Source organism: Ochotona princeps, chromosome X (assembly GCF_030435755.1).
Source record: "Ochotona princeps isolate mOchPri1 chromosome X, mOchPri1.hap1, whole genome shotgun sequence".
In the NCBI taxonomy this organism is placed as follows: domain Eukaryota; kingdom Metazoa; phylum Chordata; class Mammalia; order Lagomorpha; family Ochotonidae; genus Ochotona; species Ochotona princeps.
In genome coordinates, this window is record NC_080865.1 from 25,988,110 (window position 1) to 26,060,198 (window position 72,089).

A 72,089-nucleotide genomic window follows, 5' to 3' on the forward strand; every position below is an offset into this window, starting at 1 on the left:
TACCTACCCAGGTGCATTATCAGGGAACTGGAATGAAAATAAAATAGGGGGCTTGAACCAGGCAATTCATTATGAGATGCAGACATCGCAAATTGTAGCTTAACACACTGTGCCACAATGCCTGCCCCCTTCAGTGCATTTTATAAAATGTTTTTATCCCTGACAGCAAAACCAGTTGAGGCCCCAGTAGTAGGAAATGGCATAGGTTACATTGTACCTAGGCAACTACTGAGAGAAAAGTAGCTAATTGCTGGTGGACACCCTGGACTTGGTTAATGCCAAATTTGTGTTCACTATACCAGTGTGACAGCATAGTCGCTTATTCTATTTAAGATACTAGGGGGGCAGATGCCAGCACACCAACAGAGTCTGGGGACAAGTGTGTGAGTATGTGTGGGCCCAGGTAAATAGGCAGGACCCCAGGCTGCCACAGCACACCGCCAGAGGACTTTGCTTGGGGATCTATAGGCATGGGGGTGCTGTGGCTTGCTCAGGAAAGCAGGTCTGGAGATGTTTGTGAGGGAGGATTTCTGAAGGAGAATGTGACAAGTGAGGAGTGAATTTTGAGGGACTTTCACCAACCAGGGTACTACACTTGCAGGTAAATGAGCGGGCTGAGACTGGGTGGTTTAGAGGAGGGAAATTGGAGGACTTTTCAGGGTCAAACCACTATACCTGCTCACATGGGAGACCTGAGCTGGATTGCTAGTATCAATCAATGCCTACTGGCACACACAAAACCCTTGGCTGGGAGGCCTGCCTAGCAGAGCTTGACCACAGCAGCTGCCAGTGAGTTTTGGGGCAGGAGGTGGGCCATGTCAGCCTGGGTCATGACACTAACCAGCTCATGAGAGAATCGGGTTTGGGGGCAGATTCTGTGGGGGGTCATGGGCTCACCCCTGTGGGACTGTCACACCAGCAGATTTGCTCAAGGGCTGGGAATGGTGGTGGGCCAAACTGGGCATGATCATGAAACTCACCCACACTCATGGGCACTGGGGATCCGGGCAGGCCAGACTGGTGCATGCTATAGCACCCACAGGCACATCCAAGAATTGGGTGTGGGGTAGGCCAGACTTCAGCATCCACCAGTACAACGGCTGGCACTGGGGGTGGAGGGGCAGCAAACTGCCGCATAAGGGCTTGACACCACTGGCACATGCAAGATCTGAGCCTGGGAGTGAGCTTGGTGGGGCAACTTGAAGAACTCCCCTGGTGGGCTGTCACTCCCAGTAGTGAGCATGTGAGTCAGAGCTCAGTGTCAATCAGGCCATGAAGGTCTCCTTCACTTGTCGGCTGATGTGTGGGTTGGTTGTGTAGCGGATGGACCTGGAAGGCCAGGCCAAAGCCCAACACACTGACATGTGTGGGAACCAGGATGAAGTGCAGGCTATGCAGAGCTAGGTTAGGCTATCACACCTACTGGTTTACTTGAAAGCCACAGATGGAGTCAGTCTGGGCAGAGCTACGCTGTAGAACCCATTAATGAGAGTTGGGACTAGGTGCAGGCCAGAGAAGGCCAGACTGCAGCATCTGATGGCAAAGGCCAACCTCAGTGATGGGTTATGCCAGGCTGGGTCAGAGCACACACTAGCATGTGCAAAATCTGTGGCTGGGAGTGAGCTAGGTCAGCGAGCTAGGGGACACCCCTGCTGGGTTGCCGTTCCCACTAGTAAGTGCAAGAGCCAGAATGGTGGTGGTGAAATGAGCTGGACATGGCTGCAGCATCCCTTGGGATAGTTGCAGACTGGATCTGAGTTGTGCCGGACTGGGCTGGGCTCCAGCATCTACTGGTTATCACAAGAGATGGGGTAAATGTAGGGCAGGCTGGGCTAGGTCTCTGTACCCACTGAACCATACAAGAGCTGAATCTGAGGCTGGACCAGGTGTTTCTGGACTGCAGCACCCAACAGTAAGAACTGGAATGGGTAGAGGCTGTACCTGCCAGGACAGGAGGTTGGCCAAGTCAGGGTGGGCCAAGAACCCTCTCGTGTGTAGATCTGTGGCTGCAAGGTCATGTGATAGAGGAGCTTGGAGAACTCCTCTGTCAGGTCACAGCCTCTGTAGGTGAGTGCAAGAAACAAGGCTGGGAGCAGCCCAGACCAAGCCGGGTTGCAGTACCAACTGGAATATGTATGGCTCAGGTCTGGGGGTAGGCCAGACTGGGCCAGGTCATAGCACCTGCCGGCAGATGTGAGAACCAGAACAGGCTGTGTTGGGCCAGGTTGGTCACAAAGTCAACCAGTTCACGTTAGGGCTGGGACTGAGGCCTGGCTGGGCTGGGCTAGGCTGCAGCACCTGCCATCATGAGCTGGAACTAGGTGCAGGTTGGCTGAGCCAGGCTGCAACACTCACTGGTGGATGCCAAGGCCAGGAAAGCCATGCCAGTCTAGGCCACAGCTCCCACCAGCACACACAAAATCTGGGAAGGGAGGGCAAGCCCAGCATGGCAGCTATGATTTCTCCCTTGCTTGATCACTGCTCCTACTGGTGAGCATGAAAGCTGGGCCAGAGATAGACTAGGCTTGGCTGGGCTACAGTACCTGTTGGCCTGCATGCAAGCTGGTTTAGGGGAAAATCCAGGCTGGGCTAAGTTACCATATCCACTGATACATACATAAGCCAGAGTAAGTGCAGGTTGGTTGGACTTTGCTGCAGCATCAGCTGGCAAGTGCTGGGACTAGGGGAAAATCCTGTCAGACTAGACCATAGAACAACCTGGAAAGTGCAAGATCTGGGGCTGGGAGTTGGCCCAGTAGGGAAACTGGACATCTTTCCAATGGGCTTTAACTCCCATTGGTGAACATGGGAACCAGGGCTGGGGGTGGGCCTGACTAGACATTTGGTGGCAAATTTCAGCGTAAGTGTGGGCTGGATAGTGGGATCAGCTGGGTTGAACTAGGCTCTTGTGTATGAGAGCTGATTGGGATATGGGATAGACTAAACCAGTCAGCTGCACATACTGCCATGCACAGGAGGCAGGCCTGGAGCAGAACTGGAGGGGGTAAAATGGGGATCACTCTGTGAGGAGTGTGGTGGGCAGGATTAGACTGGCTGCAGCATTCATTGGTTTGTGCATGAGATGGGGCTGGTAACAGAACTGACCAGGTGACTACAACTACCAGTCTGTTTAGACTGATGTGGGTAATGGACTGAGCTGGGTCTGACATTTGTTGGCACAAAGGAGTCAGTTCCGGGGTCACCTCTGGCAAGGTTTCTTTGAGGAACCCCTCAAACTGAAGCACTGGACTCAGAACTCCAATCATGGTGAAAAATCATAGGATCAGTGGTCTGACCGTAGAGTGCATGTGTCAGAACTGGACCTCCACTTTTGCTGAGGCCTGTGCAGTGCACAGCATGTCCAGATGCTCATGGGGGACATGACAATCAGTTCATTGAGGCCTGCAGAGGACATCTAGAACCAGGGAGGGTGGCACAAATTGGGCAGCTCTCCCAAACAAGTATCTGGGCGAGTGGAGACTCTAAGGTAGACTATATCAGCCGATTGACCTTGGAAAGATTTCCTCAACCTTGGAGCAATGAAATCAACAGAGTCTCAGAACTACCAGCACTACTTAAGCAGTATCCTCAGAACATGCTCCACATTGGGGATGATATCGGGTGGCCTTTCCCCATTCTTGGGTACTAATGTGTTTGGGCTGCTGGGAGTAGCCCTCTTCCCCCCCCTCTCTACTTTTTTTCCAGATTCCAGAAGAGAAAAGGAGATTGAAAGCAGTTGTCTCATCTATTTCCCCCTATTCCTTGATCTTCCCCACCCTTATTGGAGGTGCACATGGCATGCATCCCTCTCAACTATGGAAATATCAAAAGTAAAATTAATTTATTTAAAAAGTGAGAAAATTATGAGAAAAGAAACTATATCTATACTGCCTAAACACAAATATATAAACGATATTAGCACAAATATCAAATATATAATTTAATATAAAATGAAAAAGTAAATTTATTCCAGGTAGCAGTGTTTTATCATTCAAAAATCAAGCAATGTCAATTACTGAATTGTCATTAAAAACATAACCAAAAATATGATTAACTCATTGTTTCAGAAAGTATTTGACAAAATGTAAATATTATAAAAAGTCTTAGCAATCTAAAAAATGAAACTGGACATTTATACATGATAAAGGGCATATATAAAAATAATAAATCATGAAAGAAAAAATGTATATCCCTATGAAAAGGAACCAGTGGTATCGACATTGTGGCACAGCTGGTCAAGCTGTCATTTGCAATACTAACATCCCATATTAGGATGTGGGATTGGGTTTTGCCTGTTCTAGTTCTGATTTGGTTTTCCCACTCATGTGCCCGGGAAGGCAGAGAAAATGGCCCAAGTATTTGGGCCCCTGTTGTCCATAGGAGAAACTAGGATGGAGTTCCTGGCTCCTGGCTTTAGCCTGGCCCAGACTGGTTGTTCCTACCATTTGTGGAGTGCATTGGTAAGTGAAACATTAATTAATATAATAGGAAAAATAAAACATTTTTCAACAAATGATGCTGGAGCAACTATATAGTATGGGTCAAAGTTAACATAAAACATCTACCAAGCATCACTAATATAAATTTATTCATGATGCTTCCTAGAGCTACATTTTTTAAAAGATTTATTTATTTTATTACAAAGTCAGATATACAGAGAGGAGGAGAGACAGAGAGGAAGATCTTCCATCCAATGATTCACTCCCCAAGTGAGCCGCATCGGCCGGTGCTGCGCTGATCCGATGCCGGGAACCTGGAACCTCTTCCGGGTCTCCCACGCGGGCTGCAGGGTCCCAAAGCTTTGGGCCTTCCTCGACTGCTTTCCCAGGCCACAAGCAGGGAGCTGGATGGGAAGTGGAGCTGCTGGGATTAGAACCAGCGCCCATATGGGATCCCGGGGCGTTCAAGGTGAGGATTTTAGCTGCTAGGACACGCCGCTGGGGCCGTAGAGCTACATTTAATATTTTTTTTAAAAGGTTATAGTTCCCAAACTCAGATATACCAATATCCATATAGGTAATATATCCAATTCCTTGTAATTCCTCTGGTCTCCTCTACAGATGTTTTCAGCACACATATTACCAACTCACTCTCATGGTTCTACCATAAAACTTGTTAGCAGCAACAACAGTGCCTCCATAATTTCAGTGTTAAGCACTTTACCCTTCAATTTCCTTGTTCAAAGGTTGAGACCAACACTGTTCTCACAAACACATTTTCTCTCTTCTTGACTTTTCTTTTTCCAACTTATAAATTTATAATTAGGGATTAATAACTGTGGTTTGCTTACACCCTCAATTCACTTTTTCTTCCAGCATTTACTCTTTAGAGTCCTTTAGCAAAACTATAATTCTGGCGAAGTATAGCATTCCCCCTTTTCTGAATCTATAAATGAGTAGCTGCATATAACTTAAGGGGAAAAATATCACTATAATGACTGTTTATGTGGCCCTTAATGCTTCCAACTAATCATACAAATTTTCCCTAGTCATTTATTCTCATTGTCTTAGCAACTATTTCATTTCTTCCCTACCTTATATCCATAATTTCTTTTTTAAAAGATTTATTTATTTATTTTTATTGGAAAGGCAGATCTGCAGAGGGAAAGTGATACAGAGAGAAAGATCTTCCATCCAGTGGTTCACTACCCAGGTGGCTGCAGTAGCCAGAGCTGAGCAGATCCAAAGCCTGGAGCCAGGAACCAGGAGCCAGGAGCTTCTGAGTCTCCCACGTCAGTGCAGGGTCCCAAGGCTCTGGGCTGTCCTTGACTGCTTTCCCAGGCCACAAACAGGGAGCTGGTTAGGAAGTGGAGCTGCCGGGATTAGAACCGGCACCCATATGAGATTCTAGCACGTGCAAGGCAAGGAGTTAGCAACTAAGCTATCGTGCCAGGCCCTTCTATATCCATAATTTTATCTTTCTCTTTCATTACCTCTCTTCACTTATGATCATTTTACTTCACTGAGAAATTAAAAGTCTTGTCTTGAAAGATAACATGCATTCAAGCACTTTCCACCTATCTTTCTACCTGTCCACCTGTCTTCGACATTCTTGTTAGGATGGATATAATTTCTGTGTTCTCAACATAGTACAACTTTCATAAACAATACAAAATTACTACTTGAAAGCCATCATTTCAGACATTTTGATTGTAACCTGCATTGTCATTTCCACTTTCTACTGGTTTGTTTTATTCAAACCACAAATGTGCTGAAACTTATTACAGCTTGAAACATTTATTTTGGTCCAAATTCTTTTTCGACATGTCAGTCCATTTCTTTCTGTCTCTATACATTTTATAGTTCTTGAAAATGATATGAAGATACTCATGATATCTATTGTTTTTCCTCCTTATGACTCTAAATGTACTCAAGTTAGTTTTCAATTACTGTTCTTCAAAAGTCAATTTCACCCATTCTTATGTAGGTTTTTGCATTCTACTAAGCCTGGTGATCAGTTTTCTATGCTTATGCTTATTCTCACAGTTGTTTATGTGCCAGAAGTGTTTGACAGCACTTAAAAACAAAGTTTGACTACAGACAACTAACTATATTTGTTTTTTTAATTATTTATTATTTAACTTAATTAATTACATTGTATTATGTGACACAGTTACATAGATACTTGGGTTCTCCCCACCCCTACCCCAAACCCTCCCACCATGGTGGATTCCTCCACCTTGTTGCATAACCACAGCTCAAGTTCAGTTGAGATTCCCCCATTGCAAGCGTATACCAAACATAGAGTCCAGCATCTTATTGTCCAGTCAAGTTCAACGGCTTCTTAGGTATACCCTCTCTGGTCCGAAGACAGAGCCAGCAGAGCATCATCCCAGTCAATTGAAAGCTCCAACATACCATCAGCAAAAATTTACATCATTATGGAATTAATTGACATAGTAATGAGTAACCAATATGTTAAAAGCAAATGCGAGTTCCCAGCCACCTTCTGTGACCACCTCACCTATACTTCAATTTTAGTTTATACACAACATATAACATTCAAAACATAACATGTTATACATAAGATCATATCATCTTAAATTAAGGCAAACATGTGGTATTTAACCTTTTGGGATTGGCTCATTTCCCTTAGCATTATGGTTTCCAGTTTGGCCCATTTGGCCACAAAGAACTGCATTTTGTTTTTTTTAATAGCTGAGTAGTATTCCATGGAGTAGATGAACCATAGCTTTCTTATCCAATCGTCTGCTGATGGGCATTTTGGTTGCTTCCATGTTTTTGCAATTACTGATTGTGCTGCTATGAGCATAGGAGTGCATGTTGGTTTCTCATAAAACAATTGTTCTGGATATATTCCTAGGAGTGCTATTGCCGGATCATACGGTATGTTGAATTTGAGTTGTTTGAATATTCGTACTCCATAGTGGTATCACCTGTCAGTTTGGACAGTTCCTTCTAAAATCTTCAATTTTTAACATAAGATTTTCTTAGGTACAGTCCCCCTTGGGTTGAGAAGGAAAAATGAAGGAAAAAAATTAAGTAAAATGAGATAGTGAGCCTTCATCCCCATGGTGTTTTCGATCTCGTAGCAGGGGTATCAGTGTGACGGTAGGGTAGCGCAAAAGAGTGTCCAATATCTTCCTGTAGAAATTAATGCTAGTGTATGACCTGTGTGGTTCAAATGGGAGTACAGTACAGTAAGGGAAGGCATAATGGAAGTGAAGCAGGAATAAATATGTCCATATTCAGAAACAGAAAGAAGTATTTCTCTGTACTTGCAATACAAGGATTAATACAACAGTTAATTACAAGGATTAATACAACAAGGATTAAGTCCCTACATTGCTGGCAGACACCTCAATGACAGTAGAATGGACTTCTGAGGGCACTTGGAAGACACCCAGTGAAAAACTGGAGAGGAGAACAATGGAGGGGAAAGAGGAGGGGAATCCCCGTGCCTATTAAACTGTGTCATAAAATTTAAAAATAATATGACTTTCTTAAGTAATAGCCATTAGACCTTTTCTTTTCCCTTTCCAATTGTTTAACCTTGTTGTTATAAACCTCTAAAAAGTAATCTTTGAATTAACAGATTTCACAAATTATAACTCCATGTTAGATCTCTTCTCTAAACTTCACACTTTGATATCCAGCTGCTTGGTTAACGTCTGTAGTTGGATGGTTAGGAGATATTGTGTACTTAACATCAATAAAACTTTTTGGCTTTCTAAGCCTTTTCCTCAGTCTATTCCTCATGCCAGACATTTGGAACTCCAGTCTTGCAAGTGTTTAAGCTAAAACTCTGGAATAAAGATTTTTGTCTTTTACCCTTCTGCATATCTTGCCTTTAATTTTTTTTTTCATTTAACTGACTTAGAACTCTTATCTCAAGAGCTTGCCACATAGGTTTGTCTGTTCCTATACTGTTTTCCTCTAGAAAGAAGCACACTTTAATCCCTCTATTAATTTTCATTTTTTGACATAAACACTCTTTGAGGCCTTCCTTCACAGTTCTTTTCAAAACCATCAGTTTCTTCTTCCTACTATTTCTTGGTTTATGTTCTTCCATAATCCCAAAATGTAGCAAGAGATAATGATTTATATATTTATTTACTGCCCATTTTATCAAAATAGAAATAGAGTTCTGCAAGAATGCAAAATAAACTTATTAAAGACATCTTTTCCTTTCATTGTTACTATTTTATTTTTTTAATATAAAAGGAAGAGTTATGGAGATGGAAAGGGAGATGAGAGACAGAAAGAGATCTTCAATCTGCTGCATCACTCCTGAATCTACTGCAACAGCCAGAGCTAGGCCAGGCTGACATCAGGAGCTGAGAGCTTCCTCTGGGTCTCCCACATGGGTACCGGATCCCAAGCACTGGGGCCATCTGCTGCTGCTTTCCCAGATGTATTAGCAGGGAGCTGAGTTGGAAATAAAGTAACTGAATCTGGAACCAACACAGATACAGGGTGGTGGCATCTCATGTGGTAGCTATACCCCAAAAATGTTGACATCTATAACTGGGTGTCACAAAATATATCCACAATAACCATTCTTTAGAGCAGAATTTGATCTTATAATTTGAAATGGTAGTAAACCTAGGTCGTTTCTTTCTTTTTTTTTTTTTTTAATTATTTATTGTTTAACTTCAGTAATTACATTGTATTATGTGACACAATTACATAGATACTTGGGTTCTCCCCACCCCTCCCCAAACCCTCCCACCATGGTGGATTCCTCCACCTTGTTGCATAACCACAGCTCAAGTTCAGTTGAGATTTCCCCATTGCAAGCGTATACCAAACATAGAGTCCAGCATCTTATTGTCCCGTCAAGTTCAACGGCTTCTTAGGTATACCCTCTCTGGTCTGATGACAGAGCCAGCAGAGCATCATCCCAGTCAATTGAAAGCTCCAACATACCATCAGCAAAAATTTACATCATTATGGAATTAATTGACATAGTAATGAGTAACCAATATGTTAAAAGTAAATGCGGGTTCCCAGCCACCTTCTGTAACCACCTCACCTATACTTCAATTTTAGTTTATACACAACATATAACATTCAAAACATAACATGTTATACTTAACATCATATCATCTTAAATTAAGGCAAACATGTGGTATTTAACCTTTTGGGATTGGCTCATTTCCCTTAGCATTATGGTTTCCAGTTTGGCCCATTTGGCCACAAAGAACTGCATTTTGTTTTTTTTTAATAGCTGAGTAGTATTCCATGGAGTAGATGAACCATAGCTTTCTTATCCAATCCTCTGTTGATGGGCATTTTGGTTGTTTCCATGTTTTTGCAATTACTGATTGTGCTGCTATGAACATAGGAGTGCATGTTGGTTTCTCATAGAACAAGTGTTCTGGATATATTCCTAGGAGTGCTATTGCTGGATCATACGGTATGTTGAATTTGAGTTGTTTGAATATTCTCCATACTGATTTCCATAGAGGCTGTACCAGCCTGCAGCCCCACCAGCAGTGGAGTAGGGTTCCCTTTTCCCCGCAACCTCGCCAACAAGTGTTGTTGGTGCTTTTATTCATGTGGGCCAGTCTTACTGGCGTTAGGTGGTACCTCATTGATGTTTTAATTTGGATTTCCCTTATTGCCAGGGAACTTGAGCATTTTTTCATATGTTTATTTGCCATTTGGGTTTGTTCCTTTGTGAAGTGTTTGCCCATTTCCTGTGCCCATTTCTTGAGTGGCTTGTTTGTTTTGACATTTTGGTTGTTTTGTAGCTCTTTGTATATTCTGGAGATCAGCCCTCTATCACCTAAGTCGTGCGCGAAGATCTTCTCCCATTCTGTGGGTTGCCTTTTTACTTTGTTGATTGTTTCTCTAGCTGTACAGAAGCTTCTTAGTTTGATGAGGTCCCAATTGTTTATTTTGGTCTTGATTTCTACTGCATCTGGAGTCTTTTTTAGGAAGTGAGGGCCTACCCCTAAGTGTTCCAGTGTGTTTCCAACATTTTCTTCCAAAAGTTTGAAGGTTTCTGGATGTAGGTTTAGATCTGTTATCCATTTAGATCTGATCTTAGTGTATGGTGAGAGATGTGGATCTATTTTTTTGTTTCTGCAGGCTATCAACCAGTTGTCCCAACAGCATTTATTGAACAGACCTTCCCATTTGCCTGGGTTGTCGTTTGTCTTTTTGTCAAAGATTATTTGGCTGTATCTGTGTGGGTTTCCTTCTGGCATTTCTATTCTGCTCCATTGGTCTTCCTCTCTATCTTTGTGCCAGTACCACGCTGTTTTGATAACCACTGCCCTATAGTATGTCCAGAGGTCCGGAACTGTGATTCCCCCTGCTAACTTCCTGTTCTTCAGGATAGTTCTAGCTATCCGTGGTTTTTTGTGCTTCCAAATGAACCTTTGGATCATTGTTTCCAGTTCCATGAAGAATGTTTTGGGCAATTTGATTGGGATTGCGTTGAATGTATATATTGCTTTTGGCAGTATAGACATTTTAATGATATTGATTTTACCTATCCAGGAGCATGGGATGTTACTCCATCTTTTGATGTCTTGTTCAATTTCTTTTTTAAGTAGTTTGTAGTTTTCTTCAAATAAGTCTTCTACATTTTTGGTTAGATTTATTCCCAGATATTTCATACTTTTCTCTGTTATTTTGAATGGTATCTTGCTGGTTAAGTCTTTTTCCATCTTGGGGCTGTTCGCATACACTATGGCTGTTGATTTTTGTTCATTAATTTTGTACCCTGCCACTCTACCAAACTCTCGTACAAGTTCTAGCAGTCTCTGTATTGAGTCTCTTGGCTCTTCTACATAAAGAATCATATCATCTGCATATAGTGAGAGCTTGACTTCTTCGTTTCCCATTTGGATTCCTCTGATTTCTTTTTCTTGTCTTATGGCCTCAGCGAGTACCTCTAGGACTATGTTGAATAGTAGTGGAGAAAGTGGACATCCCTGTCTTGTTCCAGATCTCAGTGGGAAGGGTTCCAGCTTTTCTCCATTCAGTATGATGCTGGCGTTGGGTTTTTCATATATGGCTTTAATTATGTTGTGGATTTTTCCATCTATGCCTACCTTGGTTAGGGTTTTTAGTAGGAAGTGATGTTGGATTTTGTCGAAAGCTTTTTCTGCATCTATTGATACTATCATGTGATTCTTGTTTTTCAGTTTTTGGATGTGGTGTATCACATTTATAGATTTTCGAATGTTGAACCATCCCTGCATTCCAGGGATGAATCCTACTTGATCTGGATGAATGATCTGTCTGATGTGTTTTTGAATTCTGTTGGCTAGGATTTTGTTGAGAATCTTAGCATCAATGTTCATCAAAGAGATAGGTCTGTAGTTTTCCTTCTCTGTAGGATCTCTGTCCAGTTTTGGGATTAAGGTAATGTTGGCTTCATAGAATGAGTTTGGAAGGGTTGCCTCTTTTTCTATTGTTTTGAAGAGTTTGTAGAGGATTGGGGTCAGCTCTGTTCGGAATGTTTTGTAGAATTCTGGAGTGAAGCCGTCTGGGCCTGGGCTTTTCCTTGTTGGGAGGTCTTTAATCACTGATTCAATCTCTACTTCAGTTATGGGTTTGTTCAGGTCGTTTGTTGCCTCTGGGCTAAGTTTTGGCAAGTGGTAGAAGTCTAAGAACTTTTCCATTTCTTGGTGATCTTCTGATTTGTTGGAGTACAGTGCTTTGTAGTAATTTCTAATTATGGCCTTAATGGATGCGGTGTCTGTTGTTATGTTGCCTTTTTCATCTTTGATGCTGGTAATTCTTGCCTTCTCTTGTTTTTTCTTTGTCAGTCGGGCCAGTGGAGTGTCTATCTTGTTTATCTTCTCAAAAAACCAGCTTTTTGATTCATTGATTTTGTGTATGGTTTTTTTTATTTCTATCTGGTTGATTTCCTCCCTTGTTTTGATGATTTCTTGTTTCCTATTGTGTGTGGGGCTCTTCTGCTGTTGTTTTTCCAGTTCCTGGAGGTGTGTGTTTAGTTCCTGTATTTGGCGCCTCTCTTGGGCCTTGACATGAGCTCCAATTGCGATGAGTTTACCCCGTAGCACTGCTTTGGCAGTGTCCCACAAATTTTGGAATGTTGTGTCAGAGTTTTCATTGGTTTCCATAAATTTTTTGATCTCATCTTTAATTTCTTCTCTGATCCATTGTTCGTTTAGTAGCATATTGTTCAGCCTCCAAGAGTTTCTGTATTTCCTGGGGCATTTTGAATTGCTGATTTCCAGCTTCATTCCGTGGTGGTCTGAGAGGGTACATGGTATGATTCCTATCTTTTTGAAGTTATTTAGGTTTGCTTTGTGTCCTATCATGTGGTCGATCCTGGAGAAGGTGCCATGCACTGCTGAAAAAAATGTATAATCTGTGGCCTTAGGGTAAAAAATTCTATAAATGTCAACCAAGTCCAGTTGTTCTATTGTTTGTATGAGTTCTGTTGTTTCTTTGTTGAGTTTTTGTTTTGTTGATCTGTCTATAGTTGTTAGTGGGGTGTTAAGATCACCCACTATTATTGTGTGCATATCTATGTCTCCCCTTAAGTCCGTGAGTAATTGCTTCACGTAGCTAGGTGCGTTTGAATTTGGTGCATATATGTTCACAATGGTAATTACTTCCTGATGGATCAGTCCCTTCACCAATATATAATGTCCTTCCCTGTCCTTTTTGATGTGTGTCAGATTGAAGTCCACATCATCTGAAATTAAGACAGCTACCCCAGCCTTTTTTTCTCGTCCATTGGCATGAAATATCTGTTTCCAACCTTTCACTTTCAGCTTCTTCGAATCTCTTCTGGTTAGATGTGTCTCTTGTAGGCAACAGATAGTTGGGTGCTGTTTGGTAATCCATTCTGTTAATCTATGCCTTTTGATTGGTGAGTTCAGGCCATTTGTGTTGAGAGTTAAAATTGAGAGGTTGTGATTTTGCCCTGCCATACTTGTTTTTGTGGGTGTTGATATCTGTGTTATTGCCCTTCCTTGTGTGGACTTTAGTGGGGAGACCTTCCTGTTTGCCATCTTTGCTTATGATTCACCTCCTTTTTTTCTGGAATTAGTGCATTTCTAAGGAGATTTTGTAGAGCTGGTTTTGTGCTGGCATATTCTTCTAATTTCTCTTTGCTGTGGAAGTATTTGATTTCGTTCTCAAATACGAATGAGATCTTTGCTGGGTACAATATTCTTGGTTGACAGTTGTTCTGATTCAGGATTTGGAAGATCTTTGTCCATTCTCTTCTTGCTTGTAAGGTCTCTTCAGAAAAGTCAGCCGTGATCCTGATTGGTTTTCCCCGGTATGTGATCTTTTCTCTGCTTCGTACTTGTCTCAGGATTCTTTCTTTGTCTTCGTTGGAGTGGAACTTGAGCACCATATGTCTGGGTGAAGATCGCTTTGGGTCATATCTGCTGGGAGTCCTCTGACCGTCCTGGATTTGAGCTGGATTCATGTTCCAAGTGTTTTGAAAGTTTTCCTGTATAATTTCGTTGAGCACCATTTGCATTCCTGACTCTTTTTCCGCTCCTTCAGGAAGGCCAATAATCCTAATATTTGATTTTCTGAGGTTGTCTTTCATTTCTTGTATGGTCTTGTTGGCTTTGTTCAGACTTGTCTCCAGCTGTTTAATGAACTGGGTGTGTTCGTTTTGTGTGTCTTCCGTTTCAGAGATCCTCTCTTCTGCTGTATTTGTTCTGTTGGTTAGGCTCTCAATTTTGTGCTCTAAGTCAAGGATTTTACTTTTCATTTGTTGTATTTCTGAGGCTATGTGGTTCTTGAATTCCTTGAAGTCCTCCCAATTCTTCTCATTGTCTCTGACATATTTTAACATTATTTTTTTGAATTCCTTGTCTGGTAGATCTTCTATGTCTTCATCTCGCATCTCCGAAATAGACATTGGCTTTCGATCCTTTATTGGTAGGGTGTTGGCACTCTCATCTGGATCATTACCTTTTCTGGTATTTCTTCCCATTGTGTTAGTGTTTCTTTTTTGAGAGACCTAGGCACCAGTGTGCTGAGGGGTCTCCAAGCACTATCCTGTAGAGATCGGAGTCTGCAGGCGTGGAGTAGCAGGGTGTGGGAATTTTCAAGGCACTTTTGGTGCGTCTCCAGAACACTGGACCTCAGGGCGCCACTTCCAGGGCCCAGTGGATTCAAAGCGCACTCTCAGCTCGTCCCCTACAGGTATGCTACCACAGGGCGTGGGGGAGTGAAGGCACTCTCTGTGCGCGCCCCCTGTGCACTGGATCACAGGGCTCGGAGCAAGGGACTATAGGGCGTGGGGTGTTCCAGGTGCTCTCTGGAAACGCCTCCTGCGCAGGCCCGCCCACCCCAGCACTTGCAGGGGACCGACCGCCCCGGCGCTAGCAGGGAACTGCCCAGCCCAGAGGCGTGCTTGGGTTCCTGTGGGATAGCACCGCCCAGCTGAGTGCCAGACCGCAAAGGCACAGGGGAGTATCCAGTGTGCCTTTTGCCTTTCTCCCAGACACAGTTTTGGCAGTTTCAAGGCACTCGCCCTGTGTTCAGGCTCTGTCCGTGCCCCTGGGGGGCCAACTCCCGAAGCCTCCAACCCACCACTGTCCCCACCCAACTCACTCAAACCTCAGGTTCTTGCAGTCTGCCTCTTCCTCTGGTGGGAATCCTGGCCGCCGGTGCGTCTCCCAACTGCTGCGTCCGTTGCTGGTCTCCGCGCGGGTCGCGATGGAGCCTGGAGGCTGCGGCTGGTGCAGGTCCCGGGGCTTGGCGACCAGGGTGGGCAGATGCCGGCGGGTCCCGGTGATTCAGGGTCCTGGTGTCCGGGGCGGGGCAGGTCCTGGCGAGTCCTGGTGACCAGGGTGAGCAGATGCCAGCGGGTCCCAATCACCGCCACAGCGTCTTCAGGTCGGTCTTTGGGTGCGTCGGCGGCTTTCAGCGTCTGCACTCAGAGGTGACTCAGCAGGTCAGGAGCGGAAAGTCGTCTTCCCTGTCCTTTGCTTTGTTTTGTTTTTCCCTGGTTGCTCTTCCGAGTTGTGTGGATTTTTTTGGCTCCACACTGTCCAGGGAACTTCACGTTCTTCTCCCTGTAGTTCTATGCTGCTCCACTTACGCTTTTGTCGCGTTCTAGCCCTCTCTGTCTGTGAGCTCTCTCACAGTCTTCCTCCTATGTCGGCCATCTTGCGAGTCTCCGGTCGTTTCTTTCATAACAGACTCTTTAGGTAGATTTTTGTCTTCATTCAATCTTGATACAAGCATATGACAAAAAGAAATTTAAGTCATTGTGTCATTTTTATACATTAAAGCACGATATATAATACTTTTGAGGTAAAAAGGGTCACTGGTTTACAGTAAAAAGCAGTAACTTTCTCATATATAATAATTTTACATCTTTTATTTAGCCAGATTAATTTAAAAATATGATTGTAAACTTACAGTGTGAATCATCACAGAAAAATAACTACATCCAATTTTGAAAGCTTAGAGAAAACGGAATTCAAGCTATAAATATTCAAAACAGTGTGCTACCTTAAGCAGCATTGATTGAACCACTGTGATAATCACATTCACACTTGAAAAATAGATGGAGCAAAAATAAGAATACAGCATTTTATTCATAGCCTTTCAACAGAAAAAAAATTGGGCCATGTTTAGATTGTAAATAAACATGTAAGATGTTATATCTGCTTTCTCAATCATTAACATCATATCTTTCATTCACAGAAAATTACAACTGAATACTTTTTACTAGTGTAATAGAATAATAAATATGACAGCAGTCTTATATGCTTATGTATACATATTGTATGTATTTTTATGGGTACCTGCGAAAATTAGATTTTCAGAAATGTTTAGAATTGGCAGAATAATTTAAGATTATTCTAAGAAATAGAGTCAACATTGAGTTGGGGTTCAAAATATGTATACTAAACATTTTGTTTTAACTCTGACATGTTTGAAATGTGTTACAGCTGGAGCACGAGAGAACAAAGATCCTCAGTCTTTTTTCCGTAAATGTTAAACCAGTTGGTTCCTTAAACCTTCTCTAACTACTAGTTTACAATTCTTTATATCTTCATAAAATTCCACCTTTTCCAGATAATGATTTTTTGTTTTAATACAATTTCAAGAAACAAAATGTTACTAATGTCTAATGAGAAACTACTTTGGATTTTTTCCAAAATTCCTATTCATTTAGTCAATTTTTCGTTCACCTTTTAGTTATTTTCACATTTTAATTGAAGCATTTCCTAATTTTACTTTATAATAATATTTTACATCAACACTATGTAGTACAATTTTCTGCAATGATGGAAGAAGCATTTGATATCACAGTAATAAGACAATGGCTACATGTGGCTGTTGAGGATTTGAAATGAAGCTAGTATGACTCAGAAACTGAATTTTGAGCATTCTATTAAACTTAAATTTAAATTTAGTTATTCTTATGTGACTAATACACTCTCTTGTATAGACCACAAACCTCTCCTTCATTGCAATTGTCATTATTATGACATTGCATAATTTGTGTAATTTAGTTAAGATCTGCATCATTTTTTCATCACGGTTAAATACAGCATATGTATTTTTGTTCAACTTTGGGGCCCTTTTCAGTAACTTTTCTAAGAGATAAACATCTTTATCCCCCACACCACCTTCTTTGGGCTACTTATTACAATTCTATTGGTTCCAACTTCCTTTTTGACCTTTCTTCCTGACTTACTGCTCCATCACCCACCACAAATGTCAAGAACTGGAAAGTTAATAACCCAGTTCCAGGTCAAGAGTGAGATTAGATTCACATTCAAGTGAGTGAAGGTGAGTTTTGAATTTGGAAATCTTTCAAGGGTCAGGAGTGTGTTATCAAAAAAATTATTACTGCTATATATTCCTAATTTTAGAGACAGGTACCATGGTGCCACAGGGCAGTGGAAAGTTATAAATGGTGACATGCAAATGAGCTAGAGAAGTACATACACTGGTGTTCTGCCCTATTTGCTAATGGAAAATGCAACATCAGGAAGCATGCCTTTCATGGAGAATGACATATCTAGGACATTGGCTGGGATTTATAGTCAACAGACTTCCAGCTACTTCACTGGCTTTACCATTCATTTAAATTCCCACGGATAGGAAAAAAATCATGATGCATAAATTAGCATATATCCCTGTCATGTTTCTTTTGGCCACTTCTTTTACTTTTGGTTAATGCTTAAAAATTAGCTAATGCGATAGTTCCTAACAATCATAACTTGGAAATTAATTTTGTTTCTGTCAAAAATTGTTATGTCCTTGTGCTTAGCAGTCACTCTTGTCTTCAAATTCTACCTTGACTTAAGTATAAACACTCTTTTTATTAAAGATTTCATTTTTAGATTTTAATTGTTTAAAAAATGAAAAAAGTAAAGATAAATTAAAAATGGCATGCTTCAAGTAAAAGGTCTGGAAATAGCAAATAGGTTTAGCGTTTCCCTTTCTATAACATTAGTTCTTAGGAAGAAAAAAAATGTGTATGAAGATTTAATCAGAACATAAGATATGTCATCTGAATCTTCTGAGATTTTTGCAACCCTTACTTTGACCCAGTTTCTAAATTTTTGAAGTGTCAATGAGCCACTGCTTTCTGCCTGAAAATTGGAAATCAGAACCACTTGAGAAAAGTTCTCTCATTTCTTACTTGACTGTTACATTCAAGCATTTTATTTTACTTTCACCTGAAGTAATAATGATGCCACCAATTATATGTCCTTTAGACCAAGGAATTAAAATGTGAAAAGACTAATTGAGGAACACAAGGACATAAGCTTCTGAACCATTTTAGCTCCTTGCCTGGAAGCAGAAGAAACTCCAGGATAATGGGCTTCTTTGCCTCATCTTCTTTCTAGAAACCATGCTCAGGCACATGCCCTCTGTATTACCCTCACCCTACCCTCTGTGTTTTTTCCCTAATCAGTTACAGAGAGGAAGATCCCCTGAGTTTGAACAAGTGTGTGTGTGTGTGTGTGTGTGTGTGTGTGTGTGTGTATGTATATATTTTCATAGATGAACTCCCAAATAAAGGGAGAACTCCCAATGAAACAGCTAAATATACCTTGACAATATGATACTAGATTTTTCACTTTTGTCTATACCTGCAATGATATGATGCACTTACACAGCAGAATGTTTAACTTATTATTACTAATGGGCTATACTACTTAGTAATATGAAGGAAAATGGTGTGGAGGCGGGGAGGTCTAATTTTTTAATCCACTTACTGCTAACTCCTACAGGATCTAAAAACTATTTTTTTCTATCCAAGAAAGAATTAAGAAAAACTTAATTCAAAATATACCAAGTGAAGTTACTTTCTCACTATAAATTTTTTTTCTCGCTAGAAATTCTTAAAGCGTTTTTACTTCCATTTAAAAAAGAAGCACATTTAAAAAGGCTACAGTTATCCAGTGTGAGCCTTTAATCTTCATGCATATATCTCAGCAAAGAAAGAATATTTAAAATAATTTTATAAATCATGGTTATAATTTTTGTCTTTTGGATACCAGTTTCCGTTGTTGTTATTTTATGATTATAACAACGTGAAATATTCTCTATGGTATAGATTACAAAATTAGTACTGAGTTGGAAAATGCTTCCAAGGTCTGTATCTAGTTAAACAATAAAGGGGAAACTGTGCTCATGTCTGACTCGAGACCACATCTCAGCCACTTTACTATTTCAGGGTCTGAATTTTTGCTTTGGATTAGGAATTCAGCATAATTCCATATGTTCAGAGGCTGACTAATTTATCCTTAGATAAGGAGTTAGGTGGGTTAATAACCAGTTAGATGAGGTTGCTGTTGGAATGAGAAAAGGGGAAAGTCCCTTTCATAATATACAAAATGCTTTGTTCAGCAAGATACACCTGCTGAACCCATACCTCTGAGTATCTAGTTTCACCTTAAAAATAGAAAGATCAAAATTACCAATCCCACCCTCTGGTGACTTAATTGTTTTATTTTGAGCAGGTTAGCCAGTATTACAATTCAGGCCCTCGGATGACTTTTGTACCTACCCTCTGATTCTTGTTAGCTGTCATTCTGCTTCTTCCCCTAATTGCACTTGAAAAACTTTACTTTGATAAGTTTCTAAGGCAATTTTTCCCTTAGAACGCCCCTCCAAAATGCTATGGCAGGAGGCTTCTGATTTAAATAAATCTTGTTTTGTTTACTGTCCTGTCCTTGTTGAAATTCTACGTGACAAGGACCAAAATGATCTTCATCATTTCTCCATAACACCAGCAGCTCTATCATTGCATTTTTTGCATTATTAAAACCCAATTGTTGCAGTAGAACTAAAAATAGGTTGCTTGCCATATACTTGCTAGCAGTAATTCTGTTTTATAGATGTTAGAGCAGTGGTAAACTTTTTTATAGAGGTTAATATTTCAAGAAAAAACAGCAACTTTCCAAGACTTAAGAGACAGAATAGGACTTGAGTTCAGTGACCAATGCAGATGTGAGATATCCCCAACTTTCCAAGAGGGAACCTCCATCAATTTGGTTCAAGAAATATCTGGTCCTATGTGTGTAGAGTTTGCAAAAGGCTTGGCCCAATAAGATCCTCCTTCCCTGATGGCTTTAATGATTCCTGAAACACAGATACTTTTCCATAGTTATACTATGTTCTAATATCCACAAGCCTGTAATTTGTTTGACTCGATAAAACCATCCATCCTTCTCCATTATTATAGCATGTTCTGAGAATGGTTATCTATTATTGTCATTCATGCCTCAGTCTAGTGAAATGAAGGGCCAATATCTAACACATTGATTATGCTGTAAAATTTATTCAGGACAAATCTAACACCCATTCTAATTCTATTTCTAACCTCTACCCTACCATCTAAATTTTTTTTTGTATCTACATGAAGAATTCAACATGCTTGAGCATTGACTTATTTATTAAAGTACTTAATGGAAAAATAATGCTAACAGTTTTAAGAGTTATGAAATTAAAGTTATTGTTTTCTGTAGAAATTATACATTTTTTCAAATTTTTTTTATTAATATTATGCATTATGTGACAGTTTCATAGGCTCTGGGAATCCCCCCACCCCTCCCACGCCCCTCCCCCCTGGTGGATTCCTCCACCTTGATGCAGTATTACAGTTCAAGTTCAATCAAGATTCTTTCCTTGTAAACATATACCAAGCATGGAGTCCAGCTACTTATTGTCCAGATGGGTTGAACAGTTTTTTGGGGAGACCATTTCTGGTCCGAAGTCAGAGCTGGTATAATATCATCACAGTCAATTAAGAGTTCCAATATAACATCAACAGCAATTTGCAATATTATGGAATTGACATGGTTTTGAGTAACCAGTATGTTAAAAAACAAACAAACAAACAAACAAAAAAACCAGTCCTAACCACAACCAATGATTAGCTCATTGACATCTCAATTTTAGTTTATATACAGGACCGGACCGGCTGCTATATACCTTAAAATGGCTATAGGGTACCATTCAGTTGTCTCGTGTCTATTTCATTTTAGTATTTAGCCATTTGTTGTGTTGAAGTATAATTTTGTTGATCTTGGCAGATTTTAGGGTAATCTAGACTGGCTTGTAACTCTAACAAGATATTTGTCGACATTTAATGTGCAGAACATTTTTTTTGGGGGGGGGGTGTGCAGGAAAATCCTCAACACCATGGTGAGGAGTGACTAATCTTTGTGTCCCACCCAGCAAGGCATGAGCCAATCCACGCCAGCTCTTTCCTGTCAGATTTCAAGCTCTACTTTCTGTTGTTTGTCTATTTACTTTAGGTTTTTTAGTTTGTATGATTGTTTGTTTGCTATGAGGGGTTTTCGAAGCAATCCCAATGGTCATTGCAAGGGAGGGTGGGGGTCCAGAGGTGGAGCCAGGTTCGGACCAGAGAAAGCTCTCCTCCCTGGTCCCGAAGGACATTTATTGTTCTTCTGTGTCTGCTGACCGCTCAGGGCTTCTGGTTGTCTTTCCGATGACGTTGGTTTTTGCGCGGTAGTGTTTGGACTTCTTCCATCCCCTGGGGAAGCTCCGGTTGGGGGTGGGTGACCTCGGAGTACTCAGCCTCAGCAGGTGGTAAGGATGAAGCTTGGATCCCAACCATGAAGACTCCCAGACCTTCACCACAAACCATTAATACGAGCAACAAGGACTATACCCCAACTGCCAAGGAGGCCAGAGGGAATTGGATGCCCTCGGAGGCTGAGAAATTATACATTTTTAAAAATTTTATGTACATAGCACTACAGTTTAACCATCATTGTACAATTCCAGCAATAAATATTTAGAATATGTGTGTTAAAAATCAAACAAGACAAAAAAACTAGTTTATCTATTATCACTCCGTGGTAGATCCAGAATGTATGTTCTTGTAACTCTAATATGAGAGGAAGCTGGATGGGAATTAGAGCAGCCAGGATATGAACTAGTGTCCATATGGGATCCTGGCACATGCAAGGTGATGATTTAACCACTGAGCTATTGTGCCAGACCTACTATCTACCTTTCATATGAAATAGCAATACATCTTCTTCATTATCGGAAAACCAAACCAAACTAAAGCATTACCATGGTGAAAGGACATTTTGTAAATCTGGGGAACAGAGAGGGAAGAAGAAATGCAATTGAAGTTAATAAAAGCTCTTAGAGATGGTCCATTTTATTCCATATCTGAGACATCTGCATCCCATATCAAGATGTCTAGGTTTGAGTCCAGACATTATTTCTGATTCTAGCTTCCTGTTAGCATGTACCTTGGGAGGCAGCAGGTGCTAGCTGAAGTAACTGCATGCTTGTAACCCACCAACCCACTGTGGCAGACTCCGATTAAGTTCTGGCTTTTCATTTTGGGCTCTTAGAGCTCTGGCTCTTGTAGGCATTTAGAGAATAAACCAGTAGATGTATAACATTCTTTGTTTTTCCTCTTAAAAATAAAATGTAAAAAAAAAATGTTACAGAATAAAAATCCTTAAACAGAATGGTTACATGCTTAATTTAACTGACAAGATTTAAAGACAAAATAGAAAGGCAAAAAAGATACTGGAGTTTGTCTCCAGGAACAAAATACTGAGATTTAATCTGTAACAGTGATAAAACATATATGAAGGAAAATTGAAAGGTGAAATCTTGCACATTGCAGAATATAAGAGGGGGCTTTAAATGTAGAAAGCCTCAAGTTCTAGGAATAAGTGATAAGATGATAGTGTTTCCGTTAAGTTGGACCCTTATGCTGTACACAAAATCAACTCAAAATAGATTAAAGACAGGCATAAGATCCCAAACAAAAGACTTGTAGAAGAAAATAAACAGAAGATAAAAATTCTGATCTTGGCAATGACGTTTTTTAAAAGATTCATTTACTTTTACTTGAAAGCGAGAGAGAGAGAGAGAGAGAGAGAGAGAGAGAGAGAGAGAGAGATTGATTGATTGATTCCAATTGTCTCACTCTCCAAATGGCTGCAGTGGACAGAGCTTGGAAGATCTGAAGCTGGAAGCAAAGAGCTTGTTCCCAGTCTCTGATGTGGGCGCAGGAGCCCAAGGACCTGAGCAACCCTCCACTGCTTTCCCAGGCCTCTAATATGGAGCTGGATTGGAATGGGAACAGCTGGGCTTTAAACCGGCACCCATGTGGGAAACTGGGGCTGTGAGAGGTTTGTCTTGGTGTGCCACCATTCCATCACCATTCCTGCCTCCAGTGATTTTTTTAAATTACTTTGAAAGTTTAAGTAACATAAACATCAATGAACAAGTGAGATAACATGGAACTTGAAAGAAAGCAAAAAACAAAATGAAAGGCAGCCCAAGAAAAGGGAGATTATATGTGTAAAACATGTATCTGAAGGAGCTGATGCACAAAATATACTGTGTATTATTGTCTGAAGTCATTGAGATGCATTATATATGTGTATGTGTGTATATATATATATTCCAGTCATATCTCGAAGATTTTATTTACTTAGTTTTATACAGCAAAAGAGGCAAAAGAGACCAGACAGGTAGCAGATGAGAGAGAAGAAGCCAAATCCTATCTACCAGAGTCCATGGGTACACAAGGGGCAGTGGGGAGGGAAACTGACTGTTGGTGAGGTCATGGCCACATGGGAATGGGAATATCGGTCATTTGATGGACAATTGTGTGGCATAGTATGATTTTACTACACTAGCGGAAGCTGGAGTGGGACAAACTATTTGGAAGGGAAAACCCCCTTATTGATTATTAATTGCGATTGTGCCTATTAAGACTTCCAGGGGAAGTATCAGAGAAGGAAGTAACCATTGATAGTTACTGTTGCGTCCTCTAACAATCCCAGGAGAAGTTTTGGGTGGCTAGGAGACCCTGAAGTAGTGCACAGGTGATGTCAGGGTATTATAGCCATGTCAAATAGAAAGGATCAAGCACAATTGCAAGTATACACACTAATAGCGCTAAGGGTTGTAAACAGGGATGTTGATCGCCAGGGTCTATATTGTTGCCCTATTACACACATGAGTATGCTTGTCTGGTTTTCTATGTATTGGACAAGAAAACTTCCCGTATCCTGCCCTGTCTTTTTCCTTCCAGCAGAGATGCCTACTCCATAAGTGGCTACAGCAATACATCTTGACCATAGAGTTCACAGCTGCACGTGCCCCAGCCCTTTCAGACCAGATCCTGTTCCTAGACTCCTTTTGTAGTACAGTGATGCTCTTGATCTGCTACATGCATGGTTATATTAGCCTATATTCCTATGCATTAGACGAGGAACCTTCCTACACCCCTGGGTTCCACATCTATTCTGTTCCAGCAGGAGGCCCACTCCACGAATCTATCACATTTGAACAGTCAAGATGCATGTTTTAAATGACCACAAACATGCATCTTCTTTAGAACATAGTTGCTCCTGACTTATTCCATTTGATTAAGATCCTACTCTTAGACCCTGCATGCAGTGCAGCTGGGGTACGGATCATGAAGTTCCATATTCTTGATCTATTGAAAGGATAATTGGCTTCTTCAATTTCCTATGCACTAGACAAGGAGGCCAAACCCCAATATTCCTTTCCATTCCAGCCTAAGGTACCCATTCCACAATACTGTTGGTTTTGGACAGAAAAGGTGCACAATTTTAAGTAACAGTAGCAATGCACCTTGGACATCAGTATGCGTAAGTGCACATGGTTCGTCACATTCAAATGAGATTGTACTCTCAGCCCCTTTTTGCAGTACAGTAAGAGTGCTGAGCACCAAGACTCATTCTTGATCTGTTATGCGTGAGTGATTTTATGTCTTGTTTCCTGTGTATTCTATAAGAAACTCTCCCTTAATAAAGGAGTTTAAAATGAACAAATAATCTTGGTAACACTGAGCAGGCTATTTATGTATCCCTACTTCATGCCCAAATCTGTAGTAGACTCACCCTTTCACTTTACCTTTGCCAAGTGGATTTGAAATTCTACAGACTCTAATTTATTAAAATTTACTAGTGAATTGAGAATGACAGTTATTTCTTTACACTTCTCAGTATGAGACCACAGTTTTATTAGAATGCTTGCCCTCTGAGCTCAGCAAGAATCATGTCATAATTAGATGAATTTTGCAATAGAATCAGTTAATGTGATTTTTGAGAAATAGTAAAGAAAGAAAACCGACAAGAGCACTTCTATTAGATTCTATATAAGTGAGGGAAACTTGTCTTAGGGGACCACTAAAGAAGTCATCATTAATTAGTTAACTGAAGGTCAAACAAAATGGCATGATGTGCCTTGGGGAATACAAATAAGAGACTGATAGTCAGAGGTGTCTATGCATATTTGTAACATGAAAATAAATATGGGGATGGAAACCACACAGATGGCATCTTTATTATTGAATAATCTTGAACACTATCAGTAAACACTATTAAAACACAGCTTTCCATGCATTGAAAGTGTGATATCATGGAACATTCTAATAAGGAAACATTTCTGTATATTGTATTTAAAATTATTCCCACGTAGACAGACCTGCCTACTAAGGAAACATTTCCATATATAGTATTTAAAAGTATTCCCTCTCAAAGTCAAGTAAACTCTGCCTACTTTTAAAAACATATTTTTATTAGAAAGGCAGAGGTACAGGGAGAGAAGGAGAGACAGAAACAGCTCTTCCCTCTTGGTTCTCTCCCAAATGGTCACAGTAGCTGAGGCTGAGCTGATCTAAAGTCAGGAGCCAGGAACTTCATTCGTATCTCCCACCTGGGTACAAGAGTCCAACCATCTGGGCCAACTTCTGCTTTTCCAAGCACACTAGCAGGGAGCTAGATCAGAAGTGGAATAGCTGGGACTTGAATCAGTGCCTATTTGGGATGTCAACACCACAGGCTGAGGTTTAGCTTACTGTGCCACAGTGCCCACACCCCTCTGCCTTCATTTTAAAGTGTATGTTTTCTTTAATATATATGTAAATATAATTTTTAAAAAATAGAACATAAAGAAAATGTAAGAGGAGAAAATATATATAATACTGGAAATTAGGAAAAGTTACTATAACTTTTAAAATGCATTTCAAATTAGTATCATATGAATATATGCATTATAATGATGTCTAAACTCGTTTAATTTTCTTTTAATATTTTAAATTGTTTGGTCTTTTCTCCCTTTGACTTTTTTTCCATTATCTCAGAAAGATCATGTAAAACAGATTTAGAAATAATTACAGAAACTTTGATCTAATCAGTTTGAATTTTCTCTAAGGGAAGTTGAAGAAATTGAAGTCAGTTATTTTTTACTTATTCAGCACAATTCTTTACTTTTCCTGTTAATGTAAAGAAGAAAATACTATTTCTAAAGCAAAGGATCGATAAATGAGTAAGATGAGGGAGAATGTCATATGGGTTGAAGCCTTTTTGGTGGACTAGGCCAGGCTTTTGGAACTCTAGTTCTCTGTGAAAACAAATACAAATACACACACACACACACACACACACACACACACGAACTTATATGAACATATATATATATGTATATAATGCATTTGTGTATATATGTATCCTAAATAATATGTCCTGGACAGATTGCTATAGAAATCACTGATTGCCATTTTTCCAAGGTTATGTCAAACCAGATGACAAAATTCTTATAAAATGGAATTGATAATATTATACATCCAGATATAAATGAGATGATAAATGAAAATTATTTACATGTGTGATAGCCATACTTGTCTATAGCATATAACTGAGCCAAAGAATTACATTGTAGCTCATCAGAGGTTTGAAATATGTTTGTTCTTATGTTGCTCATACATTATCTCTAGTGGATAATTTAGAAACCATTTTTCTTTTCTGGTTATTTCCTTTTTTTCACTAATATATTTTTGTGTGTATCATTTCTTAGATGTTTGTTTATCTTAATAAATGAGTAAGTTATTTGGTACTCAAATTGATTCTGTCCTCAAAAAGATTGTAAGAAAGAAGAATTATGGGCCCGGCAGCGTGGCCTAGCGGCTAAAGTCCTCGCCTTGAAAGCCCCGGGATCCTATATGGGCGCCGGTTCTAATCCTGGCAGCTCCACTTCCCATCCAGCTCCCTGCTTGTGGCCTGGGAAAGCAGGAGAGGACGGCCCAATGCATTGGGACCCTGCACCCACGTGGGAGACCTGGAAGAGGTTCCTGGTTCCCGGCTTCGGATCGGCGCGCACCGGCCCGTTGCGGCTCACTTGGGGAGTGAATCATCGGACGGAAGATCTTCCTCTCTGTCTCTCCTCCTCTGTGTATATCTGGCTGTAATAAAAAAACGAATAAATCTTAAAAAAAAAAAGAAAGAAGAATTATGAACATGAGGAAGAAGAAGGATGGGAAAAGCTCAAAGGAAAGACACAGTCTAGTGTTGCATTCCTCCTTTGACAATTTGTTTTCCTTTCAGTCCTGATATCCTCCATAAGGAAATGGTACTATATGCCGTTGTTCTGTGTGTGTGTGTAGGATTATACTTTGTTATCTTTATATAGCTTCTGGATTATAACCACAACTGTTTATCTTGTGGTAGATTGCAGAGGATAGAATAAAAACAGATTTGAGTATATAGGAAAACATGTTTTAAAAATGAAATTCTGTAATGCTCAATAGTACAAGCGACCATGCAATGTTGGGGCTTTGCAGAAATAGTCCATATTTTGATTTAAGTACAATGCATTGAATTTGCTAAGCAGAAGATGTTTTTTCTGATCCATTGCTCTAATAATGGAATTACACACTTATGAGTATTGAAGTAAAGATGAAGTTGCTCTAATAGCATTCTCAATGGTATTCTCACTGATCACACAATTTTCAAATTTAAGCATATGAACATCTTGTACTCTTATATCCATCATAAGTGATTATCTTTGTGTACCTGAAAATAAAATTTCTCCAGAAGTTACCATGTAACAGCTAATTCCAAAAATGTATCTACCCCTCAAAGTTGACTTTATTGCAGTTGACTATTTAAAGTTTCCTTAATACATAAAAATACTCCCAGGATCTTAAACTATAAAATGGGATACGATATCTACTTCTCTCACCCTCCTATATTATAACCCCAGAGTACCTGATCTTTCAAGGAATCTATTTATTAGTTTAGAAGTGATGATGAACATGGATTCTAGAATCTGATTGCCTTGTTCAAATTCTGAATCTCGTAATTACAAACTGTGCATGCCTCTAACCTCTGTGGTTATCTCAGACCATTACAACTGCTGTCAAATGATGGAAATAATTTTACCTACCTCACAGGGTTTTCATGAGTAAAAAATAAGGTAAAACATATATTGTTTACAATAATATTTGACTTAATATAAGCACTCAATATGTACTAATTACCATGAGACACTAAAGAAAAACACCTTAGTATATTTTATTTCTACATTCTTCCATCAAAAGGTGCCACTATTTATATTGTTAGCATAACTGGGCAATTAGTTAAGTTCAGCTCCATTCTCCCCTTCCCCATATTCTCATCCAGTCAGTAATTCTGCCTGAATCTGCTCAAAACACTGTTCTCCAAATCTCTGTTGCTTGGTGACTATGGTTTCACAGATGTGGTATTGGTTGTGTAGCCAGAATGAGATGTTAGTAAGAGATAAAGGAAAAAAAACTAATATGTTCGATAACAGTAGTTGTTCTCAAATTATTTAATTCCAGAAATCATGTGAACTAATTTTTAAAGACTTTTATTTATTTGACAGGCAAAGTTACAGAGAAAGGGAGACACAGGGCAAAGTCTTTCATCTGTTGATTCACTCTCCAAATGGCTGCAACTGTTGGGGCTGGGGCAGGTCTCCCATGTGGGTAGCAGGCACTCAAGCAGCTGGGCCACACTGCAAGGCTTTCCAGGGTACAACAGCAGGGACCTAGATGGGAAGTGGAGCAGCCGAGACTTAAATCAGTGCCCATAGGGGATGCCAGTGCTGAGGATGCAGTTAACCCATTAGGCCAGTGTCAGCCCCAAGAAAAATATAATTTTTTTACTTAATAGAAGCAGCACCTAAAACTCTAATAAACCAGTGATTCGAGCCAGAGAACACAGTTATCCAGCACAATAAAATAACAGGAATTTCTCTTTAATTAAAAATTATGTGTACTTTGTTTCTTAAATACTCTAGCAAATCCTCCAAGGAGGGAAAAAAGAAAAAAAAGAAACTCTTATAGAGTATTTTTGAGGAAATCTATAGAGTTATAAATATGCCTTGGAAGGTCATAGGAATTGGCATCTCATAAATTTTATTTCTCAAGAAGATTAATGCAAACTGGGTTAAATTAATGAGATGATAAACTTTGCTAAATTAGGTGTGTTGTTTTAAAGATTTGTTTATTTTTATTGGCAAAGCAGATTTACAGAGAGGGAGAGACAAAAAAAAATATTCCATTCACTGGTTCACTGCTCAAGTGGCCGCAGTGGCTGAAGCTGAGCCAGTTTGAAGCCACAAGCCAGCAGCTTCTGTGTCTCCCACATGGGTGCAGGGTCCCAAGGCTTTGGACCATCCTCTACTGCTTTTGCAGGCCACAAGCAGGGAGATGGATAGGAAGCAGAGCAGCCAGGACATGAAGCAGCACCCATATTGAATCCCAGTACAAGGAAGGCCCATCATGCTGGGCCCCGATTAAAGTAGTTTTTAAACCTAAAGACAATTTATTACACACTAACTTATATATTAACTGATTTTTAAAACTAAATTTAATCAATAAATTTCTTTGAAACAGACAACCTATCTTATGCAATAATAGACTCTAATGTTTGAATACATACATTTGCATACATAGGTGTATATAACCTGAACAGACAGTGTGATATTGGCATCTCTCCTATGTATTTTCTGAGCCATAAAACAGATCCACAAGAAGCAATCCAACTAGTTGATTGCCAGATAATTAAGACCATATCCCAAAATGTAGACTTCATCAGCACTAATATATATCACCTAATCTAGGAATTGACCACAATGCCCCCCCAAGACTTGCTTTTTCATTTCAATTGTGATTCTACTTCTTAAATAGCATTTCATGCTATTGCTTCATGAATAAGCTGCAGCAGGATTTTTTGCAAGTATTTTTTTTCATTTTTTAAATGAACTATTTCCAGACTCTGTTCCATGTGAAGCAGGAGAAATATAAAGAGCCATTTTGATATGGTGCTTGGTATTAATTTAAATTGAATATTCACTATTTGAAATTGTTGCAGCAGATGTCCTCAGCTACCCAATTATTTTAGCACAATTTGGCATATGTATAATTTTAAAAGATCTTGTTTCTAGGCAAAGCATTTAATTTCCTGCCAAATTAATCCCTTTGGAACATTGCATTGGATGCCATAGTGATTTAAAAAAAGATTCTTTCATAACAGTGAGATGCTCCAATAAATATCCAGTTCTCTGCACAAATGGAAATGTTGTATTTGTTTCTTCTGTTTATATGATTCAGGTTTCCATGTCACTAATTATGTGCTCTTTTTACAAAGGCATTTTTTAATGACAATGTGTGCTCTCTGTATTCCTCCCTAATTTATGGATTTTTCTGTTCCCTCCTCCAGAAGACCTGCTTTTCTTGACCTCAGAAAAGGCAATGGATGTGGATTAATTTGTCATCTTTAGCAATAGCATCAGGAACAGTAATGATCAAAGAACTATTCCAATTTTTTTTTATCACATGTGCTTTAGTATTTAGTGGAAGGTAATGCTGTTCCAGCTACTATTGCTATGCAACAAACCACCCAGAAACTTGTAGAGAAGTAACCGTTTTACACATGCATAAATTCTGTAGGACAGAACTTCAGACTGGTGTCTAAGAGGAATGTTGGACTCTGCTGCATAATGTCTGGGGAATTAGCAGGCAAGAGACTCAACCAATGGGGCAATTTAATGGTTGAGGATTTTATATTTCTGAAAGTTTCATCATATTCTCTCTCTCTCTCACGTAGAATGCCAGGGACCCTCATGAGACTACTGTTTGAAGCAGTTACGTGGAATGTTTTCTAGTGGTGTTCTTTTCTCATAGCAGGGTGGTTACTGTTTAGGAAATAGTAAACCAACAGGGAGTATGTAGAGAACAAACATCTCAAGAGAATCTGAAAGCTGGCTATTTTCTAACTTAACTTCAGAATTCATATGGTGCCATTTTTAGTTAACAAGTAAGATCAGTCTAGATTCAATGAGAGAAGACAGACTCCATCACTCAGTAAGAAATAGGTCAAAGAATTTATGAATACATTTTAAAACCACCATAGATTAAATAATATATAATTGTTTTGCACATAATGAATATTATTGTAGTCTATATGTACCATTATGTATCTCTCAATTATTGAAAGATACACTCAAGTTTAAGCAGAACAGGCAACAAAAAGTCTACCACCCATGTTGGACTTCAGCTTTGAATTTTTCTTTGAAGTACCTGATTGTCTGCTGTCAGTCTTCTCAAGAAATACAGGTCTACTTTCTTTAGTTTTTAATGCTCAGTAATATAAAATGAGCTCTTTAAATGCTGCAAGGCAAAATTAGCAATAAAGCCAACAATAACCATGACAAAAAGATAAAAATACATATAAATAGGAATTATGGATAAACAACTCCTAAATATCTTTCTTGATTTCAGTTTATCCAAAGTTAGCTATCAAGTGAAAGACTCAACTGCATGTAGTATATTTAAGAGTTGATCCCAAATTTTATAAAATGAAGAAAGAGAGGAAAGGGAGAAAATTTAGCAGAGCATATTAGTAAGTTGGTTATTACTGTGGGCAAGTGGACCCAATCTGCTGGGAGCCACCTAAGAAAGACTGGCAAATATGCCTCTGAATCATCTCTCCCTTGAGGAATAATAAGCTGGAACACTCAACTGCTTACAACCATACTTGCTATTTGAGGGTTAAAATCTAACTGCCAGGGACTACTTGTTTTTGTTTGCAGTAAACATTATCCCCTGCGACCCAAAAATCCTCAGGCAGAGGAGAAAGTCTCATGCAAGCCCTGAAACTTTTGCACTTTCAGAGTTTATGGAAGTAATCTAGCATAGCTTCTAGCAAACCAGTGTAGCTTAATGGAATAGTAGATGGGGCATCAGTAACATCTGTTTGTTTTATTTTGCAAGGATTTTCTGTTATGGTAACAAGTAATATGTATAGTCATATATATTTACTTATAAAACCTTTTTTTTCCTGAAAAAAATTAGTCATGCTATGACTTGACATTTCAGTAACATTGCACGTAAACATTGGTAGATCTGATAGGATTATAATGAAACTGAAAAGTTGCTATACTCTGTGACTATATACCCATTATAATATAGTAGTGCAATGTGTTACATATTTGTAGTGATGCTGGTGCAAATCTGCTCTGCTTTCAGTCACATGAAAGCATAGCAGTTATATACAGTACATAATAATCATACATCTATGATTGTGTAAGTACACTTTGTGTCTGTGCAATGAAGGCACTGTTTAATGCATTTCTCAGAGAATGTGTCTATTAAGTAACACATCATAGTATTTTATTTTTTATCTGATTTGTTTCTTATACAGTTATTGTTAAATTTCCCCAGGTGCTCCACAAGCTCTATAAAATGCTTTTTTAGTAATGTTGTTTAGATTTTAATGCAACATTTGAATTTCCTTTATGAGTTTTTATTATTGCTGTCCCTGTCTGTTATACTGTTCAATCTTGATTAGCCCACTTTACACTGGTCAGCCTGAGATCTCCCTCTGCCTTCATCCTGAGACTTCTATTTTCTTTTCATTTGAGGTTGAGCACTTGTTTTCCAGCTTCTACTCATGTTTTCCATTCTGTTGGTTTGTTACATTCTTTTAGAAGATTGCATCTTCCAGTAGTTTCCTGAGAATTCCCGTAAGTTGTAAATTGTTTCGAAGGTAAATTTTTCCACTGGTTGGAAAATGTTTTTATTTTATGTGCCTATATATTTGCCAGCTGAAATAATTTTAAATTCCAGTGGAATGTCATTTTTCTCTCAGAATTTTGAAATTTGAATTTCTCTCACAATTTTGCCTGAATTGTGTTCTGGTGCCTAAATGTTATATCTGCAATTCATGTGTTAATTGTAAGCATCAACATTGTGTAAGTTACTGTTCTATATGTGATTTGTCTTCACCTGTTTCTCTTTTTGAAAGCTTTCATGATATTTGCTTTATCCCTCACATATTAATATTCAATTATGATGGTACTTAGTGTGGTCATTAGTGTTCTTACTTCCATTGCAGTGGTCCTTTAGTGTTTGTGCTTTTAATAACTAGAATATATGTGTCTTGGTCATTTGCTTCTTGCTTATGAGGATAATGTCCTCTCAGTAGTTTTCTCCATTCTCTGTATCTGCTAAAATCCAGCTTGGCCATTGTGGCCATTTGGGGAGTGGCCCAGTGGATGGATGGAGGATCTTCTCTCAAGCACTCTGTCTTTCTAAGTGAATTTTCTGGTTATACTCTTTGACATTCTTACTTTCTGTCTCTTACTTTCTACTTCCTTGACTATTTTTATCACTGTAGAAGACTATATTTTTAATATATACTTTAAAAGTTTCTTTTATTGTAAAGACAGATTTACAGAGAGGAGAGACAGACAGAAAGATCTTCCATTTGCTGCTTCACTTCCAAAATGGCTGTAAGGACTGAGCTGATCCAGGCAGGAGCCAGGATCCAGGATCCAGGAGATTCTTCTGGATCTCCCACGAGGGTACAAGGTCCCAAGACTTTGGGCCATCCTCTACTACTTTGCCAGGCCATAAGCAGGGAGCTGGATGGGAAGTGGGACAGGCAGGACAGGAACTGGTGCCCATATGGGATGCTGGTTCTTGCAGGTAAAGGATTAGCCAGCTGAGCTGTTGTGCTAGCCCCTACTGATTTTATTTCATTGTGCTTCTACTTTGATATTTTTTCTTAGTTTATTTTTATTTTGTTTTAATCAAGCTTTTAAAAATGTAAACAAATTTAATAAATCAAGCTAATTTTTATGGAGCCAAAATGATTATAAAGTCCCTAGTCTTTTTGTTTATATCCCAATCTGTTTTCTTAACATCTTAAATATTGCATTCTTTTAAATATTGTTTTTGTCTGTTTTCATTTACTTCAAAGGGGGAGAGAAAGACAGCAAGAGATTTCCCTTCCACTGCTTTACTAACAAGATGATCAGCAGAACCAGGACTGGGCCAGGCCAAAGCTCAGAGTCTAGAACTCTCTGTCTCTTGTGTGTGTGCGGAGATGCATGTACTTGAGCCATTATGTGCTGCCTTTCAGGGTACAGATTATTAGAAAGCTGGAATTGGATGTAGAGCTGGAACTCAAACCCAGACACTCTGACTTGAGATGCAGGTGTTCTAAGCAACATCTAGGCTATTGTACCAAATGCCACACCCTTTAAATTTTCACCTGATATATATATATATACACATATACATACACACACACACACACACACACACATATATATATACCAACTCTACATAGTCATGGATTACCATGTGATATTTTGATGTATATGTACATTATTAATTGTCTAGTTGGGTTAAATATATCCATCTTCTCAAACATTTATCATTTTTATCATGAAAGCATTCAAAATACTTTCTTGTAGTTTTTGAAAGAAAAATATACAGCATATTAGCATTATCAGACTTTCCATATTCCTCCTTTGCCACTGTTTTCCCCAGCCTCTTGTTAACTACCAATCTACTCTTACCTTCTGCCCAACAAATAAAAATAATCAAAACAATAAATTTATTGTATAAATAGAACTAAAATTTAATGTATATGAAGAAGCACAGAAAAAGGCTTTTCTTAGCAGTTAAAAACATCAGCACCATACTGGCTCCACCAACTTATACTTGTCAACAGAATGCAAGGGTTTTCTTTTTTCGCATACAATATTTCCAATGATTGTTATTACAGCAACATTTTCTGTTATGTTAAATATATTTATTTGAACTTGTATCTTTGTAAAAAGATTTATTATTTTTATTTGTTAGGCAGGGTTACAGAGATGAGGAGAACCAGAAAGAGATCTTCCATCTGCTGGGTCACTCCCCAAATGGCCGTAAAGGCCAGAACTGAGCCGAGCAGAAGCCAGGAACTTGCCCCAGGTGTCCAAAGTAGCTATATGATCCCAAGGACTTGGGCCATCCTCTGCTGTCTTCCCAGGACATAAACAAGAACCTGGATCAGAAGTTGAATGGACAGGTCATAAACTGGCAATCATATAGGATGCCAGCACTGAAGACTGAAACATCGCCTCCTACGCCTTGGCGCTGGCTCTGAAGATTTTTTTCTTTTGGTCACTTAGTGTTACTGCCTTCATCCTTTTTTTTGTGGTGTTTCCTGTTACATTGGAAGTTTTCATAGAGTACTATTTTTTCTTTGTAAAGAAATTCACTTGTTTAAGAGAGAGAGAGAGAGAGAGAGAGAGAGAGAGAGAGAGAGAAGAGCAGAGCAGAGCAGAGCAGAGCAGAGCAGAGCAGAGCAAAGCGAAGCGAAGCTCTCTCATCTTCTGATTCACTCCCTTAAATGCCCATGGTGGTTGTGGATATAGTCTGGAACTAGCAACTAAATTCAGACTTTAAGAAACTCAATTAGTTTTACTATTGCTGCTGCTTCCCTAGGTTCTACACTAACAGAAAACTGGGGTCAAGAGCCAGACCCAGGATTGAACTCAAGTATTCCAATGTGGAACATGGAAATCTTAACCAGTTTATTCACTGCTAGGTTTAATGTCCACCTCTCCTTAAGTATTCTTTGACTATATAGTCATAGTAATAATGGGAGATGAATTACGTATCTGCAAAATAATATTTTCATTGAGGGATGACCAGTGAACTAAATGAAAGATGAGAGGGATAAGTATGCTCCCCAAGTACCAAATTAGAAGAATATTTCAACTTATTATTAAACTTGCGTAGATCCTTGAATGCTGGTATATAATACAGAGCTTCACATTTTAGTTATTTCACCAAAAAAGTTTATAGTATTCTTAAAAGATAGCATCCCAAAAATTAATCAGCCTGGAATTATAAAATGCTAGATATAAAAGATTTAGCTTAGCGAATGAAATGGAAATGGTTTTTAAATAATACATTAATTTTAGAGTAGAACAAAAATGCAGAAAATCAGTGTAATTTTAGGTGAAAAAATTATTTTACATTTCACAGCGTTTATTAGTGCTGGGCATTGGCCCTAGTGGTTAAGTCATTGGTTATGATTCTGTTTCCCATGATCAAAGTGCCTGTGTTGGTCCCCATTCTGTTCCTAACTCCAGCTTCCTGATGATGCCAATCCTGGAAAGCAGCAGTAACTGGGTCCCTGCCTCCCATGAGGGAATCCCAGATTGAATACTGGCTCTGAGTTTCAGCCTAGCACAGCCTCAGATGTTGAGAATATTTTGTAGTGATCCACAAGGCAAGAGAACGCTCTGTTTACCCCACTTCTCTAAAAGATCATAGAATGTTTGTTGTAAGCTCTGGGACTTCTACTTCTCTCTATGATGACATATCAGGGATTGGATTGATTCTGTTATTAACAAAAAGCTTAAGAATAAAACAAAAGAAACAACTGTATTGATGACTGATCCAGAGATACGTTCAGACAGATGAGATATGTTTTGTTTTTCTCAGTTACTGCTTGACTTTCCAAGTCAGAGTAAAGGGAGAAGGAACATAGGTAAAGCCTGTAAGACTCCCTGAATTTTGAAGATGAAATTTGACCTACAGGAACAACTGAGTGGTTTGTGTTTGCAAGAAAGATTAATGCAGAAAGAGTTGTTAACATGGAGAGAACCCAAGAAATCTGCAGGGGATCCAGTCAGGTGTTCCTCAGAGTACTGACAAGTGTTGGCATGTGAGGAACCCACCTAAGATTATGGAAAGAAGCATCTGAAAGGAATGGAGGAAGCAGTGATCACATAGACTTTAGGTGCAAGAATATTGCCTGTTCGCACCAACAAGCCTGGAAAATCTGTGTAATAGTGAAAGTATGTTACTCAGGAGGTTTTGTTTCAGAAGTGGGGAAAATTAGTCTTAGACCAAAGGTTGTAAAGCTTTCCCATGCAAGAAAGGAGGCTTAGGGGTTGTGAGAAAGCATAACAGGATTTCTGAAACACTCAGTGGCATTTTGCTTATTATCCTGCAGTATAATCGCAAGTACTGTGATAGGAAGAAGCTGGATGTTTTTATTTTTAAGGTGATATGTAATGAGCTGAATATATTTAGAAGTTACAGAAATGAGAACAGGGCCAGGCTTGATGGCTCAGTGGCTAAATCCTCTCCTTATACAAACCGGGTTCCCATATGGGTGCTGGTTTGTGTCTAGCTGCTTCACTTCCTATCCAGCTCCATGCTTGTAGCTTGGGAAAGCAGTAGAGGTTGGTCCAAAGCCCTGGGACCCCACACCCATGATGGGAGACCTGGAAAAAGGTCCTGGCTTCTAGCTTTGGTTCAGCTCAGCTCCTGCTGTTGAGGCCACTTGGGGAGTGAACCAGCAGATGGAAGATCTTTCTGGCTCTCTTTCAATAAATCTGCCTTCCCAAGAAAAACATAAATAAATGTGTGTGTGTGTGTGTGCACACGTGTGTGTGTGTTTTAGAAAAAAAAGTTAAAGAAATTGAAACAAAATCAAGGAAACCAAGAAAGCAATACAAAAGATAGTTAATGGTCATGAAAGCCCACATAAAATAGAGAATCAACAGAGATAAACCATGCACATGAATTAGTATGAGGAATGCAAAATACATGCTAACTATGGCCAGTGAAAATTCAAACAAGATAACAAAAGAGCATTGATTCAAACCTCTTCCCATATTGTGAGCTACCCCATAGAGGGGCCCAAATGGCAAGACTAAGGGAGACCAAGAGGCAACAGCCAGAAGAGTTGCCTGACAGCAGCAGAGTGAGAGAGCCTGGAATCAGATTTTTGCCTAGTCAGGTCTTTACATGATCATATCCCCAGCTGATACTTGGCTAACTTATCAGTCCCTAAGCAGAAGACATGTGGCTAATCTCTGTCTGAATTCTTATTCAACAGAAACTAGGAGAGAATAAATGTTGTTTTGACTCACCAAGGTTTAATGTTCTATGCAGTAACGAGTAACTAATTTAGAAGAGCCCTGAAATTTGCTAAAAGTGTTATGTCTTAGGAGAACAAGGTTCCTAACTACTGCAGATATGAGACCTTAATAGAATTACCGATATGGAGAAATTTTCTGTGATCCTTGAAAAATTTCTGATTATTCTCACTCATTCCACTGGCTGTTGACTTCTGCCATAAAGTATTGTCACTAATTTCCAGTGCATTGGAAAATAACAACGTCAAAACTAATTTTCTTAACTCTTGATGTAAAACAATTCTATGGATATCAGTTATAGAAACAACAGCTGACATCAACAGAAAATATAGCAATTAGGAATCGCTGTGTCAATTTTAGCAAATTTCACATGTAATATGAGATAGCAGGAAGAGTTCTGCCCTTTCAAAAATGCCCATGTACTATTAATGAAGACATAAACCACCCATCTTCTGGCTGAAAGTACAGAAATTCCAAACTGATTTAAATTGGAATAAAATCATCTAACATATCACACACACACATGAATGTGTATACATATGTGCATGTACACTGCTTTGTATAAATATGGAAAAATAAGCACATTTACCAGTTAACTAATGTCTATTCATCAGGAAAGAGAGCAAGAAAAAGATTATCAAATAATTCCATTTATATCTCTTAATATATGAAATACTAATTTACAAGTATGTGGATACTAAAACACATTTAATTATGAATTAACCAAATAAATACAACATAAAGATTAATAGATTAATGGATCATGTGTTTTAAAAGTGAATAAATACCAGGGACCAGCTCTGGCTGACTTGAGAGCTTACAAAGGATGCATGAATCAGGGAGGAATTAAGAAGAGATGAGACGTGGATCACTACAGCAGATGTGGTCATAATGGACAACTGAGTTGTCATAATGGACAACTCAGAAAAGTTGCTGTCTTTATTTGTCATAATGGACAACTCAGAAAAATTGCTGTCTTTATTTATACACAAATCAGCACAAGCTTTTGCACAACATGCAATTGTTTCATTTTTACTTCCTTATAAAAGAATGATTACAAAATCAATCCTAAAAAACATTATTATCTTTTTACTTCAGAGAAAATATTTTCAGCAAGCTCTTACTCATTCAAACATGCAGTGACCTGGCTGAAGCCAGGAACTCCACGGTTGGCAGAACATGCAGTTACATAGTGATAAGTGGTTTACTTATGTCCAAATTCAGTTTTCACTAAACAAAAACTAATATTGCTTAAAATATCAAGAGTATATAATTAAAAGATCAAAAATGAAAGGAATTTATAAAAGCAAATAACATTCTTTGTTAAATCTTATAGTCAATCATGCATTAGTTACCACCTTCACCTAGTGCTGATTCAATTGTTTTTTGTTCTTTTGTTAAAGGGCAGTGAAAGAGATCAGGGCAACTCAGCCATTCTACAAACAGAGGGCCTTTACAAGAAACTTCCTTTTACCTTTATAAACTATTTTCTTTCCCTAAACATAAGTACCAATATAAGGTAGAAATTTTAAGCCATTTTTTTGGGGGGGGGTCACATTTGTCTCCCATTAGAAGATGCCCCATATGCTTTCTGCTTTCCATGGTGAGAAACCAAAATGCGTCGTTTCATGTGTTGTAACAGTTCAAGGTGCTTGGTAAACAACCTCTTTTTACCTCCATGATTGCCATCTGTTCCAAGATATTACCAAGCCCTTTCTTAAGGAAAACATGACTTATATTAGGGCAAGCTTCAGGACAAAGGTGGGCACGTAACAGAATGTTTGGACACATTGTGGGCTCAATTGTACTGTTGTATGCTTTTAGCTGTCTGTCATAGCCTTATATCACTAAAGATGCTTTTACCATAACGTGATTGATCAGTTTGAGGTATTATACCAGTTACAGGAATCATTTCACATTTGCAGAAAAACAACAACACTCTCAGGAAAATCCTATGAAACATCAGATATGTGATTGAGTGTTCATACAATGGGGTGAGGGAGCAATGAGGTGAGCAGAGACATTCTGCCAGGCCAGAAACTCCTCATAGCCTTACTAACCGAGGAGCAGTGCTCATCACAAACCCATGCCATCCAACCCAACTGCATGGCTTCCCACAAATAAAGACAAAATTACTATGAGTCTGTGTTAGTTTTGAGACTTCTACTCATACTTATTTTAGATACGGGCTTTACACCATTCTAACGCTTCAGGCATATTTAGCAACATAAATAGGTGGTAAAAAAAAAAAAAAGACTGTGGTAGATTTAAGGAACAGCTGAATCAGGTAATTCAAAGGAAAGTAGTTCACTTCTATGGAATGACTGGCTCACTTTTGCTCAGTTAATAGCATGGTAATGAATCTGATATAATGCATTATCATTTTATTTAAAATTGTCATTCATATAAAGCGTTAATGCAACTTTTTTCCACTTTCTTTTTCTTTCTTTATTTAGTAATTAGGACTGTGTCCTATATCATTCAATAAAAGAGCCATACAACTGAAGAAATAGAAACAACAACACTGGATATTGGACTCTAAAGTAGAATGAGATAGCCTGAAAGGAAATATAGGCAGTGGATACCATGTACTAATTATGCCATTGTTTTCCATCTTGAGTAATTCTAGTAGAATGTAATGAAACTCAAGCAAAACTGCTAAAAATCTTGCATTTTAAATTACATTTTGATCCTGAACTTCTTTTCTCTTCGTTTTGTGCTAATTTTCCTGCTATTATGTAGTTTTTAATATATTCTAAAACAAACTGTATCAGGTAGAACCCCTTATTATTCTCACAAGATTATATGCTATATTTACTAGGAAAACATCCCTTATATTACATGTGTCTTGACTGTTTTAAGTTATATCTATTGGTACATTACAAATACCACAACACTTAGTAATTTAAAACAACAAACATTTATTTTCTCACATTTTCTGTGATTTACAAAGTGGGCGTTAGTTGTGTAATTCCCCACCAGACTCACTTATGAGTTGTAATCAAGATGGTGGAGGGAGCTTTAGTCACCTAAGTCTTGACTGGAGCTGGAGGGTCTACTTGGAATCACTCATGTGACTGTTTTCAGGAAACCTGTTTTTCATGAGCCTGTCTTTAGGATTTTTCATGATATGCAAATGTCTTTTCATCTAGGGCAAGAAATACAGAATGAGAGAGAGACAGAGCATACTCACTTTTATTCTGTTTGTGACACTAAAACTTTGAAGCAATATATAAGATGCTGTGCAGGGTATGAACACCAGGAGGTGCAGCCATTTGTGTCCATTTTAGTGTCTGATGCCCATGGATAATGTATTGAAACTTGGTCAGATAACCAGAACCACTAGGGATGATCTAGAATATGGGATCTTTCCTGATAGTATGTATTCTGCAATTGTAGAAACTTGTTAAACAGTCAATGTGCAGAACTGCTTCTTATCTTGTGTTGTACCTAGAGCCAGCAGGCCCAATAGTCAAGGAGGAAAGAGGATCTTGAAATGGGAGAAACCATACACAAACTGTGACTCGCAGCAAAAATAGAATCCTAAGGGCAAACTGAAACCTGAAAGGACACACTAGAAGAAATGAAGACAAACTGGAATGTGTGCCTGGGCCTTATCAGTTTTATTTGAAACAAAAGGTTTGTTGATTTGAAAGTCCTAGCAATCTCCAAACCCACTGATTAACTCTTCAAATGCCAGTAGTGGTCAGGTCTGGGTTAGAACTGAATCCAGGTGCTGGAAAAATAACCCAGATCTCCCATGAGATTTACAGGAATCAAAACATTTGAGCCATCACTGTTACCTTCCTGGGTCTGCAGTAGCAGGAAGTTGGAGTTCCCAGAATTAAATCCAGGCACTCTGATGTGGAAGCCAGATGTCTTAATAGCTAAGCAAATTATCTTCTCCAACTCAAACTGTCCTACACCTTTTTCTTTGGTGAAAAATCATTTAGTTATTTAAAAGGCAGAGTAACAGGATTTGGGGGACACCTTCCAACTGTTCCCTCTCTCAGCGGCTACAACTACCACAGCTGGGCCAAGCAGAAGCCAAGAATCAGGAATTCTTTCCAGGCCACCAACCTGAATAACAAGGGTCCAGGAATTTGGGCCACCTTCCACTGCCTTCATAGCCACATTGGCAGGGTTCTGGATCAATAATGGCATCCAGGACTCAAACTGACCCTCCAGTGTAGGATGCCAGCATCGTAGGGTGACAGCTTAACCTGTTTTACCATGACAACAGCCTTCAGCTCCATCTTTAATAATGTGAGTGGTTGCAGATCAGCTGGACTCTTTTGCTCTGAAGCTGTTCCAAACCTGGTCCATAATTAAAAGTACGATTGGTAGAAGGATTTTGCTCAACATTTTTTCAATGATATGTGCCAAAGTAGGGCCTTTGTTATATGCTTCATGTCCTTGGTGGAAGCAGTTAAGCAGTTAAGTGAACATTTACAGGAGTGGGTGGAACTATTGGAAAACAAGGAAGAGAGAAAGGGAGAACTAAATGTGTTCAAAGGAGCCTCTGAGCCCATCTGGTGGTGAAGCACTGGTCTAGGGCAGCTATTCTGAGTCACAGTATGCTCTAGATGTGTGAAGAGAACAGAAATGAATTTAAGCATCAGGAACTTCACAGATTCTAAAGCTAGGTTTTTTTTTCCTCTGCTAAGAGGAAGACAAAACCAAGAGAACATGCAAACATGTGAATCAGGTAGAGTGTCACACAAAGATTCAGAAAATAGATTTTTTTTTCCAAATCATAAGACAACAAACATCCTTATGGCATTGCACAGCTCACAAGTACATTTATTTTATCCTGTGGTCATTACTAACAATGTTCTTGTTTAACTGGCCAGGCCTCTGGCATTTGTGGATATTAGCTAAGTGTGAAAGAACTTAAGGGAAATATTCAGAATCACAGAGATTATTAAGCTAGAAAGCACAAAACTACACATTAAACATGATTTGCAAGATGCACCTATGCCTTTTTTAGGGCAGGGAAGGAGAGCCCACTACATTTAATAAGAGAAGCTTCACTAGACAGTCATACGATTTTATATTTTGTGACATATCAAGAAAAGAGCAAAGAATTTAAATTAATTTCATATTTGACTACCACAGAAAGTGAATATACTCTTTTTAAAAAATCTGTAGAGGTTTATTTTGGTTGTTATTTTTCATATGTAATATGACAATAAAGGAAATATTTCCATGAAACAACTTTTTCAATCTATATGAATTCCTTATCCATATTAATTAGTATGAAGACCTGATAGAACTAGCAATATTTCATATCCCAGGTCTACTTATTAACATCTCATGAAATAATATCTAGACTTCATTCTTTTTAGAGGTTCTTCTAATGATTGCTAATATTCCATAATATATTCACACTTATTCAGAGTTGTATTCCTTATTCTCTAATAGGCTGACAAAACCAAAACAGACAACTTTAGGGTCAGGTGTTTGGCAAAGCAGTTATGATACCATTTGGAATGCCTGCCACACATGTCAGAGTGCCTGGGTTTGAGTTCACATTCTAAATTCCAGGTTCCAACTTGCTGAAAACATGCACCCCTGGGAGACAGCAAATGAAGGTTTTCATAACTGGATTCTTACTGCTCATGTGGGAAACCTGGATTGAGGTCCCAGCTTCTGACTTCACCTGTTACAACGCCATGTGCTGCAGACATTTGGCAGTGAACGCAGATGAAAGACTCTGTCTCTGTCTCCGTATCTTTAACACACTCTATCAAATAAATTAATTAACATATCTACTTATTTTGTTTGCTGCATCGGGGAGGGAAGCTATATTCCAACTGCTAATTCATATTACAAATGGCCAAAACAACCAGAGTTAATCCAGGTCAAAACTGGGTCTCTCACCAGGATGATAGAGGCCCAGCAATTGAGCCATCTTCTGCTGTGTTCCCAGGAACATTAGCAGATTGGAAACAAAGAGGCTCGGACAAGCACAAGTGCTTGGATATGGGATGGCAGAAATACATGTGGCACCTCAACCCACTGTGCCACAATGCTGGATCCTTTAAAACAACAACAAAAAAACACAATAAAACTTTGTTTAAAAGAAGTAACTGAGTAACTTAATTTTTATTATAAGTACATTAAAAGACAAAGCCAAAACATTATTAATTAATTCAAGTTTATTATCATATGCAGAGTAAGTATCAAGCAAATACAATGCAAATTTCTAGATGTACTCATGTTAGTTTCTTTTTTTTTTTTTTTCCTTAAAGCAGATTAATGGAGAGGAGAGACAAAGAACCTCCATCCACTGGTTCATTCCCCAAGTGGCCAAAACAGTCATAGCACAGATTCAGGGTCCCAAGGCTTTGGACCATCCTCCACTGCTTTCCCAGGCCACAAGCAGGGAAAATAATGGAAGTAGAGCAGGCAGGATATGAGCGGCGCCCACATGGGAAATAGTATCTGGAAATTAAGGATTACCCAGCTGAGCCAACATGTCCCGATGCCCCATATCCTTATAGTTATTTTTATGTTGAAAATATTTAGCCCTCTGGATCCAGCATTGTGGTATAGCAGGTAAAGTTGCTACCTGAGATGCCACATCCCATATAGGTGACAGTTTGGGTCCCGGCTGCTTCACTTTCAATCTGGCTTCATTTTAATTCCTGGGAAAAGTAGTGAGAGATGTTTGGGTCCCTGTTGCCCACAAGGGAAACCCAAATGAAACTCCTGACTTTTGGCTTTAGATTGACCCAATTCTGGCTGTAGCATCCATTTGGGGAGTGAACTGTTGAATAGAACGCTTTCTCCTCTCCTCTCCTCCTCTCCCCTCTCCTCTCCTTCTCTCCTCTCCCCTCCCCTCCCCTCTTCTCCTCTCCCCACCCCTCCTCTCCTCTCCTCTCCCTACTCCTCTCCCCTTCCCTCTCCCCTCCCCTTCCCTCTCCCCTCCCCTTCCCTTTCTTCTCCTCTCCCCTCCCCTTCCCTCTCCTCTCCCTTCCCCTCTCCTCTCCCTTCCCTCTCCCTTTCCTCTCCTCCTCTCCTCATCTCCTCTCCTCTCCTCTCTCTCCTCTCTCATATTCTTTCAAAATGAATAAATAAATCTCTTTAAAAAAGAAAGTAAGCATTTGGCTATCAGTTGTAGCAGGACCTCAGCCCAATCAATCTCTTTCATATAGTGAAACCAGAGAAGCACAAGCCACAATATCAACACCATCATGTCCTAATGAAATATCCAGTCTTGCTTCTAGACAAGTATACTAAAGCACATACATGCCTTGTTTTCTCTTCTACCTTGCTAGGAAGAGTCACTGCAGATCACATAACAAGGTCAATAGCCACACCAATTCATGGCACAAAATGCCTAGGGGTAAAAGTTTTTAATTCAAGTTTGGCACATGGGTCTTCCTTTAAGAGGGAAAGTAGACATGTTGTCTTTCTATATGTTTTCAGCTTGTGGATACATTCCACTTGCATAATTCAAGGGTTTTTTAAAAAATAGCTTTTTATGAGTATTGCTGAGCCTGGTGAAGGCTATTTGAATGTTTGGAGGAGGATGTCGAACCCTTGTGTCACCTAGGGCTGATGGAAACAAACAGGTTTGGAGTTTCTCACAGTGACAAAGACTAGAGTGGTAATTGAAAGCTGTTTCTATGGATAAATAAAGGGATTCCAGTTGTAAGCATAAACAAACTTTTTGAAAACAAGATTTTTTTGTGTGCGAAGGTATTTATTGGGTTTGTTTTTACAATAAAAGGCACTGTTTAGGAGGCTCATTTCTCTTTTACGGACACATGCTTTCATCAAGTTCACTGCTTTGGAAACACATAGCATCAGTACTCTCACAAAGTGTCCTTATTGTCAGTGTATCAACTTCAAAAGCTAAGGGTACAGGGGGTGTTCATTTTCCTTGCAGACTTTTTACAGGCGCTCAAAATTCCTGTGTATCTTTTATTACATACTAACATAAAAAATGTTCAAGCATTTTTTTGATTGCCCCAAAGAATCTATAAACTCCAAGTTAGGACCTGTATTGATTTTAATCTCACTATGTGGAATCTAATTGTCTAAAACAGTGTCTGCCATGTGATTGGCACTGCAGTTAGGAGTTGACTTGACTCACTTGAGCAGTTCATTTGCTTCTTCAGGCATTCATTCCAGTGCAAATAAGAGTACTAATATTTTATGTTATTTCTCCATCAAACAAATATGAGCTGTGACAATGTGTTGATTTAAAGAAGAAGTCAGATTTTCTTTATAGTACCTTGAAATTGTAAATGACATATCCTAATTATGTAATATAGAGCTTATTTTGAATTAATGGGAATCAAAAATACAATTTTAGAAAACAAACTGTAGTACATTGAAGCTTTTTTTCACGAGTTTTGAGAGGTTTTATTTTCCTTTTCATTCATCTGTAAATATATTTTAGTTCCATTAATTTTTAAAATTTTATTTCTTTTTTATTATTATTATTGCTTTATAATATAGTAAGGCCCTGGGATATCACTTACTCCTCCCTAATCCTCTCCCCTCTCACTGAGTTCCCCTATATTATTACTATACTATAGTTCTTCATACACAGTCATATGTCTGTCCATCATTGCAGGCATGGACAATGGCAGAGAGTCTAGCATCCTATTGTTAAGATACAGTAAACAGTTTCATTGTAAGTCCATCTTTGGTCTGGAAGTACATCTGTATATGATAATCCTCATTACACAATTACTATACATCCCTTTAAATGAAGTCACAAGATAAAATCAACAACAGGAAGAAAAACTAGTCATGATGCAAATGTCTTAGCCTCTTGACACGCCAAGGGTAGCTTTATAGCTCTGAGCCCACTGCTGGCGGTGGGTGGGCCTCTGGGGCCGATGGGGATTGAAGGGCATATTACCAAGGCAGCTAAGACAGAGTCAGACATAGATTTTGTCCTATTTTTTCATTTTTCTACATGAGTGAAGGTCGTTCTTAGTATTGAGTAGCATGTTACAGTGAATTTTAGTTTCCCTCTCCCCTCCCAATCTTGGAATTATGTTGACTGTTTGACAAGAAAGCAGCTAGCAGGTTGATCCTTTAAATTGTCTTGCATCCATCATAGAAGGAGGGAACAGGTGAGAGGTTGAGAAGGAAGAAAAACTAGAAATTTATAATGCCATGAAGTTAAATAACATGCTACTGAGTGACTAATGTGTCGCTGAGGAAATGAAAAAGAAAATCAAGACCCTTCCTGAAGAAAATGATGCTACTGTATGATCTATGAGACAGTGAAGAATTTAATAAGAATTTAGAAGGGGTGAAACTAAAAAAAAAATCAAAATCCATGAGATATAGTTTCCACTGATCTTTGCTGGTGAGATATGTCTTCTGAAGGCAATAGATAGATGGGTTTTGTTTTTTTAATCCAGTCTACTAATCTGACATCTGATTGATGAGTTTAAGCTATTTACATTCAAGGTTAACATGAATGGGTGGCAATTTGTTCCTGTCATTTAGCAGAGGGTTGTTCATTGATTAGTCTTCTATTGTTAATTTTCTGGGATGTTCTTCACATTTGCCTTTGGTTTTGGTGGGTGCTATTCCCTCTTTGTCAAGAGAACATCTTTATCATTTGTAGGGCAGGTTTGGAAAAAGCATATTCTTTTAACTTTTTTTCTGTAATTATTTTTTGCTGTTGTTTTTTGAAACAATTTAGTTGGCAGTGGGCTCTCTCCTCCCCCTACCCCATTTTTTAACTTTTGACTTTGTGCAGGAAGTTTATTTCATTTTCATAGACAAAGGAAAGTTTTGCTGGGTACATTACCCTGGGCTGACAATTTTTTCCTTTCGGAATCTGGAATATATTGCTCCATTCTCTTCTGGCCTATAGAGTTTACTGTGAGAGGTCTCCTGTGACTTTAATTGGCATTCCTTTATATGTCAATTGATTTTTTTCACATCCTAATTTAAGAATCTTTCCTTTGTGTTCAATTGAATAGAGCTTGATTATCCTGTGTCATGGTAAAGATCGCTTTTGGTCAACCCTGCTGGGAGTTCTGTGCCCCTCCTGGATGTTGTTTCACAATTCTTCCTCTAGATAACAAAATTTTCCTGTATTTCATTGAATACATTTTTAAACCCAGCTTCTCTTTCTGCACCTTCTGCAACTCCCATAACTCTTATATTTGGCCTCTTAATAGTGTTTTTCAATTCTTGAATACTTTTTTTTGGCCTGAACGAACTCTGCTTCCAGCTTTTTGTTTGTTTTCTCCTGATGACAGGAAATATCTTCCAATTCTGAGATTCTTTCTTCTGCCTCCTTCATTCTGCTTTGGAGACTCTCCATTGTACTTTTAATTTCCTCCACTGTATTCTTCTTTTCTGATAATGTCAGCTTTCATTTGATTCATTTCCTGTGTGACATGTTCCTTGAATTCCTTGAATGCCTGCTTTACATGCTTCTCATTGTTGATAAGAAGTTGTATAACAAGTGTTTTGAATTCTGTATCCCCCATTTTCTCACTGTCTTCCTCAGTTAACTCTGAGGTTGGCAGAGGGTTTTGCTCCTTTACAGGGGAGTCTTCAGTAATATTCATTGTGCCTTTGTCTCTTCTTTTGCTCTTGGTCATTGTACTTCTGGTTATCAGATTCTTCTCCTTGGGGCAGTTTTTTTAAGCTGTGTCACCCACAGGTATACAGTTTGATTTTACTTATTGCAGTTGGTACATGGCTCTTTGTTTGCAGTCACTTGGGATACTCCCTCCAGCGAGTTCCAGGTCTGGGTTCTTATGTTAGACTTCCACCATGGTCTCTGTAGCCCCATCTCTTGGCTCACCACTCTCCACCTCCTGTGATCCCATGCTGAGGCTACGCCATTGTCTGTATATCCCTTCTTCCACTTCTGCTTGGAGTAGGTCCCAGGATTAGGAAGACACCAAGTGTCCTATATAGCTAGGTTGTTGGTGGTGCTGATCTTGCTGGAACCTGTTGGCCGTTAGGTCTGAGGGCCACATGGACCTATTTTGACCCATATGATGCCATAGTTGGTATTATTTTCCTGTGGGACCAGTGTTATGCACTGAGCTCAGTGAGTTCCTTCCAAGATCAGGGCATGCGCAGCTCACTGTTGTCCCCTGCAGTCTTAAATTCTTAGCCACACTGTATAAAATGGTGCCTGATGTGCCACTACTAGAGTTCTTGATCTGCTGGCCATCAGGTGTGAGGGCTACCCAGACCTGTCTTGGGTGGAACCTGTAGGATACCACATTGTTGCAGTTTGCTAAGCCAAAAGTGAGTTCACTCCCAGCTCTGTGCATGCACAATCCTGCCCCATAGCCCTTGCCTCCTTAAACAAAATGGCACCTAATTTGGCTCTAGGAGACGAACTGAGCTATGAAATCCACCCTGTTCTCACATCACCCATCGGGGACCTGCTGCTCTGTCTGTGCTCCTGGTCAAATCAAAAAGACCAGCAGGACAGGCAGTTCTTTGTCTGGGTTCACCTCCTGAGCTCCTGGTAAATGCCCCTTCCCACCTTGTTATTGGTGGAGTTCTGGCTGTTGGTGGATTTCAGATTCTGTTTGCTGAATGCTGCTGGGGAATCAGTCATTGCAACACCACACCATTGTGTCCGCTGCTTTCCTGTATCTGTCAGTCTCCAGGTACCGCTCTGCTGTTGTTCTGTCCTCTCCCATTTCCTGGAATGTGCCCTTTCTGCTTCACAGTGGGTAATATTTCTCATCTGTTTAAACATGTCCTTACCCTAGTCTGCCATCTTGATTCTCTTCCCACAATATTACTAAATATAATACTTCAAAGTTCTATAATTTATAGTCAACATACTGCATCTATTTTTATACCAATCATTATCATTGGGAAAATGTTGAATGTTAATATGTAGTTTTTTGAAATAATTTCTCAAGCATAGAAATATTAGAACTTTCAGCTCTCAAAATGTTAGAAACTTCATTTAAATAACTAAGCTATTCCAATATATTAAGTCTAAACATCAAAAACATTTGAGAGCTATTAAGTTTCATCAAATATTTCTTGGATTTCTGTTTCAATAGAATACAGAATAATTATAGAGCTATTTTCATCACATTAAAAAAGATAAATGTTTCCATTCATTTAAAATCAGTGGAGTGGTTTTAAAACAAGTTTACCTTTAGTTGTGTTTTGTTTTGTAAAAACACTAAAGATAATTATTTTGAATTCATAGCATTACATAATCCAGATACATCAGAAAATTTCCCAACCTGCTGATTTGATAAAAGAATAATTGATATTTCTATTTGTTAAACATTTTTAAAGATTTATTTATTTTTATTTAAAAGGTGGATATACAGAGAGGAGGAGAGACAGGGAGGAAGATCTTCCGTGTGATGGTTCACTCCCCAAGCAGCTGCAACGGCTGGAGTTGAGCCAATCCGAATCCAGGAGCCAGGAGCCAGGAGCTCTTCCAGGTCTCCCACGCAGGTGCAGGGTCCCAAAGCTTTGGGCCATCCTCGGCTGCTTTCCCAGGCCACAGGCAGGGAGCTGGATGGGAAGCTGGGCCGCCAGGATTAGAACTGGCGCCCATATGGGATCCCGGCGCTTGCAAGGCGAGGACTTTAACCACTAAGCTAACGTGCCAGGCCCTATTTGTTAAACATTTTAACACACTGAAAAATATTGTTTTTTTTTTGTTTGTTTGTTTTTTAACAGACTAAGCACTATCCAGACATGATTTGGACACAATGCAGTTTGCTGCAAAAAGTGGGTGATTATCAGGGTCTAGAAAAATAACACGAACACAACTTGTAGTTAATTTACTTTTAGAAATTTATCTTTTATGAATAATAACTTGGAGATATATGAGATATACAATAGACATAGCTGTAAAACATTTAGTGAAAAATACACTTAGGTTGATTATACATCTAAATGAGAGTGGTCAAATTATCATGAATTCACACAGTAAAATAACTACTTAAAAATAAGATACATGTATTAAATTGTAGATCTAGAATGATATTCATGCAATATGAGAAAAAGACAGTTTAAAGAAAAAGCAGTCTTGATGTTTCAACTAGTTAATATTTTAAGTATATTAATATTTGCATATAGTTATATCAGAATATATGTGTATATGTAAATGTTACCAATACATAATGTAACTTTATTATCAACTATGTTTTCCAAAGAATAATATTTTTTTCTTTCTGCAGTAACTTTGAAGAACTCCTTGAAATTTTGAGTTGTTTTAGCTTTTACTTTCTCTTGTGAATAATTAGTAAATACTTTCACTTTTCATAAATCAGGTATGAAAATGTCATTGTATAAGGTTTCTGCACTGTATGAAATCAAGCAGATAAATATAAATCAGAATTACAGTTAAATGTTTTAAAATATCATTAGTTTTTTTTAAATGAAAGCTTCTGCTACCAGTAAATAATATTTTACAGCATACAAATGTAGTCCCTTATATTACTCAAAGGAGTACAATGATCCAGACATTTGTTAATTTTAGATTTCATTCTGATACTTATTAGTCTGTGGCAGTTTATAAATACTCCTCCCTTTGAGAAATAGCATTATTTTTCCCTCCCTTGCATCTGTCCAGATTCATAACTACCTTGATGCTGAAGGGCAGAGTAACAGATGCTCAGTGACTTTCAACATTATTTCATTACGTAGCTAACTATCTTGTAAGAAATGTTTCTACTCGGAGATGACTAAATGACAGAGGACACTTTAGGTTCTCTGTTTGCCTAGCTAAACTCCTGACTTTGTGAACAGCTGTTGTGGAAGCCCAATCCAGTTGAGTCTTCTGATGACAGGAGCTCCCACTGTCATTCATGGAGCACTTCCAGAATTCCTGACCTACAGTCTCGTTAGAAAAATAAAACAGTGGTTTTACTCTATTACATTCTGAATTTTAATTTATTACAGAGTAATGAATAACTGAAACATAAATTCATTTAAAATTCAGTATTGGGGTAGAATTTCCTCCTTTGGGACCTTCTTCTTTAGCAGTAAGTAAAATTAAAATCCCAATCTTTGCCAATTCTTCAATTTTCATCTTTTCTTGGAAAGTGAGCTCAGTCTACTCCGATCAATATTTATAAGGGACAGTCTACTTCAGATTTCTTTGGCTAGTATTCTATATGAGGTTGGTTCAGGCATTTTTTCCAGTATTCACCTTGATGTTCCTTACCACCCCAAAAAGAAATTTATTAAACACTGAGTTTGTTCATTTTTGAAAATCAATCTTCACTTGAACTTTCACTTTATTAAAAGGTTGTACTGTAACTATGTAATGGGTGCCTGCAGCTACTTGTACTTATATTAATTTACACAAAAGTCAAAATGATTGAGTTGTTCTTCAGTCAGGCCTGGTACTAATTCACAGTGAATTAGAATACATCCCTGCCCTTCCTTTTCATGATTGTGTTGCTGACTGAAAGCTACTTTTTTTTTAAAAAAAATTATATTTCATGATAACAGTTCCATAAGCTCAGGGGTTTCTTTTTCTACCTTGCCCATATCCCCTGCTCCCACTGTTTTCTTCTGTATTATTTACCACTTTTATCTCTGATTCATTTAGGTGAATAACAATGCATATTATCCTATAGAACCACTTAATTATTTTATGTTCTACCTGCTTATAAAACTATTATCTGAAATAATGACTAATACATAGGTATTCTAAATAAAACACGGTTTTTCACACACAGTCTCAAATATTGCTTATATACACTGTCTTCAGTAGATCAGATAATTTTACTGAGGAGTATAGTTGGTAGGCAGATAGCCTTAACAGATTCACTAGAATAAAAATACTTAAAACTAGATAACTGGTTGATGGATATTTTCCTATTTCATACCCATAGAAATTGAACAATCACAAAGCGTTTAAATATTTTCCAAAGTAAAGTTTGTAACTATCTATGCTTTTACCATACAATTTCAGTACACTACATTACTATTTGACTCTGAAAAGGGATTCAGTGTTTCATGTCAAACAAAATGTTGATGCTGCCTGCCTACAGGTGTTTCTGGGCCAACTTTAATGCTTAAGCACCATATATACAGGCAGTTGTTAAAGTAAGCCAATATTTGTATAAAGTTTCATTCTTTGCATATAGATTTGTTTTTATTCAACTACAAAAATGTCTTCATGTTATGTTCTTGCAAAACAATATTATATTAAATGTACTTGTCAGCCAGGGTGTATTAAAATCACTGATGAAAAATTAGACTTATCAATGATTACCTGAAGGCTTTCCATCTCATTTCTTTCATTAGGTTAAAAAGCTGTGAAGCTGCATTGTCCACTATTATGGCCATTAATCAGCATGGTTATTGAGTACTAGAAATGTGAAGAGTGTGTATTGTTATGTATTATGAGTGTCACACATCTACTGAATTTCAAAGGCCTAATACAAAATGAAAAATATTACATTAATATTTCACATTTATTATATGGTAAATGAATATATTTTATTTATTTATTATTTTTAATTCATTAATTACATTGTATCATTTGACACAGTTTCATAGGTACTTGGATTCTCCCCACCCCTCCCCAAACCCTCCCACCATGGTGGATTCCTCCACCTTGTTGCATAACCACAGTTCAAGTTCAGTTGAGATTCCCCCATTGCAAGCATAGACCAAACATAGAGTCCAGCATCTTATTGTCCAGTCAAGTTCAACGGCTTCTTAGGTATACCCTCTCTGGTCCGAAGACAGAGCCAGCAGAGTATCATCCCGATCAATTAAAAGCTCCAACATACCATCAGCAAAAATTTACATCATTATGGAATTAATTGACATAGTAATGAGTAACCAATATGGTAAAAGTAAATGCAAGTTCTTCACCACTTTCTGTGACCACATCATTGACATTTCAATTTTAGTTTATACACAACATATAACATACGTAACATAACATGTTATACATAACATCATATCATCTTAAATTAAGGCAAACATGTGGTATTTAACCTTTTGGGATTGGCTCATTTCCCTTAGCATTATGGTTTCCAGTTTGGCCCATTTGGCCACAAAGAACTGCATTTTGTTTTTTTTAATAGCTGAGTAGTATTCCATGGAGTAGATGAACCATAGCTTTCTTATCCAATCCTCTGTTGATGGGCATTTTGGCTGCTTCCATGTTTTTGCAATTACTGATTGTGCTGCTATGAACATAGGAGTGCATGTTGGTTTCTCTCAAAACAAGTGTTCTGGATATATTCCTAGGAGTGCTATTGCCGGATCATACGGTATGTTGGATTTGAGTTGTTTGAATGTTCTCCATACTGATTTCCATAGAGGCTGTACCAGCCTGCAGCCCCACCAGCAGTGGAGTAGGGTTCCCTTTTCCCCGCAACCTCGCCAACAAGTGTTGTTGGTGCTTTTATTCATGTCGGCCAGTTTTACTGGCGTTAGGTGGTATCTCATTGATGTTTTAATTTGGATTTCCCTTATTGCCAGGGAGCTTGAGCATTTTTTCATATGTTTATTTGCCATTTGGGTTTGTTCCTTGGTGAAGTGTCTGCCCATTTCCCGTGCCCATTTCTTGAGTGGCTTGTTTGTTTTGGTGTTTTGGCTGTTTCGTAGTTCTTTGTATATTCTGGAGATTAGCCCTCTATCACCTACATAGTGCTCAAAGATCTCCCATTCTGTGGGCTGCTTTTTTACTTTATTGATTGTTTCTCTAGCTGTACAGAAGCTTCTTAGTTTGATGAGGTCCCATTTGTTTATTCTGGTCTTGATTTCTATTGTTTTTGGAGTCCTTTTTAGGAAGTAGGGACCTACCCCTAGATCTTGCAGAGTATTTCCAACATTTTCTTCCAAAAGTTTGAAGGTTTCTGGATGTAGGTTTAGATCTTTTATCCATTTAGATTTGATCTTGGTGTATGGTGAGAGATGTGGGTCTATCTTTTTGTTTCTGCAGGCTATCAACCAGTTGTCCCAACAGCATTTATTGAACAGACCTTCCCATTTGCCAGGATTATCGTTTGTCCTTTTGTCAAAGATTATTTGGCTGTATCTGTGTGGGTTCCCTTCTGGTGTTTCTATTCTGCTCCATTGATCTTCTTCTCTATCTTTGTGCCAGTACCAGGCTGTTTTGATAACCACTGCCCTATAGTATGTCCAGAGGTCTGGGACTGTGATTCCCCCTGCTAACTTCCTGTTCTTCAGGATGGTTCTGGCTATTCGTGGTTTTTTGTGTTTCCAGATGAACCTTTGGACCATTGTTTCCAGTTCCATGAAGAATGTTTTTGGCAATTTGATTGGGATTGTGTTGAATGTATATATTGCCTTTGGCAATATAGACATTTTAATGATATTGATTTTACCTATCCAGGAGCATGGGATGTTACTCCATCTTTCGAGGTGTTGTTCAATTTCTTTTTTAAGTGGTTTGTAGTTTTCCTCAAATAGGTCTCCTACATTTTTGGTTAGGTTAATTCCCAGATACTTCATACTTTTCTCTGTTATTTTGAATGGCATCTTGCTGGTTAGATCTTTTTCCAACTTGGGGCTGTTAGCATACACTATGGCTGTTGATTTTTGTTCATTAATTTTGTACCCTGCCACTCTACCAAACTCTCGTATAAGTTCTAGGAGTCTCTGTGTTGAGCCTCTTGGCTGTTCTATATAAAGAATCATGTCATCTGCGTATAGTGAAAGCTTGACTTCTTCATTTCCAATTTGGATTTCTTTGATTTCTTTCTCTTGTCTTATGGCCTCAGCAAGTACCTCTAGGACTATGTTGAGTAGCAGCGGAGAAAGTGGACAACCCTGTCTTGTCCCAGATCTCAGTGGGAAGGGTTCCAGCTTTTCTCCATTCAGTATGATGCTGGCGTTGGGTTTTTCATATATGGCTTTGATTATGTTGTGGATTTTTCCATCTATGCCTACCTTGGTTAGGGTTTTCAGCAGGAAATTGTGTTGGATTTTGTTGAAAGCTTTTTCTGTGTCTATTGATACTATCATGTGATTCTTGTTTTTCAGTTTTTGGATGTGGTGTATCACATTTATGGATTTCCTTATGTTGAACTACGTGCATTCCAGGGATTATTGCTACTTGATCCAGATGAATGATCTGTCGGATGATTTTTTGAATTCTATTGGCTAGGATTTTGTTGAGTATCTTAGCATCAATGTTCATCAGAGAGATAGGTCTGTAGTTTTCTTTCTCTGTAGGATCTCTGTCCAGTTTTGGAATTAAGCTAATGTTGGCTTCATAGAATGAGTTTGGAAGGGTTGCTTCCTTTTCTATTGTTTTGAAGAGTTTGTAGAGGATTGGGGTTAGTTCTGTTCGGAATGTTTTGTAGAATTCTGTAGTGAAGCCGTCTGCGCATGGGCTTTTCTTTGTTGGGAGATCTTTAATCACTGATTCAATCTCTCCTTCGGTTATGGGTTTGTTCAGTTCGTTTGTTGTCTCTGGGCTAAGTTTTGGCAGGTGGTGTGAGTCTAAGAACTTTTCCATTTCTTGGTGTTCTTCTTATTTGTTGGAGTACAGTGCTTTGTAGTAATTTCTAATTATGTTCTTAATGGTTGTAATGTCTGTTGTTATGTTGCCTTTTTCATCTTTGATGCTGTTAATTCTTGCTTTCCCTTGTTTTTTCTTTGTCAGTCGGGCCAGCGGGTGTCTATTTTGTTTATCTTTTCAAAAAAACCAGCTTTTTGATTCATTGATTTTGTGTATGGGTGTTTTTTTTTTATTTCTATCTGGTTGATTTCCTCCCTTGTTTTGATGATTTCTTGTTTCCTGTTGTGTGTGGGGCTCATCTGCTGCTGCTTTTCCAATTCCTGGAGGTGCGTGGTTAGTTCCTGTATTTGGCGACTCTCTTGGGCCTTGACATGAGCTCCAGTTGTGATGAATTTACCCCATAGTACTGCTTTGGCCATGTCCCACAAGTTTTGGAATGTTGTGTCAGAGTTTTCATTGGTTTCCATAAATTTTTTAATCTCATCTTCGTTTAATAGCATATTGTTCATCCTCCAAGAGTTTCTGTATTTCCCTGCGCATTTTGAATTGCTGATTTCCAGTTTCATTCCGTGGTGGTCTGAGAGGGTACATGGTATGATTCCTATCTTTTTGAAGTTATTTAGATTTGCTTTGTGTCCTATCATGTGGTCGATCCTGGAGAAGGTGCCATGCACTGCTGAAAAAAATGTATAATCTGTGGTCTTAGGATAAAAAGTTCTATAAATTTCTACTAAGTCTAGTTGTTCTAATGTTTGTATGAGCTCTGTTGTTTCTTTGTTTTTATTTTGTTGATCTGTCTGTAGTTGTTAGCGGAGTGTTAAGATCGCCCACTATTATTGTGTGTATATCTATGTCTCCCCTTAAGTCTGTAAGTAATTGCTTCACGTAGCTAGGCGCATTGGAATTAGGTGCATATATGTTCACGATTGTAATTACTTCCTGATGGATCAGACCCTTCACCATTATATAATGTCCTTCTCTGTCCTTTTTGATGTCTGTCAGCTTGAAGTCTAGGTCATCTGAGATTAGGACAGCTACTCCAGGCTTTTTTTCTCGTCCATTGGCATGAAATGTCTTTTTCCATCCCTTCACTTTAAATTTCTTACAGGATTTTCTGGTTAGATGTGACTCTTGTAGGCAACATATAGTTGGGTGCTGTTTGATGATCCATTCCGTTAATCTATGCCTTTTGATTGGTGAGTTTAGGCCATTTGTCTTTACAGACAATATTGAGAGGGTGTGATTTTGGGCTTCCATGAGTGTGTGTAAGTGTGCAAGTGTGTATTTGTAACTATTAGAGTTTCTGATCGGTTGACTTTCCTTGTATGGAATTTAGTGGGGAGGTCTTCCCATTTGCCATCTTTGATTTTGGTTTTCATTTTTTCTTTCTGGGTTTAGCACCTTCCTGAAGAGATTTTCCAGAGCTGGTTTCGTGTTGATGTATTCTTCGAGTTTCTGTTTACTGTTGAAGTATTTGATTTTATTCTCAAATACAAATGAGAGCTTTGCTGGGTACATTATTCTTGGTTGGCAGTTGTTTTGTTTCAGGATTTGACAGGTTTTACCCCATTCTCTCCTTGCTTGGAGCGTTTCTTCTGATAGGTCGGCTGTGATTCTGATTTGCCTTCCTCTGAAAGTAATCTTATCCTTTTTTCTTACTTGTCTTAGAATAGTTTCCTTGTATTCACTTGAACGTAGCTTGAGGACCACATGTCGAGCTGATACACTCCTTCTGAGCTTGAGGTTAGCACCGCAAGGGCCTCTGCTCCTGGAAGCTTGAAATCCCCAACCCCGGGCTGGGTTGGAAATTTCTGCGGGCCTCAGCGCCGAACTCTGCTCTCCGGAATTCCCACTCAGAAGTGCTGCTCCACTGAGAGGTGCAACACTGCCTCCTGCCACCTGGCAGGCAGGCTTTTCTGAGCGGGCTCCTGCTGGGAGAGCCTGTCTGGTCCGCTGAGGCTGAGCCGGCTCTGGTTTGGGGCCTCTCCAGCTGAGCCCAGCAGGGGATTCTGCCTGAGGCGGTGGCTTTTCTGCTTTGAATTCACAGCCCTGGCCCCTATAGGAAGCTACTTTCTCAGTTGCACTTTCTCCACTACTTGTCCTCCACTTCGCAGGGGATGATGCCCCCTATGATCAGTCCAGTAGCCTCCTCTCGGGGCTCCTTCCCTCCAGTGGACTGGTGCCCCTGTCGCTGTGGGCACGTATCCTTCCAGCCGCCTCTGTTTTCCCTGGGACGGTTGAGAGTCTGCCACCTTCCCCCTGCCTGGGATCGTGACTCACCAAGTTTCTTGCAGCGTGCTGTATTTTCTTTCCCACTTTTTGCGGCTGTTCCTTCACGCTGTGTAGATCTTCTTGCTTTAGTGAGCTCCAGTGACCTTCCCGCTCTTCTCCCTACAATTTTGTGTTTCCTGGCCTGTTTCTCTGCTGGATCGGTTCCCCTCTTTCCCTACTCCACCCTACACCAGCTCTCTGCAGTCGGCCATCTTTCCCCCCTCGGTAAATGAATATTTTACATAGATTGATTTAACGTTAACGTTAATGTGACACGTAACATATATTTGTAGTTTTTAAGTATGTAACTGTCTTGTAGCACTGATCTCAGGTCATTCTTGGGTTAAAGCATGACTGAATCGAATACAAAGACCACAGAGTTTGCATTGTCCAGAAAATTGCCATTATGTAGTTCTTAGTTTTCTTCATAATACTTGTCTGCCTGAAGGAACAGTTCATGAAATATTCCCTCAAAATATTACATTGTTAGGGATATTGATGAGGATAAGTAGCCACCTTATGCAGTTTGTGTTTATGAGACCTGTACCAGGTTAGGCTACATTGAAGTAAGAAACAACACCCTAAATCCTAGTGGTGTATTTCTTGGGTCTCAGGCTCACATTAATTGAAAGGATGTTGCCCAATTCATTGTAGTCACTCAAGGACTCAAACAGACTGATAGCCACCATGTGATACCAATCTCTTAGACAAAGGAGTGCAAAAAACAGACATTTATAGGGCTTCATTGGTGATGTGAAATTCCAACTGAAGTCACTTACATTGAAATTTGATAGCATTTTGTTAAATTATCCCACCCAACATGATGCAGATCAGGAAGTTCAAACTGATATGTATGCAGAAGTAGGAACCAACACTGGTGGAGAGCAGCACAAATGGTTATTACAGTGGCTTGTAAAGGACATTTTTCACATGTATCAATATTAAAAAATAGTTTTAAATATTTGCAGCTATTTTTGATATATTTAAAAATAACTACTTATTTTGCTTTATTACTAATTACCATTCTCTATTTTAACTGATGTTAGTTTGATCATGCATATGATGCCCAAAATCATTATATTGTAATTTTTAATTTTTATTTGAAAACGTTGACTGTATTAAAATAATCATCTGTAAAAAGAGTTGGTAAAATTTACAGCAAAAATAGACCCAGTTGCAGGACATCATACTGAGTGACATAAGCCAGACTAAGAAAGACAAACACCGTATATTCTCCCTTACATGTGGGAGCTAAGATTTATAACACACACACACACAGGAAAAAGAAAAATAATCTGTATCATTATTGCTATCATATAGTTTTGTTTTTTATTATATTTCATTTTATGACACAGTTTCATAGGCTCTGGGGTTCTCCCAACCCCTCCCCAAACCCTCCCCACATGGTGGATTCCTCCACCTTGTTGCAGTATTACAGTTCAAATTCAGTCATGATTCTTTCATTGCAAGCATGTACCATGCATAGAGTCCAGCTACTTATTATCCAGATAAATTCAACGGTTTCTTGGGGAGACCATCTCTGGTCTGAAAGCAGAGCTGGCAGAATATCATCCCGATCAATTAAAAGCCACAACATAACATCAACAACAGTTTACAACATTATTAATTGGCATGGTATCAAGTGACCGATATGTTAGAAAATGCAAGTTCTTAACCACGTCCTGTGACTACTTCATTGACATTTCAATTTTAGTTTATACACAACCGGATGCTATACACCTTAAAATGGCTATAGGATACTATTCAGCTGTCTCATGTCAATTTTCATTTTTGTATTTAACAGTTTATAGTGTTGAAGCATAATTTTGCTGAATCTGGCTGTTTTCCGGGTAGTCTAGACTGGCTTATAACTCTTACAAGGCATATGTCAAAAGTTGTGGAGCAGAACAGTTTTAGGAGGGGTGTGCAGAGAAATCTTCAATACCCCAGTGAGGGGTAACTAATCTTTGTGTCCTACCTAGTAAGGTGTATGTGAGTCCACGCTGACCATTTCCTGTCTGGTTCTAAGCTTTCCTTGTTGTCCTCTTTCTATCTATTCTAATTTTTTGCTTTCTTGTTTGTTTTGGGGGGGGGGCCTCCGGAGTGACCCTGATGATCATTGCAAGAGAGGGTGGGGATCCAAAGTTGGAACTAAGTAAGGACCAGAGAAAGCTCCTCTCCCTAGTCCCGAAGGAAGCTTACTGTTCTTCTGTTTCTGCAGACTGCTCAGGGCTCCTGACTGTTGTTCTGATGATATTGGATCCTGTGAGGAAGGATTTGGGCTTCTTCCATCCCATGTGGGAGATCCAAACGGGGGTGGATGACCTCAGAGTTCTTGGCCTCCAAAGGCACTCCAATTCCCCGTGGTGTCCTTGGCAGTTGGGATGTAGTCCTTGGTGCCCATATGCATTGTCCTTGGTGAGGATCCGTTAGTCTCCAGGGTTGGGATACAAGCCTCCTCTTGTCTACCTGCTCCACTCTGGGGTACCCCTCTGCTCTGTGTATATGACCTCCTGTTAAGAGGTTGTCAGGATCGCTCTTGATTCCCCCTGTGTGTCTTTGTAGTTTTTCTATTGTCTAATGCTGATTCAAGTCTATTGTCTATAAGTTACCTGTTATGTTCTTGACAGGTTATACTTCACGTCTTCCTCACACATTCTAAGGAGATGGAAGATTTCTCTGCTCTCCCGCCCTATTTCTGAGTAGCATAGGGTCTTAAAAGTATATTAGGTTTTACAATTCTTTGATGTAGATCATAAGCAGTCTGACTCACATTGATTGTTGGTTCATTGTTTATATCACAATATCTTATTGCATGAGATCCAGGCTGTTTGAGGTTGAAATAATGTTACAATTTACAGGTACTATTTTTTTGATTGACATCATTTCATCTTAAATTAAGGCAAACATGTGGTATCTAACCTTTTGGGATTGGCTCATTTCCCAATGGTTTCCAGTTGGGCCTAATTTGGTCACAAAGAACTGCATTTTGTTTTTGTTTTTGTGTTTTTTTTTTTTTTAATAGCTGAGTAGTATTCCATAGAGTAAATGAACCATAGCTTTCTTATCCAGTCTTCTGTTGATGGGCATTGCAGTTACTTCCAAAATTTTGCAGTAATTGATTGTGCTGCTATGAACATAGGGGTGCATGTTGGTTTCTTGTGTAACAGGTGTTTTGGACATATTCCTAGGAGTGCTATTTCTGGATCACATTGTATGCAGATTTTCAGTTGTTTGAGTGTTCTCCATACTGATTTCCATAGAGGCTGTACCAACCTGCAGTCCCACCAGCAGTGAAGAAGGGCTCTCTTTTCCCCGCATCCTCGCCAGCAAGTGTTGTTGGTGGTTTTTTGTATGTGTGCCATCCTTACTGGCGTTAGTTGGTACCTCATTGATGTCTTAACTTGGATTTCCTTATTGCCAGGGAACTTGAACATTTTTTCATATGTTTGTTTGCCATTTGGGTTTGTTCCTTTGTGAAATTTTGTTTTATACCTCTGTCAATCCAATGGTTAAGAATTGTATAGTAATGTAGTTTTAATGATCTGTGGTTATTTTATAATTTTTCTTTTGTTAAATTCTTAAATTGTTATTTTCTATGATACAGTTTTGTAGATAAGGGGATTTCCGCTCCCCCTTTTTCTTCCTTGTTTTACCTGACTGCCATTTCTCCCCATTTATTGCATGTATTGTAGTCCTTTAGTAAGTTACAAGTTTCACATTTTCCTATTCTGTTATTATGGCATTGTAGGTATAAACAAAAATAGAAAATCCAGTATCATATTGGCAAGATATATTTAACAGTATTCACTAAGTCTTCCTTTTGTTTGGGAGTAGAGATATCTACTCCAGTGTAACATCACTTCCCAGTATGCTAGTCTCCATTATACAGTTCATCTGTGAGAATATCTATACTTGTTCACCTATATATCTATTTGTTTTGCATTTTGCATGAAGGTTGACTTATATCAGAGAGAACATATTTGTCCTCATACTGACTCATTTTACTGAGCATGATGGTCTCCAATCATGACCACTTTTTCACAAGTGGTAGAATTTCTTTCTTTTTAATGACTGTGGTATTCCATGGAGTAGATGTACCACAATTTCTTTTTTAAAAATATTTATTTATTGTTATTGCAAAGTCACATGTATATAGAGGAGTAGAGACAGGGAGGACTTTCTTCCCTCCACTGATTTACTCCCCAAGTTTCCACAATGGCTGGAGTTGAGCTGATCTGAAGCCAGAAGCCAGCAGGTGGTAGCTGCTTCTGGGTCTCCCACATGGGTGCAGGTTCCCAAGACTTTGAGCCATTCTCTACTGCTATCACAGGCTGCAAGCAGGGAGCTGAATGGGAAGTGGGGCTGCCAGGACATGAACTGGCACCCATATGGGATCCCAGTGCTTGCAAGGTGAGGATTTTAGCCACTGTGTTACCATGCCAGGCCCCAATGTACCACAGTCTTTATAAAATCTTCTTTCACCTGACATCTTCCTTGTTTCCATGACTTCACTGTAGTGGATTGTGCTGCTATAAATATAGTGATGCAGGTTGCTTTCTTGCATGCAAATTTTATTTCCTTTGGATATATTCCCAAAAGTGGGAGAGCTGGGTCATGCAGTAGATCAATTTTCAGTTTTCTTAGCACTCTCTGTACTAACTTACATAGTGGTGGCACTAGTCTACACGCTTATCAGGAGTTGAGTAGTGTACCTTTAAGTTTAAGTAGCTTTTTCCCCACATCCACACCAGTAGGCATTGTTAGTAGAGTTCTGAATGTAGACCGTTCTCCCTGGAAGTAGGTGGAACCTTGGTGTGGTTTTCATTTGTATTTCCCTGACACCTAGGGAGCCTGAGCTTTTTTTTCATGTATCTATTAGCCAGTTGAATTTATTCTTTTGAAAAATGTTCATTTCCTTCACCCATTTCATCTCAGGATTGCTTGTCTTGCTGTAGTTGAGTTTCTGAAGCTCTTTGTAAATTCTGAACATCAGTCCCCTACTGTTTGTGTAGCGTGCAAAGAATTTCTCCCATTGCATTGATTGCTTCTTGATTTTGCCAATCATTATTTTTGCTGTACAGAAGCTTCTTGGTTTGATGTAGTTCCATTTGTTTATTTTGGTTTTGACTGTCTGTGCTTTTGGTGACTTTTCTAATAAGTCTTTGCCTATACTTAGATCTTGCAGGTTGCTAATGCTCAAAATTCTTGATTTTATTATTACACCTTTAGCTTTCTTTCTCCCGTATTTTCTCATCTATTCATTTTGTCATCCCTGTGTTTATTCATGTCTGTGAAATACTTGAAATCACTTTTGGAATGAAAATAATCATATTCACCCTTATCCATACATGAGAGATTCTAGGAAATTATTAATTAAAATATGCATTGTACAGTTGCACTGAATAAGAATCACGGAATAAAGTTTAATGTTTAAAATTTCAATTTATAGTACTCAGCGGGGCAGGAATTTGGATCTTTAACATGCCATTTGAGTGGCATATTTATATGTTTAAGATATCAAAATTAATGGATTCAAGTCTTGGATTTATTTCTGATTCCAACTTCTGCTGATGCGGAACCATGGGAGTACCCGCTAATGTCTCAAGTGGTTGAGCCAGTGCTACTCAGTGGGTAACCTGAACTGAGATTTTGGCTCCAAACTTCAATATTGCCCAGTTGCGTAAATGCATGCTGACTCCTATAGTATGCAAGGGAGTTCTAATATACTGTCTCCACTATGATGACAAAAAGTCTTGCCCAGTTATCAAATGTAACTTTCATTTTCAACATTACTTACTCGTGCACTGTCCTAGGTACCAATCTCAGTTTTAGTAGGTAAAACATCAAGAAATCACTTGTGTAATCCTGAAGTTAAGTCAGCAGTTCAGGGCTGGAAAAATAAATTTTACATGACAAGTTGATCTTTATAGCAGCTACTTTGTATTGCATCACACTTCATATAACCCAAATATTTCAGTGGTTTACCACAACAGAAGAGCTTATTTTCTGCCTAAGTTATTTTAGAAAAGACAGCTTTGTTTGGCCCTGCTTCACATGTCCTCTTCCTTCTTAGAATCAAGCTAAAGAGAGAAAGTAGGGGAGAAACTGTGGAAGCTCCAAGTCATTTTCTAATTTCCTAATTTTCATTCATCATTTCTATTCACATTTTGTTACTCAATGCATGTCATATAGAATGGCAATGTATATTATGCTCACAGGTTAGTACTGTATGCAACAATAACTGGTTGACAATAAATAATCCTCTTACAGGCAAAGGACAAGTGAACATTTGGGAATAATTATTCAGTCCATATAATGTAAAGATGTGATAAAGTTGGAGAACAGAGAAGGGCAGAGCACTGACCTTGGTGCATTGCAACATGAAGGCCAAGCATAACAAAATAAACATCCACAGAAGGAATAACACACTAGAAGAAGGCATGCCAGTTTGCTGTGATCAAAACTAAACAGGACAGTGTGGTTCAATGCACTTGGTGACTCTCAATGGCCAATTAAAAAGGTGACAATCACAATTTTCCATTTTATTTCTGGTGGACTTGAAAAGTACATGAAGTGTTATTTTCAGAGTAAGAGTAGAGCAACTGCAAAAGTGAGTGGAGATTTCTTGTTCTAACATGAGGAAGCTTGAACCAACATGAAACTCTTTCTGTATTATAAACTCCTAGAAATCCTAGATAAAATATAATAGTTGCAAAATAAATTGTTGAAGTTGTAACAAAGAAAGGAATATCTCCCAAGTGCCAGAAAGAAAATGAAAATGAAAATGATATCCAATTGCCCTAAGTTGAAGTGACCAGGCTTTTTTTCAGGATCATTTTCAGTTTTCTTGTCAAAGATTAGTTGACTCTACATGTGTGGGCTCCCTTCTGGTGTTTCTATTCTGTTCCATTGATCTTCTCTGTTTCTGTACCAGTTCCAGACTGTTTTGTTGACTGCTGCTCTGTAGTATGACTTGAGGCCTAGAGTTGTGATTCCTACAGCTTGGTTTTTATTCTTCAGGATAGCTTTGGCTATTTGTGGTCTCTTGTGTTTCCTTATGAACTTTTGTATCATCTTTTCTGTTTCTAAGAATGTTGTGAGGATTTTAACTGGGATCGTGTTGAATCTATATATTACTTTTGGTAATATGAACATTTTTATGATGTTGATCCTGCCATTCCAAAAACATGGAACATTTCTCCATCTTTTAATATCTTCTGTTTTTTAATGTTTTATAATTTTCATTATAGAGGTCTTCCACATCTTTGGTTAGGTTAATTTCAAGGTATTTGAAATTTCTTTCTTTCTTTTTTTTTTTTAAAGATTTATTCATTTTATTACAGACAGATATACAGAGAGGAGGAGAGACAGAGAGGAAGATCCTCCATCCAATGATTCACTCCCCAAGTGAGCTGCAACGGGCCGATGCGCGCCGATCCGATGCTAGGAACCAGGAACATCTTCCAGGTCTCCCACGCGGGTGCAGTGTCCCAATGCATTGGGCCGTCCTCAACTGCTTTCCCAGGCCACAAGCAGGGAGCTGGATGGGAAGTGGAGCTGCCGGGATTAGAACCGGCGCCCATATGGGATCCCGGGGCTTCCAAGGCGAGGACTTTAGCCGCTAGGCCGCGCCGCCGGGCCCAGGTATTTGAGATTTCTATCCACTATTTTAAAGGAGACTATGCTTACAAGTTCATTCTCAGCCATGGAAATATTTGTATATATTAGTGCCACCAATTTATTTTAATCAATTTTGTATCTTGCTACCCTGCCAAATTCTCCTATGAGTTCCAGTAATATCTTGATTGAATCTTTTGGTTCTCCTATGTATAGAATCATGTCATCTGCAAACAGGGATAATTTTATTTCCTCATGTCCAATCTGAATTTAAAAAATTTTTTTCGTAATAGCTCTGACAAAGACTGCAAATACTGTATTGAACAGCACTGGTGAAAAGTGGACATCCTTGCCTAGTTTCAGATCTTAGTGCAAAAGCTTCTAGTCTTTCCCTCTTTATTATGATGCTGGCATTGCATTTTTCATATATTGCTTTGATTGTGTTATAGTGTTCCTTCTATGCCTATAATGCTTAAGGCTTCTAGCATGAATTGGTGTTCAATTTTATCAAATATCTTCTTTGCATCTGTTGAGAAGCCAAGTCACCAAATGCAGAGGCAGTCAAAGCTAAAATAAGCAACTGGGTCCACATCAGACCAAGAAGCTTCTGTGAAGCAAAATAAATGATTGGCAAAGGAAATGATTCTGCCTATGAGAAAGGGATCTGTAATCCTGCATTTACAGCAGCACAATCTACAATAGCAAAGACATGGAAACAACCTAGATGCCCATCAAAAAAGGAGTAGATAAAGAAACTGTGCTGCATCTACTACATGGAATACTGCTCAACCACTAAAAAGAATGAAATCCTACCATTTGCAACCAAATGGTCCCAAATAGATACCATTATGTTCAGTGAAGTCAATCCCCAAAGGACAAATATCACATGTTTTCTGTGATATAAGCAACCTTCATGCAAAATATATGATCAATAGCTGTTTTAATACTGTTTGAGCTACATCTCGGGGGTGCAATATTTTTGTCTTTATTTTCATTCATTCAAAGAAGGCTGGTTTTTTTCTCTTATTTTCTCACTGACTCATAAGTCAGTCACACACTAGCATCGTTTGATTCAAGAAGGTTTTTGATTTCTATTTATTCACAGACATATTGGTCATTCAGTAACATGTTATTTATTTTTATGTTGTTTTCAAGTTTCTTGTTTGTTTTTATGGCTTTTCCTTTAAGGGGATATATAATAACTGTGTAATAGAGACTATTACATGCAGATGTGAGGATACAATACAGTATACATATCAAATTCAAAATCAAACATGGACTCTGAGTGAAAATGTTACATATATCTTGACAATAAGATGCTGGACTGTCTGCCATTGCCCATACCCCACAATGTCAGGATACACTTAAATAGCCGAATGATAGACTTATGACTGTTTGTGAAGGACTGTACTATTGTAATTATATAGGGGAAATCAGTGGGGGTAGGATGGGGTTTGGGGAAGGGAAATCTTAGAGCCTATGGAACTGTATTATCAAATAATAAATATAAATATTTTTTTTAGAAAGGCAGTGGAAATAAGATAAGGACACAGCACTGACCCATAAAGTTATTTTCAAGACTAAAGCTTGAGATTTTTTTTTAGCTATTTATTTGTTTGTGAGACAGAGTCAAAAAGAGAAAAAGAACCCCAAGCTACCAATTTACTTTCCAAATGCCTGCAACGGCCAAGAACAATCCAGGAGGAAGCCATGAATTCAACCCAGGTCTCCCAAACAGGTGACAGGGACCCAACCACTGGATCCATCATCTGTTGCCTCCCAGGGTATATATTACCATAAATCTAGAATTGGAACTGGGACTTGAATACAGGTCTTCTGATATGAGATACAGGTATCCCAAGCAATGTGAAGCACCTGCCATGGCTTGAATTTTAAATATTATCAAGATATAGATAACTAGGTTTGCACCAACATAAATTTTTTTTTTAAAGATTTATTCATTTTATTACAGCCAGATATACACAGAGGAGAGACAGAGAGGAAGATCTTCCGTCCGATGATTCACTCCCCAAGTGAGCCGCAACGGGCCGATGCGCGCCGATCCAAAACCGGGAACCTGGAACCTCTTCCGGGTCTCCCACGCGGGTGCAGGGTCCCAATGCATTGGGCCGTCCTCGACTGCTTTCCCAGGCCACAAGCAGGGAGCTGGATGGGAAGTGGAGCTGCCGGGATTAGAACCGGCGCCCATATGGGATCCCGGGGCTTTCAAGGCGAGGACTTTAGCCGCTAGGCCACGCCGCCGGGCCCCATAAATTTAGAATGTAGGAAAAATGTACCCCTAAATCAAAATAAAATCTCTGGCTAGTAACATTCTGTGTAAAGACTGAAGATAGTAGTTTTATACTATCCATATGGAATGTGGCTTGGAAGTATTTCTTGCTAAGGAGTACCTAGATGCTGTCTTCTAAGTCCTTCTACATGTTAGAAAAACTTAGCATGATGCTAATTTGGAAGTTTTGGCAAAAATGTTGACATACAAAAATCAGAAAACAAAGTGTGTTGTTAGAGATATCATTTCTATTTTTTTGTATTCACACTATCAAGGACACATCAAGAATATCTGAAGTATTTTTATAAATATGCAGAAAGACCCAAAAGTAAATTTTATGATTCGTAAACCAAATAACAAAGAAACAAAAACCTTTACTCGTTCATTGTATAAGGATGGAAAATGAATAAATGTGTCAGGATCCATGGAAGAGGATTTGTTTGGATAGAACTGGATAGAAATGCTGCTGTGTTGGAGGTCCAGCCACGTTTTGTTCACAAAAGGAGAACAAGGGTGTTATCTTCCAACCAGAAGCCTCTTGAGAACGTTTAAAGGGAACGTCTCTGAAAGTTTAGTAAGTATACCTTGCACTAGGCAGATGTGATGGAATTGTTTGTGCCTGAAATACAGCCTGGAGAATCTCAGACCAAAGTCTGTCAGGAGGAAACATCAGGTCAGAGAAAGATGGTAGAAAGATATTTGGGGACAATTAATTAGCTTTTCTCAGTTCTATTTGTTTTTTATTTTTTTATCCACTTAAAATTTATTTAATCACATACCAAAAATTACCTGTTTTAGGTACAGTTTTGTTAAAATAAATGATACACTGCTCAGTTCTCTTTCCAAGAAAAGGAAACATACAGTATGATGTTTAAATGACTGGAGCAGACAGAGTTCTACCATTTGATGGTTTTAATCCTAATCCTAGAAGGTATTACCAGTTCCTTCTTTTGACTGTTTACACCCTTTGGAAAGACCTATCAACCCAGCAATAATCTTGACTTCACATCAGATTGTTTCCAGCTTTTGATCTAGGCTGTGGTAGCATTAGTATGAAGTCATGTTTTCAATGACGTTTCTGTATTGGAGGTGTAAAATAAGTTAAAGAGGTGTGATTTCTATGTTAGCAATGCCACCCTCAAGGTTCCAGCACTAAATGATTTCATCAAAGATGAACTTTCTCTTGATTCTGGAGCACTCTCATTTAGTCCCAGATTAGCTCCCCTGGCTAGATGCCCGGGGAAGCCCACAAACCAGCATCCCAGTGGCTTTCTCTGCAGGTGAGCCCTGCATGCCGCACAGTGTCCTTTAATCCGAAGCATATTTGTCAACTTCTCAAACCTCAAACATTGTTTTCTTCAAACTCCTACTTACTGTCACATAGTTTAATACCCAATTGGTCTCTAATTACAGTAATTAGATTGTAAGCAGCTCAAAAGCAAGGGTTTTGTCCAATGCTGGACCCCGAGGCAATCTCAGCAAATGCTCACTGAATGATGGATTTTGTAGTTCTGGGTGGGTTCCAGGCAGCAGGCCCGAAGGTGATTTAGGGCTGCTGGGAAGATACTGTTGGGTTACTCTGCAGCCCCATTGTCACCCAGCTCTTTTGCAAAGGTCCTTACTGCCAGCCAGCTGGACAGTCAAGGTAGCATGACCTGAACACTAGACGTTTTCCTCCAGTTCATTTCTGTTGCTTGGAAAGCTATTTAGGCTTACAATTTCCATTTCCAAATTTGAAAATTCGGGACGATCAAGAAGCAAAGGGGCAGAGAGGTGAAATTTGGCTATCTGCTTTTGCCAGAAGTTCTAGAATCTAGCTTTCTTGTAGAGCCATAAAAGTAAAGGGCAGGACACATTGCATAGTCCATGGCAAGTAGAGTGCTGGGTGGAGATTTGTGCAGTTCTTTTGCCAGATTAGTTCAGAAGCTGAACTAATATTTTAATCACACTCTCTGGAGAGGAAAAACCAGCTGGTGAAATTGCTGAAACTGCCATGCCAGTCAGTCTACATGGAAGCCTGGTGTGGTTTGGAAACCACCATGGAAATAATAACTTCAGCCACTAAGTGGAAAATGAAAGGAGGAAAGAAACCAGATAGATTTTCCAGGATCAAGAAATTATTTTTATTAAAACTAATCTTATTGAGACCATAGGATTTATTATTATATTAATATTTAAGTTAAAGTACTGATGGCGCTATCTCTTCATTGTCATTGTTCCTGGCAACAACAGAGTTAGTAATGAGTGCTTTGCTTTTATCTTTAAGTTGCCAATGCAACTATGCATGCAAGCTCAGTTGGGCAAGCAAGCATGGCAAAGAATACATGGCATAACTCATGACTCAGGGTAGGCTCTCTCCCTCCTGTGAAATTGACTTCTGAAGGTCTGAATTCTTACAGTTGGTGCAGAATCAGTGCACCAGTTACTACAGTTACTACAATGCAACAGTTTTTCTCTTTGTTTCTCTATTTATTTTTTAAAGTATTATCCCTATTGGGACTGCCACAGAGATTCCTGCAGAATGGATCCTCAGGTCAAAAGGCAGTGAAGGAGATAGTAGCAACAGGAGACCTTTCAGATACTCAGGAAACAAGATACAAGGAAACATATTCCAGGAAACTGTTGTGTGAAGCAAAAACAGTTTTATGTCTGTCCACAAGAGGGAGCTGTTGGCAGATGAAAATTGTACACAAAACCAATCTTTCACATGATTGTTCTTGGGCCTTAATATGAACACTTAAGTATACATGTACGCAGAATGGTCATTTGACACAGAAGATATAAGGTACTCAGGTTCTATATAAAAGTGCCTAGGTTTGAGTTCCAGCTCTGACTATTGGTTCCAACTTCCAGCTAATGTAGACCCTGGAAGTCTTGGTTCAAGTGCTTGGGCTCTAGTAATCCGTATTAGAGAGCTGGATGGAGTTCCTGGTTTCTGGCTTTGGGTCAACTCTGGCCTCACTGTTGTAGGCATTTGGGCAGTGGCAGTGAACCAGTAAATAGAAAATCAGTGTCTCAAATACTGGCTCCTCCTCCTCAAACTCTTTCAAGTTATTGAAGGAAATTAAATACCAAGTTAGAAAAGAGGATCAGGAACCCAAAATCTTTCCCACTATTAAATCTACCAAAATGATATTTTTGAGTGAATAGAGGGAGATAATGTGTTCAACACATTTTAGTTTTGTTTATTGTGAGGAATTTTTCTATGTTGTTTATTGAAGAGTATACACTGAATTTCAAAGAAATGAGAAGTTATTTAGGTACAGATCTGAAGGTGCTTTGAGTGACCTGTTAGCTCGGGTTCAAACGTGACTCTGTAGAAGAATTGTGCATTGGCCATAAAGGACAAGAACCTACTACCCTCCAATTGCTTGGTCCTTGTCTGGAGCCTTCCCTGGAAAAATACAACAGTGGTTCAAATGATACAGCAGATCGCCAAGGTACTACAGGTGGAGAGTGTCAACAACATGAACTCCTCACAGCTGAA